This window comes from Protopterus annectens, chromosome 9.part0 (assembly GCF_019279795.1).
Source record: "Protopterus annectens isolate FY-2018-M chromosome 9.part0, PAN1.0, whole genome shotgun sequence".
In the NCBI taxonomy this organism is placed as follows: Eukaryota; Metazoa; Chordata; order Ceratodontiformes; family Protopteridae; genus Protopterus; species Protopterus annectens.
The window spans coordinates 975,679,821-975,751,909 of record NC_056743.1 but is presented as its reverse complement, the minus strand read 5'-3'; positions in this window follow the sequence as shown (position 1 = coordinate 975,751,909).

Genomic DNA, 72,089 nt, shown 5'->3' with positions numbered 1-72,089 from the left:
TATCCCACCTCTTGGTAGCATTGCTTTCATCCTTGTTGATAGTGGTGTGACACCCAGCACTGCTGACAATATGTGATGGGCACCAGTATATGTCATACTCACACTGGGCCAGTAATCAAGGAACCTGAATCCTCACCACTGACATTGCAGAGGGACATGCACTTGGAATACAAATGGATACACTCAGTATTTCCATATGTAGCCCTCTCTGCATCAAGTACAATTTTCCTTAAGAACACACAGGGAACACACTCAGCCCAGGGTCTGGATGTCTCTATATCTGTCTCCCTCCAGATCCCCAGTAAGACTTCCCACTGGTGCAGCCATAGGTTTAGGTCCTCAGCTGAGTGTCAGAGCAAAGTACTCCAGCACCCTCTCTGTAAACCCAGTGCTTATTGTCCCTGTCCCATGTAGTTCACACACACACACACACACACACACACACACACACACACACACACACACACACACACACACACACACACACACACACACACACACATGGAGACATTTGATTTTTCACACACACTGGCACCTGAGAAAGGCTGGCATGGATGTACCTGCTGTGTCCCCTTCTACCCAGAGTATCACATAGTTATCACTGCTACCAGACACTTTACAATTAGCTACTCTAAGGCCCTTAACAAAGGGTGTCCAATTATACTGTGTAATATTAATATTAATACAAATGGTAGTAGTTCACCAAGATGACTAGGCCTTCTTGAGTGGCGCACAGTGTCACCAAATAAATATAAGTACTCTCAAAGGTTAGATACTCTACAAAAACCAGCCACGATAACATTTTTAAATATATTTAATAATAAATAATAAAATAACATGAAAATACTGAATATATATTCACAGTAAGCCACAAAGTTCAGATCACAGGAAATATTGAAAAGAACACTGAAGGACAGACTCAGACAAATAAAGAAAAACAATATCTAAACTAAGCTTCACTATATTCCTGACTAAATCTAAGAGAATTATACTGTTCCCTAATACCTTACTTAGGCAAGGCAAGATTAAATACGTGAGCAGTCTTTCTAGTCAGGCTTCCCAAACAGAATACTCTATCTTCTGAGATTACTCCCTGTAAAACATAATATCAAGATGACTTGCAGAATGACCTCATCTGTTCACCTCACTATAGGTTCCCACAATATATCCTTTTGATGTTTGAGACAGGACTTTAGCAGACTGCTACAATACACATTTAGAGCTTTTATGGTAATGTCCCAGACCCATCGGCTCCATCCTACTCAGCACTTTGATGTGCCGTTCAATGACTTAACAGCTCATTTACATTTCTCTTATGTTTGTTAAAATAAGCCACCTGGTTAACCATTGCTGTCCCAGTGTCCTCTATTAAAACATGTACATTTAATTCAGATACCATAATACAGATACCTTTCTCTTCATTTCAGCAGGGTGCACTGTTGATGCATTTTAACACAATTTACACAAGCAAAGCTCACAAATACATTTTCAGCACATGCATCTGTACAGATCAGCTTGATATACAAATGACATATAATTATTTACAAAATTCCAGCTAACTGTGCTGGCACAAGCCATGCATCCATTGCCCTATTTCTCCCTGGCATGGCTGGCAGTACCTCCTATCATCACAAGTGTCTTCTCCTGGAATAAACTTTTACCTACCTTTGCCATTTCCTTCAAGACTGATAACAGTAACCTTGGGTTCAAGTGTTCTAATAACATTTTTGCATAGGCCTTTCCCTCTACCAAGTTGGTGTGACACTTCCCATATTATTTCTCCCAGTCAGACTGACAGTAAACAACTATTAACCTTAGTATATTTGCTATTTGACAAGCCCTTAAATAGCCAGTTATTTCTGGGGCTCCTATCCCTCCATTTTCTTTCAACAATGTGACCTTTTCCCATGCTACTCTTAGTTTCCTCTCATCCTTTATTCATTTCCTCACTAATTGTGAAACTCTTCTAAGAAAGGTTTCCTTCAGGCTCTTCTAAAATATCTGTCCTGGGTATAGAAACTTTGGCTATATGTATACCTGTATTATTTGCACCCACACCTTTTGGTCTATTTTTAGTTTTATATTTGTCCAACTATCCATTTGATACCTCACCTTATTTAGTGTCTCCTGGTACATTTTCACTAGAGTTTCCTTAACTAGATACTAAGTATTTGACTTAGTCTTTTGATATTCCCAGGAGACCAACCATATCCCCTTCTTCCACCACCATATTGATTGCTATTGCCAGTGTTTTAGCCTGATTCACTTTATATCCACGCACCTTTCCAAAACTACTACCTTTCAAAGTTCTCCTAGATTTGATTCTGGATTAGTTAACATTAGTAACACATCATCTGCATATAGTGAGATCTTTGTATTTCCCACCACTGGTAACCTTTTGGACCTTGTTCTTACCTGAATTGCTAAAAGCTCTAATATATTTTGAATAGCAGTGGGGGGAAGGGGGCAGCCCTGCCTTTCCTTCTTGCTAATGGGAATGCCTCTGACATTTTTGTTCATACTTTCACTCTTGCTTTGGGTCCTTCATGTATCTTTTCCCACAGGGTCACCTATAAATCAGGGAATCCCCATCTTCTCATAGTTCTGAATAAGTCAACCTATCTGACCCGAGAGAATGTTTTTCTGCATCCAAAAATCATATAGTCAGTTTGCTCCCCTTCACCTTTGCATCTTTTATTGTCATCAGGGTCTTAGTTAAATTATCTGTCATCGCCCCAAAACGCATACAAATCCTGTCTAGTCTACATGTATAATTTCCAGAATTATCCTTGTCATCCTCTCTGCCATTATTGCCATGAAACATTTATAATCATGATTTAATATTGAAACTGAACTGCAAAAGGAAGGAGATGGCATCTTCCTCCCGTCCTTGTGTATTTCTGCTATTATTGTAGTGTTCCAGGAATTTGGTATAGCAGCCCCCTGCAATATTCCAATTAAATAGTTCAGTTCATGCCCCTATCAATTTTTCCTCTCCAACTTCCCGTTCTTCAACTGGAACACCATCTTTTCCTAGAGGTTTCCTTTTTTCATTTTTTTTACCATACCCTTAACCTCTTCCCTTGTTATCATTTTTATTAATTCCTGTTTTCTCTGTTCTTCTATTGCTGGCAACTCTATATCCTGCCATTTTATACATTCCTCTATTTGCTCACTTTTAATTTTGTTTCTGTACAGTTTTGTACCATGCTCTTTAAACTCCTCTAAAATCTGTTCCTTAAGTGAAATACCCTCTTTTCTACTTCTCTGTGCTTTAATCAATCTGCCAGTGCTTCCATGGCTTTGTGTGCATTTGTGAAATACAGATTTTCAACTACTTCTCATTCTCCTTCTGCGTCTTGTATTCTGTGCTAAGCATTTCCCTGGCCAAGAATGCATATGGTTTCATCTGGTACATTTTCCCAGCTTGCAATCACTCTTTCTGACCCACGTTTGCTATGGCCTTTGCCATGTTTTTTTTTTTTTTTACATGTTTAGCACCCGGTTTGTGTTTAACATTACTCACATCTCTCACAACACAAATAGCAGTACTCTGTGTTTAACTGTCTCAGACTGGTAAGCTACCTGCACAGCCTTTTTCCTACCTTAAATTTGTCTCTAAGTACATCACCTGTGAAACTCTGTAGTCAGCGATACCTGTAACAATTATGGCTCTTAGCTGTCCATTGTTTTCAACCCCAACTTCATAGTATTCAGCCTGTTCAAATAAATGTTTCACAAAACACTTCAGCAGAGTCACCTCTACAATGTACACTCTTGTGAAAACATGTCCTTTTATGAATCATATTCATTTTGGGCTCAAAATGCTAATCCAGTTTGGTTATAACAGATTCAGACATTATTCTTTCCAAAACAGTGAATGTAAATGCTTTATAATTTGGTTCAACATCTTTGCCCATACTAAAAGTTAAAACATTTAGCTGGATTTCTTGTTCCTCTTTATTTAGCTTGGATAATATATTCATTTACACTGAAGTACATTTTAAGAGTTAAAGAATATATTGTCTTATACTGAAATACAGTTTAAACACAGAATTACATAATATATTCATTTACACTGAAATACATTTTAAACACAGGACTACATAATATATTCCCTTATACTGAAACACAGTTTAAACATAGAATTATATAATATATTCATTTACACTGAAGTACATCTTAAACACAGAATTGCAGAATATATTCCCTTACACCCCCCCTTGACACACCTACAGCAGTATTTTGTAGGTTGCAACAACAGTGTTATTATAAACTGCGGTGGTGGTGCTGCGGTAGCGTTGTCACCTCACAGTTAGATGTTGCCCGTTTGATTCTCAGAACGTCTTCTGTGTGGTGACATGCGTGAATGGGCGTTCCTTCATTGAAGGTTGTGCATTAGGCCTGGCAAGCCAGCACGTAAAAATCTACTGCCAGTCATGAGCAGACCGGAGTTCCGCTGTAGTGACCCCTAACCGGGAAAAGCCGAAAGACACAACAACTATTTTAAAATGTGCAAGCATTTGCTTTCATGTTAACCAGCCAAATGACTGTGAAAAATTGAAAGGCTTTGGATGGTTGAATACTGTCATTTTGCTGTTCATTTGGTTCTGTAGCTTAATTTTCATTAGTTGAGCACTTACTAGAGCTATTATCTGCCAAAATGGCCATAAACTCATTGGTGACATCTGTTTCAGTTGTTTGGTTCATTTTCTACGTCTCCAGGATACTGTCCCTTGGTCTTCAGTTGCAATAATGGCATTCAATTTGCTGCAGTCCAGAAATCTGGCTTCTGACACGATGTCATGACAGAATGCTTTCTACAAGTGTTTAAATGAGTGTATAGTAGATGCAGGAGAAAGCCCTTTTTGTTTATGTTGTGGTATCAGCATGATCAAGACAGCACACTAAACACACACACAAACACACACACACACACACACACACACACACACACACACACACACACACACACATATATTCTTTATGCTCAGCCACCATGGCTCAAATGCATTGTGGGAAAATAATCCCTGTCTCAGGCTAGACAGAAACAATCAGACAACTGCTAATTGTATATAGCATCATGGTGATCTGGCACCACCTCTGTCATAGGTTCATAGGAGGTTACTAGGCTAGCAGCCCTAGAGCCTTTTCAAGCCTAGCCACGTTAATCCTAAGTATCCTCATTTGTCCTTTTTTGGTAGTTTGCAGAACAAAATTTATGAACAGAGTGGGTATGTGATCAACACCGGTTGCCCATGTCCTTGAGGGACATGGGTGCCACCCCATGGTCAAATTTGTACTCTCCCATCCAATTATCTAGGTTGTGTTTGAATAGGGTCAGTGAGGAGCTCTGTTTAACTTGAATAGGGACTCTGTTCCAGAGATGCAGCAGTCTCTGGGAGACATATCTGTCACTCCAGCATGATCTGTTAATGTCACCAGCTAGGCGGAGATTGCTAGAGCGAGTGACTCTTGAGTCATTTGACTCGCAGATGTACAGCATTTCCATTAGGGCAGGGTTGGATATTGCCCTATAGGCCAGGCACATGTCGCCTCTCAGCAGCCTATAAGATACAGAGTAAAGTGACAAGGCTTTCAGTCTGTCCACATACATCATAGTGTGGAGTCCCTGTATTTTCCTAGTGAGAAATCTCTGAGGTCTCTCCAGTTGCTGCAGGTGTCTGGTGAGGTACATGCAAAAGGGTGTATTATACTCTATTAGTGGTCTTATGAGGGTCAAATATGGTGGAATTATAATATCCCTTGACCTGGATGCTATGCCTTTGCTTATTAGATGTGCTACATAGAAGGATTTCCTTACCTCTGTGGAAACCTGGTGGTCAAAGTTCAGATTGCTATCAACCTGTGTTCCCAAGTTTCACACCACTGGGTTGGAACTCAGGGGAGTGCTGTCAGTATTGTAATTTGTAGGGAATTCCATTTTGCCAAAGAGAATATTAATGCATTTTTGGCATTTAGTTTTAGACCATGACTTTGGCACCAATCATTTGTTTGTGTTAGCCCTCCTTGTAATATGCTGACATAGTTGGGGGACTCAATGACTGCTCCCAGTTTGCAATAATCAGAAAACTTGGTGAGCCAAAGGTCATCTACTTTGGCCTGGACTTCTGAGAAATAGATGCCGAACAGTAAGGGGCCCAACACAGACCCCTGTGGTACTCCACTGGTGATGGGTCTATTGGTGGAGGTGGAGTCACCAATTTTGACAAAGTATGTTCTGTCAGTGAGCCAATTGGCTACCCATCTAGTAACATAAGGGTTAATCCCTATCTGGAAGATTTTCTCAATGATGCCAGAGTGGAGAATTGTGTCAAAAGCCTTGGCAAGGTCGGGATAGGCTGTGTGTACTGTCTTACCCTCGTCCATGTTTCTGGTGACATTGTCAAAGCAGTCTACCAGGTTTAATAAGCATGATCTATTCTTAACAAAACCAAATTGGCTTTTGGAGGTCGTCTATGTCCTTGCTGATAAGGCCCATGATAATTCTTTTCATGGCCTTGCAGATGAGGCTGGTTAGACTTATGGATCTGTAGTTCCCAGGGTCAGTTGATGGCCTCCCTTTGTGCAGGGGGATTAATGTTGCTGTTCCACATTCTGCAGGAACATAGCCAGTTCTCAAGCTATGATTAAAGAGAATGCCAAATAGGTCCACTAGGTCTTGTCTTAGATTGTTTGGTAAACAACCTGGGATATTATCTTGTCCCACTGAGGCTGTGTTTTTGGCGAGCACAGAGATGACTTGTTCTCTAGAGATACTAGGCAGAGGGATGGTGTCAGGTATGCTTTGTGATTTGGTAGGTGGGGATGGGGGGTGAAGTTTGCGTTGAATCTGTCAGCTAGCAGGTTGCCAATATCTTTCATGTAGTATGAGCGATACCATCTACAACCAGTTACAATCAGTTAGAATGGAACAATTATCATTCCTATTTTTGATGAATGATTGTCCTGAAATTTGATCTACTAACTTCCAATATTAGACTGTATGACAAATGCCATTTGCTGGGACTGTAATAAGTTGGATGTCTTCCTAAGTGATATGAAATGTCTATTTTGACAACTTTTATGAGCAACTCTGTGTGAAATTAGTAATTGATTATTCCCATTGTATACAGAATGTGATACAGAGCTGCTGAAATAGGATTAGCTTCTGAATGCAGCTTTGTTGCAGCTGTAGCACAAAGCTGTACTTGCTACGAAAAGAATCCCTGTCACAAACTAAAATGTAAAAGCAAAACTACATGTGATAATCATGTATGTCATCTATTTTATTCATATTCAAGGTTATTATAGTTAAGGATAATAAACCATCATTTAGGATAATAAACTGCAAAACAGTTTACAACTAGAACTCCTCTACTGTCTATTAACAGAACAGAAATTAAAAAAAAATAATAACACTACAAAGAAAACCTAGAAAGAACAGCTACTACTTGATGACATGTTCACAGACATTAAATGCAGATAATTATATTTAGACTTGCATACCTGAAATTCTGTTTAATTTCCAGTTATGCCCCACCCATGTCTAGTGTTTCCTACTTGGCAGTTCTGCCTTTAGTTGCTGTGGCCTCTCTTTAGTCTGAAATTCCTCATTTCAAACTGTCATGTTTCACATATCAAAAATGTCGCCTTGTCTGCCCATTATGAAACCCAACAACATTTCTAAGAAGCACATAAACACAACTGTTGTTCTGCAGACTCTTGGCTTAGTAGGTCAGTGTACAACAGGATAGACCTGTAAAATTTCCCTGGCCCTGCATAACCAAGGATTAATCAGCATGAGTACGTTTCAACGTTAGAAGTACTGTCAGATTTTTATTAGTATGCCCAACCTCTGATGTCAGCATGAGTAAAGTGCATTTGTGCAAAGCTGCATTTACCCATAACAGCAGTTATTCAAATTCCTCACTGCTGCAGTAGTCTAAAATACTATATAGGTGGTGTCTTGCCAAGATACAACTGGCCAGCTTCCAAAAAGCTCTGGTTCCCAACCACACTTCCTGTCTGACTACTGATTGGTTAGCCCTTAGGTGGGAAAATGAGCAGGAATTTCTTGCCTAAAAAGTTAAGAAGTAGTGTACTCATGCTGAAATAAACTAACAGGAAATCACCAATAAACTGTTTCCCAAAAATTCTAGGGAGGGTAGAGGTTGGGTGCAGCTACTGCAACAATGAGAAATTTGAGCATCTGCTGTGATGGGTAAGTGCACCTTATACAACTGTGCTAAGTTCATCATTCCCACTGCTGCAATAGCCTTTAGGTTAAATGGGTAGATTACCAAGGCCTACCCAACCTGGGAGAAGGAAAGGTATGGATCCAGGAGCCCCTAAAAAGTGGTCTTAGATCTACTGAAGGAAGTTTGTAATGTCTTGTAAAGGTATATACAGAGGGGCATGTAACTTCATCTGGAATGTTTCTGGAGTCCATCCCTTTCCCATATGCCATTGAAGGAGACAAGCCTGGCATAGTTTGTGCCTTGATACTTCCTGGAACTAGTTTAGTATGGTGGATATAACAAAAGGCAATAGCCGAGTTCAACCATCTAGAAATAATGTATTTTGACATGGGCTGTCCTTTCTTAATCCATTCATAAAAAGTAAATAGCTTTTAATCTTTTCTTTTTTTTTTTGTAAATATTTTTATTCATTTCCAAAAACAAGAAAACATGAATGCAGGTTATTTATGACAGTGAAGTATTTACAAATTATTTAAAAAGTTGGCTAAAACCTCTAAACAGATATCAAACATTAAAACCAAAATAAAGTATTTACAAGGGTGTCTATTGTTGGCATATAATTGACTTTCTATACAATTGTTTCCTGATTATAATCTGCTACAGTCATTACTCTCCAGTATTTCAGTTACTTTTTGCCATGCTATATATAATGATGTAGTTCTTTCAGTTCTTCCTTTAACAGTGTTCTTTTCCAATTGCGATACTCCTGACACAATATACATGAATTGCATAAAAGTTGGAGAAGCTTTGGATTTCCAGTTTGATGTAATGTTCTTCCTTGCAATGGCTAGGAGAGTCCACAAGATTACATATTTTGTTCTTGGTACACAGTCAGGTACAGGTGCATTAAACAAAATAATAGATTTGGAAATCTGGAATTTGTCATTGAAAACTATTTGCAGAAAATAATTTATTTTATCCCAATATGGTTTAATCAAATGGCATTCGTAGAACATATGTTGCCAGTCTGCTTTTATTGATAAATCACATCTCCAGCAGCCAATATTTTTCTTAAACATAAGTTCCATTTTATGAGAGGTTACGTAAGATCTGTGTATGAATTACCATGTAAAGAGTCTCCAATGTAATGAAAGTGATGTCTGCTTTGGAGAGGGAAGAATTAATTTTTTGTCTCTGTCATTTGGCACATGTCCATTAATTGATCTATAATAGTTCCATATTTTGTCATTATTATAGGTTTTTATTTTTTTGTTTGTTTTATAAATAGATGATAAGTGTCCCTTTCCAGTAATGGGTTGATTCATTAGTAATATTATATGTTCTTTAAGATTAGAAACATTCTGTCTTATTGATGGTTGCATTGCTTCTTGTTTGCTTAATATATACTGTCTTATTTCTTGTACATGTAGCCATGAACTATTTTCCATATTTAATTTCCTTTTAATTTGGTCTATTATCAGAAGTTTTCCAGAGTTTACCAATTGATGCCAATATATTAATCCCATTTCTTTAAGCATGTTGACTAGTTCTTTATCAAATGTTATTATATTACCTTGTATGTACGCTACTGGATATAATAAAAATGACCATGCTTCAATATCAGGATTGCTATTAATAAGATTTTTGAAAATTTTTAATGAATAAGTAATGTATTTGGAACTTATATTTTTATGCTTATATATCATCATATATTCCTTCATCAGCCATAGAAAATTGTTTGGTATGAAATCGGTTTACTTATCTGTTTGTTACAACAAATCCTGATTTTAACCAGATTCTCTCATGAACTAGCTTCCATTTTGATGTATATTTTGTATTTAGCCATAATGATATTGTTTTAATAACAGATGAATGCAAATATACTTCTATGTCTGGTAAACCTATGCCACCCATATCCCAATCATCTAGATGATATTTCATAGCTATCCTTGTTTTTTTTGGATACCATAGGAATCTTACTATTAAATCATTTAATTGTTTTAGGTGTGATTTAGCTGGTGGCAAAGAACAAGCTTGTATAACATACAGAATTTTTGGAAATATGATCATTTTAATTATATAGAGCCTTTCTTCCATTGAAAAGAAGAACTTATTCCATCTTTGTATTAGATTTTTAATATTATTTAAGATATCTTTATAATTTGTTTCAATTGTAGTATCTAGATTGTTAGTTATTATAATTCCCAAGTATTTAATTGTATTATCTGTGGGGATATATTTATGGTATTTTTTATTCAGATCTTTTTTATTAGTATTTATAAGCAATACATTTGTTTTGTTCTCATTAAATTTAAGACTTGAAAAGTTTTGAAAGTTTTGAATTGAGTCTCATAATGCTTTTAAAGAGCTATTATTATTATTTAAGGTAATTAAAATATCATCAGCAAAAAGTTGAATTTTAAGCTCTAGGCTGTTGTCTAATTGTATTCCTTCAATATTTTTATCCATACGTATATTATTTGCTACGGGTTCAATGACTAGTGCAAACAATAACAGAGAAAGAGGGCATCTTTGTTTTGTGCCTTTTGTTATTTTAATAGATTTAGACAGACAAGATCCCAGTTTTATATAAGCCAATGATTTTTTATATGATGCTTTTATTAACAAGGTAAAGTTGTTTGAGAAGCCATATTCTTCTAAAACTAACCATAAATAATCCCAGTTCACTGAATCAAATGCGCTATTTATGTCTAAACTAATAACATTCATTTTGTTTTTTGTGACATTTATATAATCAATTAAGGAAAGAATTATTTTGATGTTGTCATAAGTGTTCCTATCTTTTATAAAACCTGTTTGATCCTCCTCTATCAGAAATGGTAGTAAATGTTTTATTTGAGCAGCATGTATTGCCATAAAAATTGTATAATCTATATTAAGAAGTGAAATGGGTCTGTATGATGAATATTCACTAGGATCTTTACTTTGTTTCAGAATTGGTGATATTAGTGTGTACTTCCAAGAAGGAGGGCTGTCTTTACCATTTTTAACTGTTGTAAAGACATTCAATAACAACAGCAAAGCCTCATTAGATAGTAATTTAAACATTTCTGGGGTGATATTATCTATACCTGGAGCTTTGTTTAATTTTAGCTTATTTACTTGAGCTTTAAGTTCTGTCATTATTATTTGCTTATCTATTAGTTGTACCTGCTCCTCTAATAACCTAACTTTAACATTGTTTTTAAGAAAAGCTTTCAATACTGAATGTGTTTCTATTTTCTCATTCTGAATATTAAGTTTATGAAAGAATAGCCTAAATGCTTCTAGTAACCCTTCTAAATCAGACACTTTCTTTTTGGTTTCTATATTATGTATTTCCTTGATTTGATTTGTTTTAATCATCTTTTTAGTCCTATTTGCTATTCTTCGTTGGTTTTTAGGGTTCATCGAATAGTAACATAGTTTAATTTTTTCTAAGTTGATCATTGTTTTGTGGTGTAGCGTCTCTGAGTATTTTTTATTAGTATCTTCTAGTTCTTTTATTAAGTTGGTGTTTCCATTTTGAATATCAAGCTTTAAATTATCCACTTTTGACTGTAATTCCATTAATTCCTTATTCCACTGTTTTTGTTTATTTTTATACCATCCCACCGCTCTTCCATATAGGTATGCCTTCAATGCATCCCATATATATATATTTCAGATACATCTTTCATAAGATTCATATCTAAGAATGCTTGTGTCTCTTTAATATAAAATTCCTTAAAAGCTTTGAGATTTGTTATGTAGGATGGTATTCTTTTTACTGATATCCTTCTCTTGAAATACAAGTCTATCTCAAATGTTATGGTGTTATGGTCCAAAAATGGACATGAAATTGTCTTGACTTTATTTAATTTAGTGGTTAAATCTTTTGTTATGTACACTCTATCTATTCTAAAGTATATATTATGTCTATGGGGAAAAATGTGTAAAGAATAGTGAATCTGGGATAGCATACTCATTTATGTCAACTATATTAAAAGTTTCAACAAACTCAGATAACAACTTTGTTAAAGGTGATCTCTTATGTGTAGTTTTAGTATTTGTGTTAGTTTCTTTTATAATGCAATTGAAATCTCCAGTTATGATTAAATAGCCTTTGGCATATTGTACAATGTCATCTAAGTGTTGTTTGGCTACTCTAACTCCTAGTCCTGGTATCCAGTAAATATTCACTAATGTATATAACATTTCATTGATAGATATTGTCACTAGACAAAACATTCCTGAGTTGTCATGAAACGTGTTTATGATTTTAGGCATTAAAGTAGTGTTTTTCCACAAAATTGCTACTGCCCTTCGCTTTTGACTATAGGTGGAACTTACTAGTACTGTGTAATCTATCCCTCCAGCATGTTCTGTTTATTGTGGTGACAATGTTTAGGTCCCTAGAGCGTGTAGCTCAGAGGGATTGGGATTTCTTTAAGTGGAGCATGTCCAACAGCTCTGGGTTTGACATAGCTTTGTATGTTAGGCAGAGATCACCTCTGAGTAGTCGATATGCGACGGAGTAAAGCTGGAGTTTTTTGAGACGGTTCATGAGGGCATCTGTTTGAGGCTGGTAGTCCTCTTTGTGAGGTATTTCTGTGGCCTTTCCAGTTGTTGTAGATGTCTTGTGAGGTACATACCAAAAGGGGCATTGTACTCTATAATGGGTCTAATGAGTGATGAGTAGAGGGGAACAATAACCTCTTTTTTTCTGGATGAGGAACCTTTTGTGATGAGGTGTGCCATGTAGAAGGATTTCTTGACTACTGTGGTGATGTGATTATCAAAGGAGAGACTACTGTCCACCTGTGTCCCAAGATCTCTTATCACACTTTCGGTGTTAAGTATACTACCACCTATGTTGTAGTTCATGGGTACAGAGTTTTTACCAAAGGGGGTGACAATGCACTTTTTGGCATTGCGCTTGAGGCCATGGCTTTGACACCAGGCATCTGTCTCAGTGAGGCCCTTTTGTAGGATGTCCACATCATTAGGAGTTTCGATTATGGCTCCTAGTTTGCAGTCATCTGCGAACTTCATTAGCCAAAGACCTTCTGTGTTAGCCTGTACTTCAGAGAAGTAGATACCAAACAGGAGAGGACCCTGGACTGAACCTTGTGGTACTCCACTTGTCACTGGTTTGAAGTCGTATTTGGAGTCTGCTACTTTCACAGTGTGGGTTCTGTCAGTGAGCCAGTTGGCAACCCATCTTGTGACATAGGGATTTATACCTAGTTTAGTGAGTTTATCTAAAATTCCAGAGTTGGGGATGGTGTTGAAAGCTTTGGCAAGATCTAGATAGGCTGTGTGAACCACCTTACCCTTGTCTACGGCTTTGGTGGCTGCTTCAAAAAAGTCTATCAGGTTTAGGAGACATGATCTGCCTTTTACAAACCTGAACTGGGTAGGATCCAGAGTTTGGAGATTACCAATGTCTTTGTTTATAAGTTCCACGATGATACGTTCCAAGGCCTTGCAGACCAGGCTCGTCAGGCTAATGGGGCGGTAGTTCCCAGGGTCTGAGGTGGCTTCCCCCTTGTGGAGTGGGATAACCATTGCTGTGGGCCATTTAGCAGGCACAAAGCCTGAGGTGAGGCTATGACTGAACATGGTACTTAGGTGGGGTGTCAGTTCGTTCTGTAGTTCATGTAGAACAGAGCCTGGAATGTTGTCTGGTCCCATGGATGCTGTGTTCTTGGCTTTGGAGAGTGTGGTTTTTACCTGTGCAGCCGTGATTACAGGAACTTTGCATTCTTCCGGTATAGTGATGGGCTCTTTTGGGGGTGAGAGGGGGGTAAAGTTAGCAGTGAACCTATCTGCCAGGATGTTGGCAATATCAGTTGGGTCTGTATATTTAGTGCCATTGTGCTGTAACTCACAGCAGATCTGAGTGTTGCCATTGAGATTCTTGACTTAGCTATAGAATGCTTTGTGGATGTCTTTAGAATCAGTGGCAATTTTGTTTTCGTATAAGCAATAACCAGCAGCTTTGCAGCATCTGTGTATCTCTAACAAATACATACCTATAGGATATTAAAAAGAATAGATAGCAAGCTCTTCATTCATAATTAACAAATGCATATAGCCTGGTATTTACTTTCATAAACAGAAATTAGACCTGTTATTTATATGCGTATCATGTACCAACAGCAATATATTAGTAAATGCCCATGCTATTCAATTCATATTTTAATACTTGTCATATTTCTTTTAATCTTTTCTAAAGGACTTGGATCTGTTAATATAGCACCTGAGCTGTCTATGCATGTCCAAAGTATGCAAAAATCTTTCTCCCAGGTTCTGAGAGATTAAACACTGGGAGATTGATGGTCTGATTCAAAGTAAACTCAGAAACAACCTTGAGCTTGAATGAGAGGTTTGCTCTTAATAACACCCTATTACTATGGGAGACAAAATAGGGTTCACTCACCATGAAAACTTGCAACTCATCACATCATGCATATGTCAGAGCAATGAATAGAATAGTTTTTAATATACTAAACCTTAAAAGTGCTTGATGTGCAGTTTTAGATGGAGCTATAATCAACTTTTCCAGCAAAAATGTGAGATCCCAGGAAGAAGCGATCTGTTTATGTGGTTGTCTCAGGTGTAACATTCCTTTTAAAATTGTTTTAATAAAAACATTGTAGAAAATATAGGCTCCACAGACAGATATGCTGAAATGGCCACAAAACATACCTTGCTAAAGAAGTACAAAAAGGCCAGAGGCTAGTAACTAACTCATACAAATACTTGAGCAACTGTGGTACATAATCTCTGAAGGGCTGTGATTATTGGCTGTGCAGCAACTAGAAAATCTCTTCTATTTGCCAATATAAGAGTTTCTTGTAAAAGAATGTCCTGCCTCCTTTAGTACCTGTTGCACATTCTTTCAAAAGAGTTGCCCAAAAGTTATTAGAATTAAATCATCCAGGCAAATATTTGAAGATGTTTTAGACTGGGGTGTATGAAACTCTCCCGGTGTTGTAAGTAGATCCAGATTGTGAGGAAGCTTTTGGTAACAGGCCTTGACCAATTCCATAAAAGGGGGCACTGATATTGCCTGGGCCGAAAGGGGGTCACCACAAATATTTTTAGAGGTTCCTTCTGAATATTAGAATTACCCTGGATAAAGAACATTCCCACCCAAGGGAATAAAAAGAAAATCTGTTAAGTTGTCTGTTTTGAAAGGAGGTGAACAGATCTATCAAAGGTATTCCCCACAATTGGATTACTTTCTGGAACCCCCCCCCCCCCAGTTCAATTACCATTCATGAAGGCCAGTCCTGGTCCCACTTAGCTTGTCTGTCACTATGACTTACTTTGATGGAATGTAAGACACTTGGGTGGTTAAAAAGGGCTGAAGAGCTACCTCCCAATTATAACCAGCCTATTTAAAAGGTACAATTTAGTGTCCCCTAGCTAATAACTAACAGATGTACCATGTTGACTGTAATCATCTGAATAGGTTCTAGGAATGAAGAGATTAAAATGCATAAATCACAGCCTCATCTCTTTTAAAAGTATGTGCTTTGGTCTGTCTGAAGAATCCAACAGGTCTTGCACCTATACCCCCATAGAAACTGCCCCCCAAGCAAAATCTGACAAGTCTATAATTTCAGATTTTGTTAAAGGTTGATGAAAAAAGGGGAGATGTGTATCTGGATATTTTTGTAGTCTCCACTAGTGCAGTTTCTTGTTTATAAAGCCAAAGATAAGAATATGAATATAAAGAAGATGCAAGTATGGGGTCAATGTATTTGTAGATACAATTAAATCTTCCTTATGTATAAGCTGGTGAGAGGAATCATGAGACTCATATAAGCTATGAACTACAGAATCCTTTAACTCTGGCTGAAGTATGAGACTGAGTGGACGTAGCTCATGAAGGTTTCCAGGTAACAATCCATCTACAGCATGTCAAAAAGGCTTCTTGGAAAGAAAATCCTGCATGACGGGTCAAGGATGATTTCTGAATCTTTATCTGGAATCCCATATTGGTCAGAAGAGATGAAAAACATGTTTAGGACTCTTGATATCTGGGAGAAGACTCTGAAAAGATGCATAAGAAGGAGAGTGTCATTCAGTCTGCAAAGAGAAATGACTAGAGCTAGTCCCTTGTAAACACCATTGGAGTATAAATTAATGCATATGGTAATGCAGAGAACTGATAGTATGAACCTGAGAGGAAAGCTTTCAGAGAAATCCAGAAGTCTTTGGCTTTTGGAATGTATGCTATGTATCCTTTAGAACCAATGTTACCATAAGGTTTCCCTGATGAAATAAGTGTAGCAACCTTAGAAGGGTCAATATTGAAAATTATAGAACTTCCACAGAATGATTTAGGAAGAAACAACCTAGAACTGGTCTGTAAAAGTGCTCTTTGTTAAGTACCAGAAATATATTAGAAGAGATGCCTTTGCCTCTTTTATTAGAAGGCTCTGGCTCTATGACTCCTAGTGTGAACAAATGCTGAAGAATCTGAGAAAAAATTCTATTTGGTTCAGAGGGTAGAAAGAACTCCCATGAAAGGAGGTATTTTGTATTCAATGCCAGCTGTATTCCCCCTGACCTTTTACTGCTCAAGAGTCTGTCACAATCTGTTGCCAAAGGAGCATGTACAGAACCAGTTATTGGGACTGATATTTGAGAAACTGTGATGGGGGGATGCTGTTATACTCATTCTGAAGGGGTATGCTAGAAAGACAAATCCTTGTTTATGATTGATCCCCTCCAGCATCTCTTACTGATCCCTTGTTTAGCTTGAGAAGGCAGGTATTGAATAGTCTGTTAGACGTGAAGGAGAATGTGGGAGATCTGTAAGGGGAGGTTGGGCTGAAACAACTTAGAAACTCCTGCATTATTTTTCCCCTGTCATTGGAAGGTTTGGGCCCTGAGAAGCATATTGTCTCCATAAAACCTCCTCATTCAAAGCTGGATTCAAAATTTCAGATTTTACTTCATCAAAAATGTCTTGGTTATGTATCCAGGCACACCTCCTCAAAACAGTAGCAGTGCCAGCAGCACTGAACACAGTATCTGCACAATCATACATATTACTTACAGCATGTTTAGATACTTTAGACATGTTGGAAACAAATTGAGATATTTATTGCTCTGAGTAGGAAGAGTAGTAGGTCCCTGGAGTTGTTACCCCCTGATGAAGGTATCATGATAACTGCAGGGTCATACCTATGTATAGAAGACAAATGCTGATTAGTGACTCCATTTAAAGAGATGTAGTGTATTAATAAAAGTGTCTTCATGAAAAGTAGTGTTTCCATACCAGGATGTAATAATGTGTTTTGAGACTGTTGTTTTAGTACCTTGTTGTGTAGACCAGTAACTGATCGTGTAGGATATCTGACAGAGTTCCATGGATGATATTTATCTGAAGTGGATGTTAGGATCAAATCCAGGGTTGATTGTCTGGCTGTAGCTTTGTTATATCTAGTTAGTTGGGTGAACTTATACAGATGTATATTATTGGTTGGATTTTCAGACCGTATGGTTTGCCAGTCTGTATTAGCTTGGTGTGGTTATAAGTTGGGTGAACTTGTACAGATATATATTACTGGCTGGATTTTCAGATTGTATGATTTGCCAATCTGTATTAACATCATCCCATATTATTGTTTCATGAGGGATTTTTGAGGAGACCCAGCAAAAAGTATCTTTATGTGTTTTAGCATTGTTACCTGGGAGTATGTGTATTCTTATGGCTGCAATTGTCTTGTAAGTGTTTAGTTTTAGCTTGATTAGTAAGATTTCCGAGTTAGAGAAAGTTGGCAGGATGTTGGGGAAAGGGAAGGTGTTTAATGTGTTTTTGTAGAAAAAAATTGACACCTCCAGCTTTTTTGTTAGCGGTGTCTAATCTGGGAAATTTCTTCATTTTCTTGTTTCCTGACAGAAGCAGGTTTCTGTGACAACTTAGATGTCTGGAGTGTGTAGTGCTGTCCATGCATGTACTGCAGAAAGTTTGTTATAAATACTTCATAAGTACATATGGTATATATATATATATATATATATATATATATATATATATATATATATATTGAGAGCGAGCGACCAGAGTGAGCGTAGTCTGGCATTACGCTGACATAAAACTATAACACTCTCAGAGTAATGAAAGTGATAGCAAAATGCCTGCAGCCCATGAAACACCAGGCATACAGTTCAATATTGGGAACAATATACAATAGTTAACATCACCCTAGTATGAGACACAATCTTCACAGTGTTTAGGGAGTGCTTAACAAGGTCTTACTCTGGCCACTAACAGCAGACAGTACCAGCTGGAAAAAGGGCAGCAGCAGAAGGTAAAATAGCTTCATTTCTGCCTGATGTTCGTAGCTGTCAACTACCCATGAAGTTTGTCTCATATTTTTCCTCAGCATACGTCTCAACCTCTTAGAGCAAGTAATCTGGATAAAGCCATAAATAAAGTGGAGCAAAGGCCCAAAAATAGGGACACATTTTTAAATATTGCTCTTACAGACTTAGCAAGTTGATAGAATTTGAACTTTGAAGAAGTTGATAGGCTTTTCATTAGCATGAATTTTCTGAAGGATGTGAAGTCTGAAACTCAAATGCCTGTCATTATTTTCTAACTTGAATCTTTAATGATCTGCCAATAATTTGCCAGAAAACCACAATTTTATGAAAAACGGACCAAAAATATTTGGCAAAAATCTGGACATTCTGTGAAAATCTGTAAAGTTGAGAGGTATGTAATAATCCTCAGTCCTTCCTAAATGTTTTTATTTTTCTTCTAAATCATTGAGGATTACAGTCAATCAGTTAGTTATTACAGTTTCCTACGCCTTGTTGTTCAGAACATGCATATTAATGGAAACCAGTTGGTCTATTAACATGTTTAAGGGAATAATGGCAATATTTAAAAACTGTCCCTGATTTTGACCCCCCCCCCATTATAGGTTCATAGGTTCATAGGTTCATACTAGGCTATCTGCCCTAGGGCATTTATAAGCCTAGCCAGAATGTGTTTGCCTTCGCCACCCATTTTAAATTTATTTTGCTATGCCCTTTTTCGAGGTTAGTATACTGTGCCTCTGTCTAACAGTGACACAGAAGTGATACCCGGGGTAAACCTACAATCTCCCATCCACTCATCAAGATTCCTCTTGAAGAGAGTCAATGAGGGACTCTGCCTAACCTGGACTGGGATTTTATTCCAGAGTGAAGGGAGCCTCTGGGTTATGAATCTGTCCCTCCAGCATGTCCTATTTATTTCAGTGCTGAGGTTCAAGTCTCTCGAGCATAGCTCGATGGGATTTGGATTTTCTGAGGTGCAGCATGTCCATTAATTCCGGGTTGGACATGGCTTTATACGTCAGGCACAGATCACCTCTGAACAGGCGGTATGCCACTGAGTAGAGCTGGAGTTTCTTTAACCGGGCAGCATATGGCATCTGTTTGAGCCCTTTGATCTTCTTGGTGAGGTACTTTTGGGGTCTTTCCAGTTGCTGCAGGTGTCTGGTAAGGTACATCCCAAAAGGGGCATTGTACTCAATTATGGGCCTGATGAGGGATGAGTAAAGAGGCACGATGACCTCCCCTGATCTAGATGTGAATCCCTTCATGATTAGGTGGGCTATATAAAATGTTTTTCTAACCACTTTGGCCACGTGGTTGTCAAATGAGAGATTGCTATCAACTAGGGTCCCCAGGTCCCTAATTACTTCTTCTGTACTTAATGGATTACCACCTATGTGGCAATTTGTGGGCACTTTGTTTTTGCCAAAGGGGATGACTATACACTTTTTGGCATTTAGCTTGAGGCCATGGCTCTGGTGCCAGCTGTCTGATTCTATGAGGCCCTTTTGGAGGATGCTTGTGTCGGCTGGAGAGTCGATTATGGCGCCCAGTTTGCAGTCATCTGCAAACTTGGTCAGCCACAGTCCTTCCGTGTTGGCCTGTACCTCCGAGAAATATATACCGAACAAGAGAGGTCCCAGGACTGAGCCATGTGGGACACCACTTGTAACTGGTTTGGAGTCTGACATGGCTCCAGCAATTCTAACAATGTGGGTTCTGTCCTTGAGCCAGTTTGCAATCCATCTAGTGACATAGGGGTTTATATTTAAGCTGGTGAGCTTATCTATAATGCCCGAGTGGGGTATTGTATCGAAGGCTTTTGCGAGGTCCAGATAGGCTGTGTGGACCACCTTCCCCTCGTCAATGGCCTTGGTGACTGTTTCAAAGAAATCAGCCAGGTTTAAGAGGCAGGATCTGCCCTTAACAAAGCCGAATTGGGTAGGATCCAGTGTCTGTAGGTCCCCAATATCTTTATTTATGAGGTCCATGATGATCCTTTCCATAGCTTTGCAGGCCAAGCTAGTCAGGCTTATGGTGCGATAGTTTCCAGGATCCGTTGAGGTACCACCTTTATGGAGAGGGACCACTGTTGCTGTACGCCACTCTTTGGGCACATATCCTGTAGTAAGGCTGAGATTGAACAGTAGTTTTATGTTTGGGTTTAGATCTTCTTGGAGTTCATGTAGGACGCAGCCTGGGACACCGTCTGGTCCCATTAATGCTGTGTTTTTTGCTTTGGAGAGGGCGGCTCTTACCTGAGCATCTGAGATGTCAGGGGGGCAGCACTCTGCTGGGATAGATATTTGCCCTTTGGTGGGAGGGGAGTTTGCGCTGAACCTGTCAGCTAGGATGTTGGCAATGTCTGTGGGTTCGTGTATTTTTGTCATTTTGGACTAATTCTGAGCATATCTGGGAATTAACACCCAGGTTCCTAACATAACTAAAGAAAGCCTTGTGATTATTTTTAGTGTCCTGTGCAATTTTTCTCTCAAAGCTGGCCTTAGACAATTTTATGAGTGCCTGTAGTTTTTTGCTAATACTGATCAGTGATGCCTTCCCTTTTTGGGATTTTGCTCTATCATTTAGTAGCTTCCTCCTTCTATTGTATAGTTTGTTTATGGCTGGGGTCCACCAGACAGGACGTCTGCCTTTGGAGGATTGGGTCTTGGTTTTATTTGGGATCGCATGATCCATGCATTCCTGAAGGTGTTCATAGACTGCATTTATAAAGGATTCTGCGGTCTGGGCCGTATTTTCCACAGGCCTGGGGGCTTTGAAGGATTCCACCTCGGTTTTGAGGAGTGTGAAATTTGCTTTAGAGAAGTTTTTCACTGTGGTTTTCTGGGCAGGGGGTGGGGTCGGGATGTGAATATCCAGTGAGACTAGTTTATGGTCTGATCTTACCAGTGAGGGATACACTTCTGGTCTAGAGCATAGAGTCCCCATGTTGGTGATGATCAGGTCCAGTATGTTTTCCCCTCTTGTGGGAGTGGTAACAAGTTGTTCCATAGCATTTGAGTTTATAAATTCTAGGAACCTTTGGGCTAGGGTGTTGGAGCTAGAGTAATGCTCCCAGTCTATGTTTGGGAAGTTGAAGTCACCCAATATAATGGTGTTTGGAGAGACCTTCATATTTTCCAGTGTTTTCAGGAAGGCCGAGTGGGGTTCCTGGGTTTGGGAGGGTGGTCTGTAGCAGGCTATAAACTGGAAGGCAGTTTTACCCACTGTTAGTTGCACATGGATAGTCTCTGATACTTCGTGCTTTGCCACCAATTTGGAGGTGTGGGTATCTTTGATGAATATTGATACTCCCCCTCCTTTTGTGGTTCGGTCCAAGTTTTGGGACTGAAAAGCATGGTATGAGGTATAACCTGGTAGTGCTGGGGTGATCTCGGGAGCCCTGAACCAGGTTTCTGTTACTGCACAGATATCGATGTTCTCCATGCTAAGGAGAGTTTCAAGTGCATGCATCTTGAGGTTTAGACTTCTGGCATTGAGTAGCATTACTCTTAGTTTCTTATCCCTTGTGATACCTATGGAGGTGGGTTTGTCTTTTGAGCCTTGCCTAAAAAAGGCACTATGGGGGTAGCAAGAGCCTTTGCCAATATCTGAAAGCCCAGGGGTGACAGGTGCAAGCCATCCCTAGCGAAGCATCGTGGCTTGTCGAGCATATCATCCCAAGCTGACAGGCATTGATCCCCTTTGAATGACACCAGTACTTAAGCCAGTTGTTGAAATTGATCATCTTGTCTTCATATTGTGGCATCATTCTTGGTGAGGGTAAGATGCTACTCAAGGTCAGGGTCATACCGGCCTGGGCTACATGCTCAGAGAGCTCCTCTATGTCTCTTTTCATGTAGTCCAGGGAGTAGAGTAGGTCATCTCAGGTCATTAGTGCACATTTTCTAGGGTTGTCAGCATGGACAATGACTGAGTCATATTTGTACTTGCCTTGGAGTGACCTGAGTGCTTGTGTTATGTGGCGGATCCTAGCACCCGACAGGCTGCTCACCGTGACCCTCTCCTTGTTCAGCCTGGTGAGCGGGACATCAGTGTGCCTGATGATAGTCACCTATTACAAGTGTATCAGGTGTGTTGTTTAGTCTTAAGGGCTGTGACTGTTCGGCACACTGGCTTTGTCAGATATGTGTTGCACGTGTTTTGTTTTGTGGTAGCGGTTGCTTGGGTGTCTGCTTTGGAGGTCTCTGCTGCTTAGGCAGATCTTTATTTAGAGCCACCGAGTATGTTTTTGTGTGATTATGTGTTTGGTTTGCTGTCGTGGTAGGTCTATGTGGTTTGCTGTCGTGGTAGGTCTATGTGAGACTGGAATTGTAGTGAGTGTGGTTTCCTTCTCCTCCTGACTGGTTATGCCAGTACTGAGTTGAGAGAGCTTAGCCTCCAGTTTGGCTATATGGTTGCATCTCTCACATGTGTTGGAATTTGTTGGGAGGAGGAGAGGGTTGTCTGTGTACATGAGGCAGTTGTAACATTGCCTCAAGATTCCCAGATTCACCAGCTGGACCGGAGAGGAGATTGACAACTGACCTTTGGACATGCTAGAATAATATTGGGAATTCCTTTATAATTGAAAACAAGGGCCAGTGGGGAGTGAGGGTGTAGTGCTTTTAATTTTTAGTGCTGACTTATATAATTGCTTTAGTGAGCAAGTGCCAGGTAACTTAAGTGCAATGTGTTACAGGTAACTTAAATGCAAAACGACAAACAGTAACTTTCTTTCAAGTGAAACAAGGAAATAAGTACAGTAAGCAATGCAGATATCACTAGTGATCCACAGAAGTGCTGAGAAGCCGTGTATTAGGTGGAATTAGCGTTCCAGGGAAATAACAAGCAAACAAACAACAAGCATATAAACAAAGCTAGATTCAGCAGGCCTGGATCTAGTCTACGCTACAGCAAACAAGGTGTACCAATTTCAGTAAGATACAGTTCAAATATTCAGGCACTATAAACCTTTAACCAGACATTCCCAGCTCAGAAGGGCAGAGTTCAGCCTCTTCTCCCACAAGAGTGCAGACCACGAACCTTCTTAATGTAAAATAACTGGCCTGAAGCCCAAGTGCTTAAACCAGAACTAATACACTTTAAGAATAACAGACACTGGGCTCTCAATCAGCAGTTCCCAACTTAGAAGGATGAAAGCTACCTGTCCTGCCACCACAGTGCATGCCACAAACCTTCCTAATGTAAAACAACTGGTCTGAAGCCCAAGTGCTTAATCCAAAAGACTTAGAATGATAGCTACACTTTAATCAAGTTACTACCAAGCAGTAATAAATACAATTGAATACTTTAGAGAATGCCTGGATTAGTGCTCAAGTTACACAAACAAAGCTAGATCCAGCAGGCCCGAATCCAGTCTATGCCACAGCAAACAAGGCGCACCAACTTCTGTAAGAAGCAGTTCAGATATGCATGCACTATAAGCCTTTAACCAGAAATGTAAAATAACTGGCCTGAAAGCCCAAGTGCTTAAACCAGAATTAATACACTTTTAGAATAACAGACACTGAGCCCTCAATCAGCAGTTCCCAACCTAGAAGGATGTAAGCTACCTGTTCTGCCACTACAGTGCAGACCACAAACCCTCTCAGTGCAAAACAACTTGTCCGAAGCCCAAGTGTTTAAACCAAAAGGCTTAGAATGAGTTACACCAAGCAGTAATAAATACAATTGAGTACTTTTAAGATGATGCAAAAGTAAAATAAAGTAGGTAGAAACACAAGTACAGTAAAAGCAGATTAATTTTTTTTTCTGAACAAGTGCTAAGATCAAAGAAACAGATTTGAGTGCTGAAAGTAGAAAACTGGCTAGTTATAAGAAAAAAATAAACTAAGCTAGAAGGCTTCCTCCAACACAGAAGGGCTTGGGGGCTCAGAAGCCTACAAATAACCTATACCACTTAACAGGAAAGGCAGGAAACAAGCTTACATTTTTTTTCTGTTTCCCAGATGCTCTCTTTGTACACAGTAGGAGTGCCTGAAATCAGAATATGATCTCACTGCACTCAGTTGAGTAAGCAAATGAGATGGGCCCAGAAGGAGTATCCAAACACAAATTTACAAGAGGGGCGGGCAGTTTCAAGGCCACTAAGATTAACACCAAAACAGGGAGGGTAGGTGGGACTAACTGAAGAGCAGAGTCAAAACTTCCAGTTCAGTTAATATTCCTGCAACACAGTTAAAATCAATTTAAATACTGTATTTTTTGAAAAAAAAGTGCAGATAAAGGTACTTAAATTCTCTTATACGTCCAGTTGAATACAGCTAGTTCTTAGCCGGCCAAAGCTGAGGTTTTTAAGCAGAAAATATTACACACTGTACCACTTAAATAGGCAAGGACAGGAAATCAAAGAATGTGGCTACCCCCACACCTGTAATTACTAGCAAATAACAAAATTCAGCAAACACTGACCAACTTCCAGTTGAGTTAATATTCCTGCAACACAGTTAAAAACAATTTAAATACTGTATTTTTGAAAAAAAAGTGCAGATAAAGGTACTTAAATTCTCTTATACGTCCAATTCTTAAGCAAAGAAGATAAGAGATGTGCTACTGGTGTGTGTGACAACACTAAGGGCTTTACTGACATTCAAGCTGGTGAAACACTTCACGTTCCTACACTTTTTTTTTCTGTAACTGACAGCACATGGAACAGGTGCATGCAAGCATACATACAAAAATGTATGATCGGGTCACTGCCCATAAACTTTTCCTATGGGTTCTTGATATGAATGCCTAGATTCAGTTTGAGAGTGAATTTCTTGAAATCCATGTCTCACAAATAATAAGCCAATTATGACTGGAGACTCAATCATAATCCTCTGTGTAATGCTTGGAGCACCACAATTACACTGCAAATCTGAGGAAAAGGCATCTTTGTTAAGCACCTTTTTAATGTAATAAAGGTACTTCACAAAGTTTTATTAAGCACCTTACTTTAAGAATTTTTGAGTATGTTAACACACACACACACACACACACACACACACACACACACATACACACGTGTGCGCGTGCACACACACACACACACACACACACACACACACACACACACACACACACAATGCATCATAGTGAAATGTAACAACTTTTAAAGCTGTTCTGTCATCAGAGGGGCACATCACTACTTCCCACTATTTGTGTAGCAGTGCTAGGTGTAAAACACTTTGCACTTCTGCACTTTTTTTTTTTGTCTATAACTGGCAGTACATGTATAAATCTCCACTAACTTTAAAGGATTACAATTCAGGTATCTCCAATTGTAACTCAGTTGCTTTGTGTTCTCAACATGGATGTCAAGATTCACTCAAGCTTATCTTTGCTCTGCTCTCAAGGTAAATTTCTTGACATCCATTTTGCTGGTTATGATTATATACCCACCTGTCTTCCACTGTCATGTCTATTTTTACAGGATCAAGTCTTGCCAAGATAGCTGAAACTTTCTATTTTAGCAAGAATTCTCAAAGATTTGCATCTGTTAACTCTATATCCACCCCCACACACTACCTGCTAGATGTGCAAATCTTTACAAAAAGAGAACTTCAAGGTGAATCAAAAAGTTAGAGGCAAGTGGTTCTTAAAAGGAGGAAGTCAGAAAGGGCTTACAGAAACCCTGGACAAGCAGGACACAGCAGTATACAAGGAAGTAGCAGTTATGACTGCTTAGCTTTACAGACTACTCTCTAAAATGTTACAAAGTAGCAGTTATGGCTGCTTAGCTTTACAGACTACTCTCTAAAATGTTACAAAGTAGCAGTTATGGCTGCTTAGCTTTACAGACTACTCTCTAAAATGTTACAAAGTAGCAGTTATGGCTGCTTAGTGTTACAGACTGCTCACTAGAATGTTACAAAATTGCTTTCAGTGCCAGTAGGGAGAGCTCATAGAAGAGTACACCAACAGGCAGGGCACCCCCCACCCCCCACCCCAGGAACCACCTAATCATAGTTGAAGTATTGCATACAATCCTGAAGGCCACAAAGAAAGGGCAGTACAACACTGGAGGGAGTTCAAATAAAAAACAGTGAATGAGATGAGGGGCCGAGGCACTAGACTATGGAAATGTTGAGGAAATAGGAATCTTCTCACTGGAAGCCCAAAGGTGTAGACTGTACATATATGCATGTGTACAATCATAAATGAGGACAGTTTGGGGTAGTGGAACCCAAGACGAAGGATGGCGGTGAGGGACAAGAATCAAGAACTACAAATAGAAAGGATGAATTTTAACCAAGACTTGATAAAATACTACCTTAGAGACAATAATGGATGCATTTAACAGGGTGGCAAAACGGATAATATGGAACAAAACACTGAAATATTTGAAAAAGAGATGGAAGGTGAACTGCAGATGCAGGTTACACAAACTGTACAGATGGGACAAATAATTAGTCAATATCTACTGTCTGATATAGGTATGTATAAATGTTTGAATGTGGTCACAGATAAGATACTGCAGCCTGAACTGTTTACATTTCATGAGAAACATTGTACACAACAAAGCAAAAGTGGTTCAGGTCAAAACAACCTGATTTAAGCCAGGAGATGCTGCTTATCTATAAGAATTGGAAGAATTGTGAGTGGAATTTGAACCAAGGGCGTCATAACCATACATTGTACAAACATTGCACTGTATGTCTGTGTAAACCACCACTATTCCTATTGCAGATTATGGAAAAAATATTATATTCTGCATATAAAAAAGAAAACATTGCTGTTCAAAATGGCACACAAAGATAAATTATACACAGATCAGGGACAGGCAAGAGGAAGCAATGGATTCCCTCTCTTTAACACTGCAGTACAGATTTTGACCATATGGGAAAGGGAAATTTTATTTTGCTGCCTGTCCACAGACTAGTGTTCCAGCTGCCTGGTGCTTTTCAGATCTTTTACGCTGATAAATATGTACCTCACCAGAAGGTAAAACACCTACATAGAATTATTACTGAATAAAAAAGGCAATACTGTTACAGAGGAAATAATTTGAAAGATGCAATGGCTTTCAAAATACCAGTAAGACAAGTTTAGCAAGACAAGTCACATGACTGAGCCATGACTACAGGCAGACAGCAAAAGCTTTAACCATTAAACTTTGTAATCTACTGAAAAGGAGTCTTGTTTCTACAAGTAATTATGTTGCTTAGTAATACTTTATGCCCATGACACTGTTACTGCAGTGTTTATATGTGTCTGTCATGTACAAACCTATTACCTCTTCATTTAATATTGATGCGCAGGAATTGCTGGTAAACTCCTCATCTTTTATTCAACAGGATTAATCTTTTGTTTAATTTTTATGTGCTGTAGGCAGTTGTAGTGGGAACAAAAGATAAGCATTTTGGGGGTGGGTGAAAGGGCTATATAAGCTATTGAAGCCTGTAGGAGGTCGCTGTAGTCATATCACTGTGAATCAGTAATGCACATCACTGTTAAATTTAAATATTCAGCTTTGAAAATTCAAGGGACATTGTTATCAACAGGTAAGTGCTACAGTGTAATGCTATAGCATTAGTATGTGTGGAAGCCTTTGGTTTGAACCTAGCCACCTGCATTTAGACACACCCTGTGTGACTCAAGCCCATCATTCAAGCCCTTGTTTCTGCTCCACAAAGCCATTACGTTAATTTACTACATTCAGCCTTTATTTTTTTTTAAATGCTAAAAAAAAATTAAAACTGCCTTTAGGAAGGTAGCTTGTTTGCTAACTGAAAGTACTTATTAATGAAACACTGAAACATAGATTTTGTTACCAGATTAGGAGCTCAAAGACCTACTTAATTGTTTCATTCTCCAATTTACCAATTAAACTGAAGATCTTTCTTGAATATCAGCTTTTTTTATTCACCATATATATAAGCATTTTGCATCTATCAGCCTTACTACTATCATACAAACACTCCTATTTATTTTTACCTAATCCCCAACTTCCATTTAATCTTTTAGCACCATTCCAATTACATTTCTCTGTTCCATTCTGCTTTGCACTAAATACTTTCATAGTCACACACCGCCTAACAGCACCACTCTATTCTACATTGTATATCCTGCTTTTCCCAAATAAATCATTGTGTCTTCATATTTTAACTACATCCTCATACTTTAGCCTTTAAACCCCTCCTTACCTTCCAGAGAAGATACCATGACAACTTAATTCTCTTCCTTCTTAAAAACAATTCTTTCCTACCTTCCCTTTATCAGTTTTCAAACTCCACCACCACTAAATATCATTCTGCCCTGCAACTGCTTTTTCCTTCTTGATCCCTACTTCCCCACTGCCTGCCAGTTATAACATACAGATCCCTTTAGTTCATCAAGCTACTCCTCATCTTATCCTTTATTCTGCTCCTGCTGCTGGGCCATATCTCTCTTCATATCATGACTTTATAGTAGCTCTCAACATCTCTCCATCTCTGTCCCAACCACCTATTCTTACTTCCTCCGTAAACTCTCCACACATCGCACCAAACCTTTCCAATGACACCCCTCACCTTTACTGCAAATATAGAATGATTAACTCCATTTCAGCTCAAAACAAAACAAAATTAAATGCAAAATACTCTCCAAAGAACATTATTAATTCTCCAATTTATTAAAATCCTTCTGGGAGGAGACATTCACCCTAATCCTTGCCCCACCTGTTACAGTAAACATCAAGACAATTCTCTTTCACACACTACTCTAACCCTACAATGGCCAACCCCAAACCCAGTAATCTATCTTTTGCTGCCATAAATGTTAGGAGCATAAGAATTAACATTGCTGAACTACATGTCTGGATTACCCAACATAAACTTGATATTCTAGCTATAACTTAAACTTGGATTAAACCCAGCATAAAAGACCCTGACATTACACCTCCCAGCTAAAATATCATCCATAATAACAATATAAAGAGGAGTGGTGGTATAACTTTAACATTTCCCAACAACTACCACATTTCTCCTTACAGCAAATTGGTACCAACATTTAATTCAGCAGAGCTTCTTATTACTTTCCTGAAATTATACAATTATAAACAAATATGTATTCCTGTTCTTTACATCCATCCTGGTGAAAATACAGCTATCCTGGAGGATATCCACAACAATTCCACAAGAAAAAAAATACTACTAGGTGATATGAATGTTAATTGGCTGCACATAAATTCTATCTCCCCCTACATCTAACTTGAACGTATTTGGTCTCACACAACTAATTAATACCATCACACATTATAGCAAGACATCAAATTTCCTATTAGACTTGATCCTCATATCAGACCCCAACAAATATACCACCATAGGTACAATGTCTGACTGTCTCAGTGATCATCTCAAAATGTATACAACCAGACATCTCACACATCCACTTAAACAGCATGTTTATAAAACAACACACAACCATTCAAAGTTTAACCCAGAAATGGTCATTACTATCCTATCATCTAAATCCTCCTCTTAGATGATGTTGTAAATGAATTCAATACAGCTTCCCTGAATATCCTAAATAGCCTTGACCTCCTAGAAGGAAGTGACTAAAGCAAATAATGCAATTTAGCTATCTGAAAAGAGAAGAATATTAATGCAGGATAGAGAAAAAGCATGGAAAGAATGGCAAAAATATAAAATGCCTCAATATGTTGAAAACTTCAGAATGCGTTGCAATTATACTAAAAAACAAATTAATGAAGACAAAAACTGTAATAACTTTCAGTATAATAGTAAACACACTACTAAAAAAATCTGGACTGCCATTAAATAAATCTTGCATCCTGGCCATAAATTCAACCCTAACCCTCTCAAAATAACCTATCACTTAAAGCCGCAATCAATTCAACTTTTATTTCATAGAAAGTATAGGATTTCTAACCAAGGATTTGCCATCATCTAACCGTAATCCTGCCCAACAGCCATGTATCATCACATCCTCTTTCACCTTTAAACCTGTGCCCACATATTATATAAAACTACTCAAACAAACTGAAAACATGCTCTACTTCAGCTGATGACCTTCCAAGTGAGTACCTTAAAATAGCAGCCAATAGCATTGCCTATCTTGTCTCAATGCTTATAAATAGGCCAGTCCAAAAATCTCACATTCCCTCTCTCCGGAAAAAGTCATACATTATCCCTCTGCAGAAAGAAGGAAATTCAACAGACATCACTAACTTTAAACCTTTAGCAGTCTTAAACCCCTCACTCCAAAATACTTGAAAAATATATTTAAAGATAATTGCTAAACTATCTCTTGCAGGAAGAACTCCTGTCCCCTACACAATGTGGCTTCTTTCCTTCCTATAGTACTAACATTGCACTTCTAACCTATACAGATACTGTTAATAAACCTATAGATAATGGCAGACTAGTCTCCTGCTCATTTCTAGACTTGCCTAAAGCCTTCAACACAGTTTGTCACAGCACATTTCTACTTCAAATGTCCTCATTAGATCGCTTTCAGCCCACCGTTCTATGGTTCAAAGGTTACCTATCCAATAAGTATCAGTAAAATGACACTCCACCCTCCCTCTATACCTCCCAGTTACCACTGGTGTATCACAAGGCTTTATCCTTGGTCACCTCCTCTTTAACATTTCCACCAACATCCTCCACACATCCACACAACAGGTCTCCCTAACACAGTACAGAAGAGATCATCAAAATGGAGATAACACTATATTATTGTAAGTCAAGGCAGAAGGTACTCCCATATCTACTCTGACTTTTTGTTGGAAGTATTTGCCATAAAAAAATTATATAGTTATTCTTCAAAGTGATGTTATCTCCATTATCAAGATACTGCAGTGGTGGTGCTGCGGTAGCGTTGTCGCCTCACAGTAAGACGTTGTTCTGTTCGATTCTCAGCTAGAGCGTCTACTGTGTGGAGACATGCGTGAATGGGCGTACCTTCATTGAAGGTTGTGCGTCAGGGCCGGTAACTCGGCACATAAAAATCTACCACCAATCATTAGCGGACCGGAGTTCCGCTGTGGCAACCCCTAACCGGGAAAAGCCAAAAGACACAACAACATCTCCATTATCAAGATGACATATTTATGGTATGGATTGGTAACATTCAGGAAATGGGATCATAGGAGGTTACTAGGCTAATGGCCCTGGGGCCCTTACAAGCATAACCAAGAGTTTATCCCCAAAAAAGAAACCTCACTCAGCACCTGTTGCCCCTGTCAATGAGAGGCAAAGGTGGAACCCCTGGGACAGGCTGCGCTTGAAGAGGGTCAGTGAGGTACTCTGTTTTACATGTATGGGAAGTCTATTTCAGAGACAGGGCAACCTCTGAGAGACAAACCTGTCTCTCCAGCAGGTTTTGTTGATGTCGCATGTTAGATTTAGGCCTATTGAGTGGGTAATTTGCAAGGAGTTAGACTTATGGATATGGAGAAACTCTAGTAGGGCAGGGTCCGATATTGCCTTGTAGGCGAGACACAGATCACCTCTGGGCAATCTGCATGATACTAAGTAGAGTGATAGTGATTTAAGCCTGTCCACATAGGACAGGTGTTGGAGGCCATGTATTCTCTTTGTGAGGTATTTCTGTGGCCTTTCCAGTTGGTGCAGGTGTTTGGAGAGGTACATACAAAAGGGGTGTTATACTCAATTATAGGTCTAATAAGGGAGAAGTACAGAGAGGTAATAACCTCCTTTCTTCTGGATGCAATCTCTTTACTTATGAGATGAACCAAGTAAAAGAATTTTCTGACCACTGCCGCCACATGATGGTCGAATATGAGATTGTTGTCAACCTGAGTACCCAAGTCTCTCACCAGAGGTTGTGTGCTTAGGGAGTTGCCGTTGATGTGGTAATCAGCAGGGGCTGTGTTTTTGCTGAATGGTATGATAATACATTTATGTGCATTTAACTTAAGGCCATGATTTTGGCACCAGTTATTTGTAACTGTGAAACCCTCTTGCAGCATGTTAACATCATTTGGGGAATCAATAACAGCACCCAACTTATAGTCATCTGTAAATTTGTTCAGCCACAGGCCCTTTGTCTTTGCCTGAACCCTCTGAGAAGTAGATGCCAAACAGTAGGGATCCCAGGACAGATCCCTGGGGACACCACTATTGACAGGTCTGCTGTCAGAAGTGGCGGCACCTATTTTGACCTTGTGGGTCCTATCTGTAAGTTAGTTGACCACCCATCTGACTTGATAGGGATTAACACTAAGTTGTGTTAGCTTTTTGATGATGCCCGAGTGGGGACTTGTGTCAAAGGCCTTGGGCAGGTCAAGATAAGCTTTATGTACTGACTTTCCCTCATCTAGGGCCTTGGTGACAGTCTCAAAGAAGTCAACTAGGTTCAATAGACAAGATCTGCCCCTGAAGAATCCGAATTGGGTGGAGTCAAGTGCTTGGAGATTGCCTATGTCCTTGTTTATGAGGTCCATAATAATACGCTCCATGGCTTTACATATCAAACTTGTCAAGCTAATGGGGCAATAGTTTCCCAGGTTAGTAGTTGCACTACCTTTGTGCAAGGAGATGACAATGGTGGTTCTCCACTCTGCTGGAATGAAGCCTGTAATTAGGCTGTGGTTGAATAGGCTGCTTAATGGCAAAGCTAGTTCTTGCTGGAGATGGTGCATAATACAGCCTGGGATACTATCAAGTCCAATGGAGGCTGTGTTCTTTGCCTTGGATAGGGCCTTTAACACTTGATCTATGGAGATGTGAGGTGCGGGACAAGTATCAGGGATGTCGACTGGGCCTTTGGGGGACGATAATTGGGTGAGGTTTGCGCTGAACTTATCAGCTAGCAGATTGACTAAGTCAGCAGAGTCAGTGTAAGTGGTACCATTAAGTACTAGTTTGGAACAAACATGGACTTTGCCATGGAGGTTCCTAACATAAATGAAGAAGGACATGTAGTTTCCCTTTGTTTTAGAGGCTAGTTTCAACTCATAATTGGCTTTGGAGGTTTTCAGTAGTGATCTAATTTGCTTGTTGAGGCAGAGGAGGGAGTTTTTCCAATTTGGAATTTGTTCCTCTTTACCCTTGGATAACAGTTTCTTCCTTTTGTTGTAAAGCCTGTTGATAGAGGATGTCCACCAGACAGGTTTGTGTTTCCTTGAGGAGCAGGTTTTAGTTCTGTTGGGTATGGCCGAGTCCATGCAGTTGTACAAGTGCTTGTATACTGCACTGGTGTAATGTTCAGCATAGTTGTCTGCATGCTCTGAGGGGGGCGGTGGTGTGAAGCTACTGATACCCTCCTTAGGAGGTTATATTCAGCTTTTGAAATGTTTTTATGCTTGGTTATGGCTGGGAAGGAGCTGAGTGGGATAGAAACTTTGAATGAGACAGACCGATGATCTGATCTCACCAGGGAAGAACATACTATGGGAGTGGTGCAGTAGTCACCCATGTTGGTGAGAACCAAGTCCCGTATACTATATCCCCTTGTGGGGGATGAAACCAACTGATCTAGTGAGTTAGAAATGATGAAGTCAAGGAATCGTTGGGTGAGTGCATTAGTGCAGGAAGAGTTCACCCATTCTGTAGTGGGGTAGTTGAAGTCAACAAGGATCAGGGTGTTAGGGGGTACCTTGTTGGAGTCAAGTAAGTCCAGGTAGGGGGAGTGGGTGTCCTGAGACATGGAAGTGGGGTCTATAGCTGGCTATAACTTGGATGGGTGTCTTGCCAATTGTCAGTTGTACCTGGAGTAATTCCAGTGAATCATGCTGGTAAACCAGTCTGGAGGTGTACCTGTCCTTAATGAAGATAGAGTCCAACACTCTTAGTCTTTCTGACCTCATTTTGGGGTCAGACAGTGTGGAATGAGGTATAACCTGGTAAGGCAGGGGTGCTCTCCACAGCCCTAAACCAAGTTTCAGTGACTGCACAGACATCGGCATCTTCCAGTGTGAGGAGAGGCTGCAGTGAGTGCATTTTCAGATTAAGACTCCTAGCATTGAGCAGCATGACCTTCAATTTGCGTTTTGACAGATCTTTTATGTTGGAGGATTTATCTTTGGTACATAGCCTAAAAAAGGCATAATGGGGGAGGCAAGACCCTTGGCCAAGATCCGGAACCCCAGGAGTGGCAGGTGGAGGCCATCTCTGGCAAAGCATTGAGGCCTGTCAATTATGTCATCCCAGGCAGACAGAAACTGGATCCCCTTAGAAAGGCACCAGAAACTAAGCCATTTTATTGTTGGTATTGTGGTATCTTTTTTGGTGAAGGTAGGTATAGTCCAGGGAGGTATATCTCAAGCCATTCACACCAACATGGATAATGACAGAGTCATACTTGTACCTGTTGTGGAGAGGCTTAAGTGCATGCATGATGTGGCAGATTCTAGCACCTGACAGACAGCTGACCGTGACCTTCTCCTTGTTGAACCTGGTGAGGGAGACATCAGTGTGCCTCACTATTGAGACACCAATGACTAGTATGTTTGGTTTATTGTTATGCCTTAGGGGCTGTGTTTGTGAGACGCTTGTGAGTGATGTTATTGCTGTTGTGTCTGAAATGTTTGTGAGTGTGTTTTGGGGGTCTCTGTTGATTAGGTAGGTTTTTGTTGAGGACCTCTACATAGGTGGGTGTGTGGCTCTGTGATGTGGGTGGTGTGGTGTTTGTACTGGCAATCTCCTCTTTGTCAGGAGTACTGACTGTGGTGTGAGAGAGCATGGGTTCCAACTTACTGATGTAGATGCATCTCTCACAAGTTGAAGAATTATGTGCTAGGAGAAGGGCAGTGTCCGTGAACATGAGGCAGTTGCTACACTGTCTCAGCATGCCCATGTCGGCCAGGCTGTCAGGGGAAACTGATGGGAATTGTCCAGACATAGTGCTCTGAATACTTGGTGGACGTATGCATTTAAATAGTACTGCAGATTTTTTGACATTCACTTTTGATTGAGCCATGAAAAAAATATTTTTTTGGATGTCACCATAGTCACGAATGCTTTCATTCATAATTCATTCCTGTTTGCATAAGCAAGCATTTTCCAGTGATTACTTACATTTTCAAAGTAGTCGTCCTTTTCATCAAAAAAAGAGTTTTGTCAAAGGACAATTGATAAGACTGTCAAGACTCATTTCACGAGATTTTGATTTCAAAATGACAGCAGAAAGTTTTAGACAAATGTCATTTTATTGGACAAAGTTTTTGAAGTGGTAAAATCATAAAGGACATCTAAATTTAAGCCTGTTTTGTCCAGTACAGTTAATATTATTTCCATGCCAGGTATAAAAAAAAACCACTGTTTAGAATTTTAGGGTGTTTGTTACTCAATACTCTCTAGATTCTTATAATATCAGATGGATTTCAGAAAGGAATTGGAAAGCTACTTTTAATTCAGAAATGATGAGCAAGTTAGGATTCTAAACCAAATGTTGTCCACAATAGAAATTTTAATATGAAATCAATTTTAGAGTGTACAAAGGACCCGCAATACAAAGAGTGTCCAAGATGGCTAAATGTGGATGCTGTAAACAATGTAGATATATGTCTTTGTTTCCCACTATGTTACATGCACTAATTACCCAAGAGCAATTCCATGCAGTGGAAAGTTTGACTGAAATACTAAATGTTTAGTATATAAGTTGCTTTGTGCAGAAGATGAGAAGCATATTATATTGGGAAAATTGAGCAACAACTGAGAGTTTGCATTTATGAACATATTTATAGGTTTATAGGTGTGTACTAGGCTAATGGCCCTGAAGCCTTTACAAGCCTAGCCCATAGAAGTTCCCTGGCATGGTGCTGCCCGACATTAGCTCCCAGTGCCTCTATCAAGTAGAGCCACTGGAGTGATCCCCTGGGGTGAACTTTTTATTTCCCATCCACTCAAGATTTCTCTTGAAGAGGGCCAGTGAGGTGCTCTGCTTGACATGTATGGGAAGTCTATTCCAGAGCATGGGCAGTCTCTGGGTTATGAAGTTGTCCCTCCAGCATGTTCTGTTGATTGTGGTAGTGAGGCTGGGGTCTCTGGAGTGTGTAGTGCAGACGGATTGAGATTTCTTTAGATGTAGCATTTCTAACAGAGCTGGGTCAGACATGGCTTTGTAAGTCAAGCAGAGATCGCCTCTTAGTGTTTGTTACAATAATTTTGTGCATTTATTAATAGACAAGACAGATGGAGTGGACAAGGGTTGGTTTCAATATTGGTTTTGATGAGTAGACTGAAAAAGATAGGTGTGGGTTTGTACAGTCTTCTGGGGAGTTTGACTGCATTTTTATATAATGATAAACTTTCATAGATGTGCTGTAGTAGTCATAGGAGTCAATATTTTTGTGGTCAAGGGTGGATGTTGGATGGCTAGGTTGTGCCAGTGGATGAGAAGTCACTGGTAGTTAGTGTGCTTAAGGAGTTGGTCATGTTGTTTGCACAGGGAATGGAGGTTATAAATGGAAGGTTGGGGTTGTAGTAATGTGTGCATGTGTGTTGTAGTCTACTGTTATGTTTGTTGTGTATATGAGTTGCTAGAGGCAATATGGCTTACAATGTAAGCAAAGGGGGAAGGAGAATGTTGAAAATGGTGAGTATAAATGTTGTGATCCGAGGTGGTAGTTGGGCAATTAAGCGTGGAAGGGAAGTGAAGCAGGTTGCAGAAATTGGAAACCTCTACTTCAGGAGACAAACAAGCATCAGGAGGATGTAGTACAATCAGGACCATTTAGAGACAAAGATAATACACATTAATGGTGATAACACTACACAAATCAGTGAAGAAGTAAAATAGATGTAATCTAACAATCAGGGCAGAGGGCCAGTCTCGTACCAGTGTAATCTTGACTCAAAGAAGCCTAGCAGTGCAAGGGGTTAGAGTCTGTGCTCCACTTAAATGAATATGTCCTAACCGATAGTAACTCTGTATAACTGAGCCTTCCATTTGGGTCCTGCATTATGTCTCTGTGTCTGTTGGAGTTCTATAGGTTCATAGGTGTCTACTAGGCTAACAACCACTGGGGCCTTTATAAGCCTAGCCCAGCATCCCAATTATATCCTGCAAGTTTATATGCCTTAGAGGTTATTTTAAGAGGTATATGTAAGCTAGGGAAGATTTACAGGCTGTCTGTGTCCATTAGAGACATAGGTGCTAGGCCAGGGGTATATTTCTGATCTCCCATCCACTGATCCAGAATTCTCTTGAATAGGGTTAGGAAAGAGCTCTGCTTCACACAGATGGGAAGCCTGTTCAGAAAAGGGGAAAGTTTAAATCCCTACATTGAGTAATTCTGATGCGATTTGCTTTGCAGATCCTGCCACATCCCAGCAATATGCCAAAGAGGAACTGGAATTCTCCATCTTTTCCACAGGTTTGCATGAGGTACATCCTACCTTTAACAGATATCATCAAAGATACTCATTATCATAATTTTACTGGCGTTATACAGATTTACCTCTCCTTTCTCTAGGAGTCTGTGTTTGATTGATGCAGCATAATAATCTTAAGCTCAACACATCAAAATCTGAGGCAATGTTGGTGCATGATAGTGATGCTTGCCTTTGCCCACCCACCTACTCACCTTCGTTAATCTTTCTTGATGAGAGTGTGCTAAAGTTTTTGTTTTGTTTGCATAATCTGGAGTTATGACTGACAATTCACTGACCCTGAAGGTGCAGGTGTTGGCAAATATTAAAATCATTTTTCACTTTAAAATATGTCTGTTTAAGTAACTTATTTCCACTTTTAGACTTGGCTACAATAATGCATGCATTAATGCCTTATCAACTGCAGTACATTTTACTTGGAGCTTAGTAATGGGGATCCTCAATCAGCTTCAGTGCGTGCAGAATTCTGTTGCATATGATCTGACTGTTGCCTATCACATTAGCCATATTGCATCTGTGTTACAGGACCTGCACTGGCTTTTAACAGCAGTGAAATAAATTAAGGTCCTAATTCTTACCTATCAGTCTATAAATAGTTTAGTTCCCATCTCTTTACAGGAGATCTCGTCCTCTTATATCCCCTCAACACAAATCATATCATCAAAAGGGATGTGGTTTGTCATTCTCAGGATCCATTGTGAGATGCAAAGAAGTTATGTACTCACCATAACAATTTTCCTTTTGTGTTCTCCATTTTAATTCTTCCTCAAATTGGCTGTTGCAATAGCTCATGGCAACCAAATAGCTCTCGAGCTCTTCCCTTATCCACAATGCACCCTTCTAAATTGCCTCAGATTTATTTGCTACTAGACAGATGAAAAAAAAAAAAAAAAAAAAATATATATATATATATATATATATATATATACATATATATATATATATATATATATATATATACACACACACACACACACACACACACACACACACGTGTGTGTGTGTGTGTGTGTGTGTGTGTGTGTGTGTAATTAAGTATACCAACAGAAAGTGAGACTTATTCTGGAGCTCAATACAGGGAAATGACAATTTAGGACCACTCGCCCTTACAGGAGTCTAGGTCAGGGGATGGAAGGTGGGTTGTTTGAGGAAGAATGAAAATGGACAACACAGATGGAGCATTATGGTGAGTACTTAACATCTTTATCTGATGTTGTCAATTTTCATTCTATCCTCCAACCTGTGGGACAGAGTCCCCAGCTACATTACACTTTGGGTGAACTCATAGAAGGATGTTCCTCAGTACCATAGAACCAAATGAAGCTCTTCCCCTGGAGGCCAAATCCAATTTGTAATGAGTGATAAAGGTATGGGGAGTAGCCCAAGTAGCTTCTGCACATATATCAGCCATGGTTGCTCTAGACTGAAATACTGACATAGCTGCCATGGCTCTGGTTGAAGGAGCTCGCAAAGGTTAAGATAATTTCAGACCTTGTTTCTTGTAAAGGTAAGAAATTCAATCTGTGATCTATCTAGCTAATGTCACTTTGGTCATTGGATTTCCCAATTTTAAATCTGAAAAGGAGACAAACAGTTGGTCAGATTTTCTTATGCTTTTTGTTCGATGAGGGTAAAAAACATACTTGCCTGTAAACATCTAATAAATTTAACAAATATTCACCTTTATTTGAAAACTTTGTAAAGAACACTGGTAAATTAATGGATTGATTGATATTGTTTTCTGAGTCTATTTTAGGGAAAAAGATGGGTTAGTACATAATGAAACTCTGTCTTTATGAAAAATCAAATATGGTGGTTGAGATGACAAGGCTTGAGTCTCTGAAATTCTTCTTGCAGAAGTTATGGTTACCAAAAATATATTTTTCCAAGAGAGGAACTTGAGATCACATGTAGCAGCTAATTTAAAGGGGGATTGTATAATTTCTTGCAGCACCAAGTTCAGGTCCCAAGGAGGAGTAGGGTCTTCATAAGGGGGTTTAAGCAAAAGAGTTCCTTTTAGAAAAGCCTTACAGAGTTTGTGTGAAGCAGTTTTGAAGATCCTTGATGTCCAATGTGAAAATTGGAAATTGCAGCTAGTTGTACCCTTATTGTAGAAGCTGCTGCTCCATCATTAAACAAATGGGCTAAGAACTCAAGGATTCTATGAATCAGAGCTGAGAATGGGTCCAACCCATTCTGCTGTGCCCAGAAAACAAATCTCTTCCATTTACTAGAGTATAGTTTGCATGTGGATGGTTTATGAGAGGATAAGAGAGTGTGATAGACTGGAGAAGAGAGCATAGATTGTCTGGCTATTAATGGAATTGGAGAAGCAAAGCAGCTTGATGTTTGGAATGTCTGGGTGAATCATGCCTATCAGGTGAGAAGGAGATCCGGATTTACATCCAGAATCCAAGGCTGTGTCAGTACATGAGGCCAAAGGAAGGGAAAACAAATCTGTTGAGGTCAGTATGGTACATTGAGGATTACTTTGCTCTTCAACCCACTCGCTTTCTGTAGAAATTTGGGGATTATTGGGGTTGGAGGGAAGGCATATAGGAGACCGCGGGGGGCCAATAGTGAAGAAGAGTATCCCTCGGGGATTCACTTCATGGGGGGATTAGGGCAAAGTATCTGCTGCACTTGTTGTTTAGGGGAGAGGTGAAAAGATCACAGCAAGGCTGGCCCCATTTGCAGAATATCCTTTCCGCCACTATCTGATTGAGGGACTACTTCTGAGGCATAAGAATGCTTTAATTTGTCTGCTGTCACACTGGACTTCCCTGGAATGTGCTCTGCAATGAGAAAATGGTTGGATGAGATTCCCCATTGCCACACCCTGGATGATTCTCAACACAAGGGATAAGATTTGGTTCCTCCTTGTTTGTTGATGTACCAGACTACTGACATATTGTCTGTTTGAACTGCAATTGTCCCCAAGGGGACAACATTCTGGAAAGCCTGCAACACTAGTAGCACTGCTCTCATCTTTAAGACATTTGTATGCAAGTTGGCCTCCTCAGGGGACCAAGTGCGTTGGACTGTATTCCTCAGAAAATGCCCCCCCCCCACCCTAGCTGGGAAGCATCAGTGGTCACTGTGGCCATTGGTTGTGGGGGGGAGGGGTGAATAGACAGCCTTGCAGAATTTGATCAGATTAAATCCACCATAATAGATCTCTCTTGCAAATGTTGGTGATTCTTATCTGGGCTGACTTTGGTTGGTGGAGAATGGACCATTGCACTGCAAGAAGCCACTCACCAGAAGAGCAAGTGCTATTGCTGCTGCCATAGACCCTAGACCCTGAAGAACTAGCCATGCAGAAACCTTTGTATTGCCAATAATCTTCCTGACTTATGACCTGATAGTTTCTAGTCTTATAGGTGAAAGAGAACCTATTGTTTTACTTGTGTTTAGGTTTGCCCCATGAATTCTAAAGGGTTCTAGTAATGACTTTTCACAATTTATAGTTATTCCCATATTGTAACATGCTTGGATAACATTATCTCTTGCTTTTAGAAGTAGATGCCTAGTCGGGGTGGATATGAGCCAGTTGTCCACATATGGAAACACCCGGAATCCTTGCAGTCTGAGGTGAGCTCCTACCACTGCCATGCATTTGGTGAACACTCTGGGGGCTGTGGTGAGACCAAAGGGCACTGCTCTGAAATGATGATGACTGGCTCACAGCCAGAAGCATAGGTGCCTTCTGGATCATCTGTCCATAATTTTGTAGGTCTACAGAGCACATCCAGTCGTCTGTCCTTTTCCAAGAATGGAAGAACAGACTTTACTGTGACCATCCAGAACTTGCTGTGTCAAACTGATTTGTTTAATTTGCTGAGATCCATAATCTGTCTCCAGTCCCCTGTCTTTTTTGGTACTAAAAAGAACCTTGAGTAAGTTCTGGATTCCCTCTGGTTTGGGGGGACCTCTTGGATGACTCTTTTTTTCTAGCAGTCTTTGAACTTGAATGGCTGCCTGATCCCTCCAGCTGGGTGGAGCATCGGGTATTTTTTTGTTTTGGGGAGGAGGAAGGGAAAAGGGTATAAAGCATCCTCTAGAAATGATTCTCTGTACCCATGTATCAGATGTTATTTCTAGCCAGGCTCTGGTGCAGGGACAATCGACCCCTGATTGCCTCCAGAGTAGGGCAATCGGGGCTCCATTCAGGAGTGCTGGAAGGGCCTAACTAAAGAAAGTATCGATAGATCCTTGATTTTGCAGGTCTCCTCTACCACGAGGGTGGCATCTTCCATTCGAGTTCCCCTCCCTGCCTCTAGGGCGACTATTTCTACATGTGTTCTGAAAAGACCCTAGTGATTTCTTGAACCACATCTTTCCACTACTTTTCTGGTTCCTGGAGATAGGTCTCTTAGGAGTGGAAAAACATATGCCCATGGCAGATAGGGTCTTCCCATCTTTCTCACACCTGGACAATAAATCTTTTACTTTAGGGCCAAACAAAAAACTGCCGTCAAAGGGATCATTGACAAACAAAGACTTGAAGGGCTCCTAGAAGTCACATAAGTGCATCCAGGCATGTCTCCTTATGGATATGCCTCAACTCGCTGCTCTACTCATTCCTTTGGCTACATGGGAGATGAGCCTCAGGAAGAGTTAGATATGGATTGTAGGGTAGGCAGCTGAGAAGCAAATGAGGCTTGTACTTCATCAGACACAGTTCCTGAAAGGGTATTTGATAGCTCATTGATCAAATCCCTTTGCAATCTCGTAAAATGGGAACGGTAATTCAGGGACCTTAGAGCAAAGGTCGCTGATGCATATACATGCTTCCCAAATCTATCCATCATCCTGGACACCTTGTTAGGAGGATGGATATTAGAACTTTCTTTGGCAAATTCTTTTTTGGTGGCTGCCACCACAACCATAGCATCTACCGGTACACCTTTCATCCAGAATTGTTTGTTGTCAGGGGCTGTAATAATTTTGTTTGATCTCCTGGGAATAGGTTTGATGGTATCTAGGGCATTCTATGCCCACCAAGAGATCAACTCAATGAGCTCATCAGCGGGCAGAGTCACCCAGGAGGTAGATGGATGGGCACTAAACACCTCCAGGTATACAGATTCCTCAGACAAAAGATTGCGGACCTCCAGCCACCTCTCTGTTGTAGGATTTCTAAGATGTCTCCAAAGGAGACATCATCAGGAGGTTACCTTGGGGATCCTTTACCCTCATCAAAGGCCATGTCTTCGGTGATGGATTCCTCAGTGGAGTCCAGGTGTTTCCTCTTACATTTCCTCTTCTTAAGGACCTCCTTGGGAGGATGTTCTGGGAAGGTATTAGAAGAGGTGGGAGAACCCTTTTGAGAAGTCTGTGGTTTTGTTGCCCACTGTCCCTTAGGGAGCTCCAAGTGAAAACCCATGCATGGAGTTGTTAAGACCTATTGCAACGGCTGAGTCAGATCCGAACCCACAGGTGTGAGGATGGAATGAAAATTGACAACATCAGATCAAGTATTTACCCAACAACTTTCATTAATTTCAGGTTGTGAGAATAAGATTTCATAACTAAGACTTCATTTTGGAGATCCATCAGATATAATTTAAGACACTATATCTGATCCATTAAGGTGGCATTATAGTAGCATTTATATTATCCAATATTATATATTTAAGTTGTTTTATTCCATTTGAAGTTTTTAACTTCGTTTTAAAATCAGTTTACTTATTTACTTCATTTCCTGTTATTTTATGGTGCTTACCAAATAAACACAAAGTTAAACATAAGATAAAGGAACATGGCATATACATTGCTGATGCATTCAGGAACCCAGTAGAAAGAGTTGGCCAAAAACTGTTAAAATATAAAGAATAATATCCTTTTTTTATGAGTAATGGTGCATGATGAAGTTCATTTTCCTAACTGTATCTGATATTTTGGCTTATTTAGCTTGTAAGAAGTTGTGCACAGTGGAACATATTGACAGCATACAAGCACAGGGTAAATGCCTGCTAGTACAGTTACATAGTCACAAAGCCATGTCATATAAAGAATAGAGCCACAGCAATATCATTTTGCGTGACAATGCTGACTTATTTACAGGCCTGGACAGCTTTCAACAGTAATATTGTATGCAGATAGTTAAAAAACTATGACATTAATAAACTTTCCAAGGCAAGTGACAACATATGTTCAGGTAAATTTAAGTGACTAAACCTGAGCACTGAATGTTAAAGGATAACATGGTGAAATAAGCTAAAGGGTAGTCACAAAGCAACTTGCCATAAGATAAGAAGGGAAACTTAAATAGGTTACAACATTAAGAACTGAGTTTCTAAATGGATTCAAAGAACTTTGAAATTATACCTCAGAATCAAGTGCCTATATCAGAGAATGCAGTGGATTCCATAGGACTGAAATCAGTAGGCAAAAGACAGCCTACTAGAGGTCTCAAAATGGGTCCTGGGAACAACAAGCTTTCCCTTAGCTGATAATCTTAGAGGATGCATTAGGTAATAAGGAACCAAAGGATGTTGCAAGTAGAGATGGCCTATACTGTGCAGGTACAACACAGGAGTAATGTTGCTAGAGTAGTTAACTCCAGTTGAAGCCTGTTTGCAGAATTCTGTACACAATGCCTCTGTATCAGGTTGTTCTCTTTTAGCCTAAGGTAGAGAGTATTTCAGTTGGTCAGGTGATGAAATATGAGGGAATGATCCGCTTTCAGACGGCCTAGTGAAGGAATAAGGAGACTCAATGGATACATATCACATGGAAGCAAGAGCTCTTCATGATAGCTGATACATGATCCTCAAATGTCAGCCAATCACAAAGTATTATTCCCAGATCATGCACAGAAGAAGCAAATTTCAAATGATTTCCCTGTAAAAGTATGAGATGCAAAATTAACAGAATTTGGGACACATTAAGGTGGCTCTATACAGTGCCAGGAGTCTTCATAAAAGATGTCAGAGCTTGTAGCCTTCCTATAATTTGAGCAAATACATAAATGTGCAGTAACATAGACTTAAACATATACAGATATGTTTAGTAACAGACTTGTTTTCATTGCAATGAAATCATTCCCTCTCTTCCAGGGTTATCACTTATCGTGTTCAGATCTATGGGCAGCTGTGGAAAAGTATCAATTTTTGTCAGAGACACCCTCATATCAACACACAGTCCTATTAACCTTAATTATGAAATTTTGGAAATCGAAGTTACCATAAAGAAAATCAACTACCACTTCATAGCCAATTGCAGATCACCCTCCATGAAAGCTACCTTAATGTAATAACCGATATCCCTATTAAGTCCTAATACATTTATTTTAGATGGCTTCAATTACTCTGTAATAAACTGTCTCATTTGTACTACAAATGGAAAGCAAATCCAGTGCTTTCTTGACTATATAAATGTAAACTCACTAAAAGAGATAGCAAACATCCTCAATGGGGCCACAATATCCTGGATCTTGGCCTTAATAATCTTTTTCCCCTTTTGTACACACTCACAGGTGTCATCCTCCTTCATCAGGTCAGACTACACATTGGTGATGTTCATGTATAAGACTAGAGGTATCCCCAAACACATCAGTACTTAGCATTCAAGGACTTCTCAAAAGTAAATCTCTACCGAGTTTACTAAAAACTTCCACTGCTTCCCTGACCAGACTGACCCTATAAATAAAGCCTTTACCTCTGAATTCTCTCTCACCTAAACAGTGAATGCTGTTATAAATAAACTGTAGAGCAACAGGAAAAGTTAAGTTCTTATAGGCAGTCACATACCCCATCTGAAAAGGGCATTCAAACATGCTGAATAAAAACACAAGACATCAATCAGAAAACACAGAGCTGATTATGAGCTCAAAATAGCACTGATATCAAAAGTTATTATAAGTTCTTTTTTCAGAAACTTAAGAAACATCACCTTTCGTTGTTTCTGGGAAGAAATATGGTAAACTTGGTTTACTTACAGAACACGCAAATGAGAAAAAAATGCCTGGGACTTCCAACAGATGCCTGACAATAAGTTGTGTTTTTCTGTAATAAGTACAGGGGAGATTCGTGCATCATAAATATCCCAGGCACCTATGTCTAGAGGGGGTCTATGTTTAGCCATAGAATGCAACCTGCATTGAACAGTTACTCCCCGAATGTTAAACATCGAACGTTACTTTTACTGAACAGGCATATCTCTAAAAATAAAATCTCTGAATGGCCACAGTTCCCCAACATACCGGAACCAAAACATACTACTGACTTATCATTAATTTATCTGTAATAAAACTTGCCCTTTCCCCAATTTAGTGTGACCTCTGAGTTGGTATATATAATTAGCGGGGGGGGGGGGCATAAGTAGTGTCTGCTGTTCACTGATTCCTCCTGTGTAGGGGCACCCGTTGCTAATTTTATATACCAACTCTTAAGGTCACAATAAAATGAGGAAAGGGAAGGTTTTCTTATAGTTAAGTTACTGGTAAGTAACACATTTTACTGCACCAACGTTACTACATGCTTATTAGATGCACACAAACATAAAAGTAATGCAAAATTGGTAGTCATGCATGCAGACACATCCACTACTTGTATATACTAACTCCAAGATTACATAATCAAAAAGAAAGGGAAATGGTCTGAACTCTCTATATAAAACTATTCACATTTACCCATGATTGCATGATCTCAGAATGCAACACTTCAGTGACTGACTCATTGATAAGAAAAAAATAATAAAGAAATGTTGCGTTTGTCCACTAGCAGAAAACACAAAGACTCTAGAACACAGATGTAACATACCTTTTATTGGGCCAACACTGATTTTGCAATTACTCAAGATTTTGAGCTGGAATGAGCCTTTCAACAGGAGTTACTAAGTTACTGATGTTAAATACAGTGCTTAAATGTCCACTTGTGCCTAGAAAGTGAAGTATATCATTTATTTCCAACCAGCTAAAAAAAGAAATCTTGAAAAATGCTATAATGGAAAACATGCAACTCATGCTATACTGTAGAGAGAGTGTGTGATGAGACAAAAAAAATCACAAAACAGGAGATGCGTAGGGAGATGATTTTCCTTCTCTGGATTTAACTAAACAGTTATAATTCATAAACTGTTAGTCTGTCTAAACTGCAAGACCCCTAGATTGCATCTAAAGCCATCTGTGGACATACAAAGTTGGTATAAGTATATATGCATCTATATCATATTATCGTACAAAGTAAATAGCGAACGCTATTTCATCGTACCGATAATATCGAAACAACAAAATATCAAACACAGGGAACAGCAAATTTTTTTCCCAGGGAAAAAAATTGCTGCTCCGTAAAAAAAAAAAAAAACTTAAAGACAAGTTTAAGTGGGGGGCATTCGCTATTTAGTTCATTCAATAGCATCATATAGACCCCATATATATATATATATATATATATATATATATATATATATTTTTTTTTTTTTTGATTTTTGCACTCCTCATCCCATCTAAGTTGATAACTGCTGGTGGAAGGCTTTTGTGTGTTTATCTGATTGATCTGATGGCTTAACTGTGTAAAAGTCTTCTATCCTGCTGGTATAAAAGCTTTAGATTTCTTCAGAGCTTCCCTGTGCCTGGCTTGGATGCCTATGACTGCAAATCACTTGGATTGCATCTAAAGCCATCCGTGGACCTACAAAGCTGATATATGGACATGGGAAAGGAAGACAGATTTGATATGGTGCAATATTTATGCAAAGGAGAAAGCCAAGTTAACTAATATAGAGAAGGCAGTTTCAAAAATATTTGAAGATAAATACAGGCAAAAGCATCCAGATATGGAAACTTTCACAATAAAAATTATTAACTGCACAAAGATGTAATGTGGAAAAGAAGATTTGTAAAGCAGAAGTTAAAGAAATAGAAATTGAAGTTATGGAGTGCCTGTGAAGTGAAGGATTTAATGTAGAAGTTCTAACACAGACTACATTACAGCATGATGGAGTAAGTCCCCATAATAAGGAAAAGCAAGAAGACCAGGAGGCATGTGAAGAAGAAATATGGACAGGGAAAAGAAAAAGACATTTAATGTTGTTGTTGTTTGTCTTTTAGCTTTTTCCCGGTAAGGGGTCGCCACAGCGGAACTCCGGTCCGCTAATGATTGGCAGTAGATTTTTTACAAAACACCAAGGTGCCAGCTCGACGCCCAACCTTCAACAAAGGCACACCCATTTCCACACGCATGTCTTTCGAACACTACCCAGCCGTGGGGAGGACATGCACACTCCACACAGAAGGAACTCCCAAGCCAATATGGTGTAATATTTATGCAAAGAAGAAAGCAAAATTAACCAATACAAAAAGACCAGCACCAAAGATATTTGAAGAGAAATACAGGCAAAGGAATCCGGATATGGAAAACTTTACAATACAAAAAATAACGAGATTAAGGGGAAAAGTAGAAAAAGAGATTAGTAATGGAGAAGTCAAAGAAATAGAAATTTAGGTTATGGAGCAGCTGCAAAAAGAAGGATTTAGGTTCATAGGTAGGTACTAGGCTATTTTCCCTGGGGCCTATACAAGCCCAGCCAAAAAGGTACCCTGGCTTTTTCCACCCAAGAAAATTATTTTCCCGTGCCCCTGTCGAGCAGAGCCACAGAGGTGATCCCCGGGGTGAATTTCCTATTTCCCATCCAATCATCAAGATTTTTCTTGAAGAGTGCTAATGAGAAGCTTGGTTTGATATAGATAGGTAGTTTATTCCAGAGTATGGGAAGTCTCTGGGACAGGAATCTATCCCTCCGGCATGTTCTGTTTAATGTGGTGACAAGGTTTAGGTCCCTAGAGCATGTAGCTCGGAGGGATTGGGATTTCTTTAAGTGGAGCATGTCCAACAGCTCTGGGTTTGACATAGCTTTGTATGTTAGGCAGAGATCACCTCTGAGTAGTCGATATGCGACGGAGTAAAGCTGGAGTTTTTTGAGACGGTCTGCGTAGGGCATCTGTTTGAGGCCGGTAGTCCTCTTTGTGAGGTATTTCTGTGGCCTTTCCAGTTGTTGTAGATGTCTTGTGAGGTACATACCAAAAGGGGCATTGTACTCTATAATGGGTCTAATGAGTGATGAGTAGAGGGGAACAATAACCTCTTTTTTTCTGGATGAGGAACCTTTTGTGATGAGGTGTGCCATGTAGAAGGATTTCCTGACTACTGTGGTGATGTGATTATCAAAGGAGAGACTACTGTCCACCTGTGTCCCAATGTCTCTTATCACACTTTCGGTGTTAAGTATACTACCACCTATGTTGTAGTTCATGGGTACAGAGTTTTTACCAAAGGGGGTGACAATGCACTTTTTGGCATTGCGCTTGAGGCCATGGCTTTGACACCAGGCATCTGTCTCAGTGAGACCCTTTTGTAGGATGTCCACATCATTAGGAGTTTTGATTATGGCTCCTAGTTTGCAGTCATCTGCGAACTTCATTAGCCAAAGACCTTCTGTGTTAGCCTGTACTTCAGAGAAGTAGATACCAAACAGGAGAGGACCCAGGACTGAACCCTGTGGTACTCCACTTGTCACTGGTCTGAAGTCAGATTTGGAGTCTGCTACTTTCACAGTGTGGGTTCCGTCAGTGAGCCAGTTGGCAACCCATCTTGTGACATAGGGATTTATACCTAGTTTAGTGAGTTTATCTATAATTCCAGAGTGAAGGATAGTGTCAAAAGCTTTGGCAAGGTCTAGATAGGCTGTGTGAACCACCTTACCCTTGTCTATGGCTTTAGTGACTGCTTCAAAGAAGTCTAACAGGTTTAGGAGACATGACCTGCCTTTTACAAACCCAAACTGGGTGGGATCCAGAGTCTGGAGATTACCAATATCTTTGTTTATAAGTTCGATGATGATACGTTCCATGGCCTTGCAGACCAGGCTCGTCAGGCTAATGGGGCGGTAATTCCCGGGGTCCGTGATGGCTTGTGGAGGGGGATAACTGTTGCTGTGCACCATTCAGCAGGCACAAAGCCTGAGGTGAGGCTATGACTGAACATGGTACTTAGGTGGGGTGCCAATTTGTTCTGTAGTTCGTGTAGAACGCAGCCTGGGAGGTTGTCTGGTCCCATGGATGCTGTGTTCTTGGCTTTGAGGAGTGTGGCTTTTACCTGTGCAGCCGTGATTACAGGAACTTTGCATTCTTCCGGTATAGAGATGAGCTCTTTAGGGGGTGAGTGGGGGGTAAGGTTAGCACTGAACCTATCTGCCAGGATGTTGGCAATATCAGTTGGGTCTGTATATTTAGTGCCATTGTGCTGTAACTCAAAGCAGATCTGAGTGTTGCCATTGAGATTCTTGACATAGCTTGACATAGCTATAGAATGCTTTGTGGTTGTCTTTAGAATCAGTGGTGATTTTGTTCTCATAACTAGCTTTGGAGGATTTTATCAGGGATTGCAGCTTCTTACTGAGGCTGACCAGGGAGCTCCTCCACTCATGTGATTTTACTCTCTTTTGCAAGAGTTTCTTCCTTCTGTTGTACAGTTTGTTTATGGCAGGGGACCACCAGATTGGCTTTCTTTTTTTGGAGGATAGCATCTTGGTTCTGTTTGGGATAGCATGATCCATGCACTCATGTAAGTGCTTATAAAGTGCAATTGTATAGGATTCAGTAGTCGTAACTGTATTGTCCATCTGCATGGGTGTCATGAAGTTGACTTTGGAGAAATTTTTTACCATGGTTTCCTTAATGGGGGGTGGTGGCAGGATGTGGATATCTAGGGTAATTAGTTTATGGTCGGATTGGACCAATGAGGCATTGACTTCAGGTGTGGAACACTGGTCACTCATATTGGTAATGCCTAGATCCAGGATATTGCTGCCCCTGGTGGGGGTGTGGATAACTTGATCCAGGGCATTGGAGTTTATGAATTCCAGAAAGCGATGAGCGAAGGAGTTGGTACAGGAGTAGTTTTCCCAGTTAATGGTGGGTAGTTGAAATTGCCCATTATTAGGGTGTTTGGTTGAACCCTAATATTTTCCAGTACATCAAGAAAAGAGGAGTGGGAATCCTGGGGCAGGGTGGGTGATCTGTAGCAAGCTACAATTTGGATCGCAGTTTTGCCCAGAGTTAGTTGCACTTGGATAACCTCGGCTGCATTATACTGAGCAACTAGCCTGGAGGTGTAGATATCCTTAATGATGGCCAAAAAGTGTGGTATGAGTTATAGCCTGGTAGTGCAGGGGTGCTCTCTGGAGCCTTGAACCAGGTCTCAGTCACTGCACAGATATCAATGTTCTCCATTTTAAGGAGTGCCTCGAGTGAGTGCATTTTGAGATTTAGACTTCTAGCTTTGAGTAGCATCACCCTCAGTTTTTGCTTGCTTGTTCCTGTTATGGTGGTGAATTTGTCATTTGAACCTTGCCTAAAAAAGGCACTATAGGGGCGGCACAAACCTTAGCCAGTATCCGGAATTCCAGGGGTGACAGGTGCAGGCCATCTCTGGCAAAGCAACGTGGTCGTATCCCAGGCAGACAGATACTGGATCCCTTTAGAATGGCACCAGAAGCTTAGCCAATTGTTGAAGTCAATCATTTTGTCCTTGTACTACAGCATCATTCTGGGTGATGGCAGAATGCTACTCAGGGCTAGGGTCATACCTGCCTGGGCTACAAGATCGGAGAGCTCTTCCTTTTCTCTTTTCATGTAGTCCAGGGAGGTATGTCTCAGGTCGTTCACACCAACATGGACAATGACAGAGTCATATTTGTACTTGTTGTGGAGTGACCTGAGTGCATGGGTTATGTGGTGGATCCTAACACCCGACAGGTAGCTGACAGTAACCTTCTCCTTGTTTAGCCTGGTCAGTGGGACATCAGTGTGCCTGACTATAGAGTCGCCTATGACTAGTGTGTTGGGTACGTTGTTTTGCCTTATTGGCTGTGGTTGAGTGGCACACTGAGTCTGTGGGCTATGTGTCATTTGAGTTGTGTTGGGGGGGGTGGAGGTTGCTTGCATTTCTGCCTTGGAGGTCTCTGTTGCTTGAGCAGATTATTATTGAGAGCCTCCATGAATGTTTTTGTGTTTCTATGTGTGGATTTTGGTGGTGTATATTTAGTGAGACTATGTGATGAGTGTGGTGTGGTGCAAGTGTTTACCTTCTCCTCTTGACTGTCAAGTTCAGTCTTGATTGGAGACAGCTTTACCTCCAGTTTGGCTAGATAAGTGCATCTCTCACAGGTTGTAGTGTTGGGTGGTAGGAGGAGAGGGTTGTCTGTGTACATGAGGCAATTTCTACATTGCCCCAAGATGCCCAGATTCATCAGATAGACAGGACAGAACACTGGGAGCTGACCCTTGGACACACCTGAATGTTGTTGTGTCTTTCAGCTTTTCCCAGTTAGGGGTCGCCACAGTGGAACTCTGGTCCCCTAATGATTGGAAGTAGATTTTTACGTGTCGAGTTGCCGGCCCTGACGCACAACCTTCAACGAAGGTACGCCCATTCATGCATGTTTCCACACAGAAGACGCTCTAGATGAGAATCAAACAGGACAACGTCTTACTGTGAGGCGACAAGCCTGAATAAAAAACTATTTTCCTCTAGATAAGTGAGGAAAGTGAGTACAAGAGCTGTTTTTCTCTAAGCAAGTGAGGAAAGTAAGTACCAAAATTGTTTTCCTCTAGGTACTGAGGAGGGTTGAGTGCTGTAGTAATTAGTAGGTTATTTAGTGCTTACAACTTCTGAACAAGTGCTGATCACGAATAAGCAAATTCAAGCGCTAAAAGTAAGAATCTGTATCTGGACTAAACTAGTTACAGGAAAGGGGGGAAACAAGTGCAAATGGGGCTTTTTAATCAGAAAGGTGAGAGAGATGGAAAAACTGCCCAAACGGCCAATAACTACAATTTCTGGACCAGAACCACTCCTTATGTGGTAGATAGATTATCTAGTGCTTACCACTACCACTGATAAGCTAGAAGGCTTCCCTCCAACACAGAAAGCTTGGAGGGGGGTCTCATAAGCTTACATACAGTCCTGGATACAGCAAATCTTAATCTGGACTACACTAGTTACAGGAAAGGAATTTTTTTTATTATATATACAGAAAAGTAGCTAAACCAGCAGTCAAAACAATTCAAATGCAGTGCAAGCTAGCACATTTGAGTATGTAGCAATGTTAGACCAAACAGTTTAAAAAATGCAATTAAATTAAAAATGACTAAAAGCAATGCAGAAGGGGTCTATTAGGTAGAATGAGGTAAAGAGATGGGACTGGGGGAGTGTTCCAGATCAAATCTACAGTGGGGGCAGGCAACTGCAAAAACCTCCAAATTTAAACAACAACACAGGAATAGGGAGGGTGGATATGGGAAAACCAACATCTTCAGCAGAGATCTGAAAAACTATACAGTGAAGCAAAAATAACAGTGCACAACTCTGAAGTCAGCCAGCAATGATATAAAATTAGTCAAACAACAATTACCAGTACTCAACTCTGAAGTGCCAGAAAAATATACTCAACTCTGTATATCTCCAGATAGTTTGAAGAGCACTCTTTCAGGACACAGGAAAGCTCTAACAATGATATGCATACTTTTTTACTAAGAGGGTCTAACTTTATGCAAGTAATCCTTGAGATGGTCAGAAAACACACAGGATATAACCAGTTATACCAACTTAAGACACAGAGAAATGAGGTGGGGACACCTTCAGCAGAGATTTGAAAAACTATACAGTGAAACAAAAATAACAGTGCACAACTCTGAAGTCAGCCAGCAATGATATAAAATTAGTCAAACAACAATTACCAGTACACAACTCTGAAGTGCCATAAAGATTTAGTGTAGAAAATCGAATACAGAAAGCACCACAACAGGATAGAGTAATGGATATCCAAATTAAGGGGAAAACAGTGGAACAGGAAGCAATTGGTCAGGTGTCATATCAAGATATTTTGGAGCCTTCCACAGGAAACCAGTATAAACATTCTCTTGAAGCTAGACAGCAAAGGAAGGAACATGAAACTGTGGAAACTCTGATGCAGTCAATGTTGAGGAGTGATAAGCCAGTGAGTTCCTATATGAAAGAGCAACGGATGGCACAGGATAAAGTTGAAGAGAATGTGCCATAGGAAGATGCTAAAGAATCTTCTATAGAATGCCCGCAGGAAACAAAAAATAAGGGATGTGCCCTCAGTTTGGAAGAAAATGAGTTGAGAAGAGTTGCTTGATTTAATAGCTATAGACAGATATATCAAGATCAATGAGAGAAATAGACTGCAGAATGTTAATAAAACCCCAAAAGTCAGAAGCTTGATAAAACAAATGAATACAGTAATTAGGACTGTCCATAGAGATCCCTGCAATATAACAGAAGTAAACAGAATATATTACTGTGCTGCTAAATTAATAACTGATAAAGTTCTACCACAAGAGCACAGGGTAGCAAGGGAAAGGAAGTGGCAAAAGCGAATACCATCATGGAAATATTGAATGGAGAAAACTATAAAGCAGTTAAGACAAGAAGTGTCACTGTTAGAAGATTAGAGAAGAGGGAACAGATCAACAAAAATACTAAGAAAGACAGATGGGATAAAAGCAATTAGCAGTATTAGAACAGACCAGGATCTATCATGTACCATCACAAATAAACTAAAAAATTGAGCACAGGCAGAAAGACTTAGAAGATACGAAAATAAATATAAAGGAAAAGTACAAAATAATCAATTTATCGATGATCCAAAAAAATTATATAGAATTGGGAAATAAGGTAAAAGGAATTGAAAGACAGCCAAAAAAGGAAGAAATAGATACATTTTGGAGAAGTATCTATGAAGATCCTGTGGAACATAAGAAAGATGATACATGGATAGAAGAAGTAAAAAAAGAATAAGAGGGTTAAAGGTACAGGATATGAAATGGGATGAAGTAACAGCCGGACAGATTGAAACAAAGTTAAGAAAAGCCTCTAACTGGAAAACCCCAGGCCCAGGTGCAGTACCTAACTTTTGGCTGAAAGTATTAACATCTTTGCACAAGGATTTAGCCATGAGTAAGAACTATTTATATGCGCAACCCGAACAGACACCACACTGGTTAACAACAGAAAAAACAATGCCCTTACTTAAGAGTGAACCTGAAAACAACCCTAAAAATTATAGACCAATAACTTGTCTTCCCAATGACGTATAAACTATACACAGGAAAGACTCTGACAGAGTTTATAGTCATTTAGAAGAAAACTCAATTATGGCAGTAGAAGAAAGTCATATGGGAGAAAAGATCATTTGTTGTTAAATAAAGTTATAGTGGAGAACTGTAAAAAGGGGAAGAATCCAAGTATGGCATTGATTGACTATAAAAAGGCATTTGATAGTATCCCACATTCATGGATAAAAGAGTGCTTAAAAATGTATAAGATGCACCCTACACTGCAGTAACCAGGAAACAATGGCAGATCACTTTGCAATTAAGCCATGATAAAGGACAGATTATTATCCCACGGATAAAAATTCAAAGGGGATATTCCAGGGTGACTCTCTGTCACCACTGCTGTTCTGACTTGCCATTAATCCATTAAGCTGTTTACTTAACAGCTTAGACCATGGCTACAATTTGGCTCCTAGAAAACAACAAAATCTAATGACTTCTCATCTTTTCTTTGTCTATGATTTAAAACTGTATAGCTCATCAGATGAGGAATTGAAAGCACAGCTGCAGGTTGTCAAAACTTTTTCAGATTATATTGGAATGTCATTTGGTATTGATAAATGTGCAAAAGCAACCTTTAAAAAAAGGAAAACTGCAGCACCAGGAAAACATCAGTTTGGGACAAGAATGTGATATAAAAGAAATTGAGCAAGAGGAAGTGTATAAATACTTGGGAACTGATGAAGGATCAGCAATAAAACACAAACAAATGTGAATAAAACACAGTAAGGAATACTTTAGAAGACTTAAATTAATCCTGAGAACAACATTGACATCTAGGAACAAGATCCAAGCTATAAATCAATTTGCTCTTCCTGTCCTAACTTATAGTTTTGGAGTGATTGACTGGCCGCAAAAAGTGTTGAATAAACTAGATATTAAAACAAGAAGGATGCTTCATGCTCACCAAATGATTTATGGAATTTAAGGAATACTTTAGAAGACTTAAATTAATCCTGAGAACAACATTGATATCTAGGAACAAGATCCAAGCTATAAATCAATTTGCTCTTCCTGTCCTAACTTATAGTTTTGGAGTGATTGACTGGCTGCAAAAAGTGTTGAATAAATTGGATATTAAAACAAGAAGGATGCTTCATGCTCACCAAATGATTTATAAAAATCAGTGTATACCAAGATTATATATTCCCCGTTCCGAAGGAGGGATGGGCCTCCTTGAAATTGATTACATGTATATATCTGCAATCGTGGGACTCCACACATATCTACTGACCTCACAAGATCCAAATGTAGTGAAAGTTTTGAAACATGAGGAGAATAAATCTAAGATGATGTCTCTGCTTAATATAGCAGAAGCATATCAGCATCAAGCAGGAATGGAAATCAAACCAGAAGTGGATAAAAACCAGGCAGCAACTGAATGTGCCAAAAAACAAAAGAAGGAATACAAGGTGAATGACCAGATGAGAAGGCAAGAAATGTGGAAAAACATATAGTTGCAAGTATAGAAAACTTCTGGAAGAACCTCATGTTGATCAAGAACAAACACAGCAATGGTTAAGGAGAGGCAAATTCAAACCAAGAAATGAAAGGTTAATATTGGCAGCCCAAGATATTGGGCTACGTACACGCTGGTTTACAAAGTCCATTGAACATGTGGGAGAAACAGACATATGTAGGTTTTGTAAAACCAAATTGGAAACAGTCACACACATTGTTGCTGGGTGCGATGCACTAATGGCAGGGGGACTGTATACTGAAAGGCATAATAATGTGGTGAGATTGTTACACTGCAGATTGTGCAAACATTATGGTATTGGCTGAAAAACACTGGAAACATGAGCCACAAAGAATCATAGAAAATGATGTTTATATCACATAGGATCACCCAATACCAACAGTTCAAAAGATAGATGCTAGAAAACCGGATATAGTGGTCCAACAAAAGAAAACAAAATTGAATCATTGATCATTGAAATCACCACACCCAGTGACTACAGTGTCTTGCGTACAGAGAGACACAAAGTCATAAAATACCTGGATCTGCAGGCAGAAACAAGAGCCATGTGGAAGAAAGATACTCAAACAGTTCCAATAGCAGTAGGAGCAACGGGTCTTATAAAAAAGAATTTACAATCGTATTTAGATATGTTGCCAGTTCATGTAACACTGTACAAGTTGCAGAAGGAGTCATTAGTGGGCACATTGCGGGTGCTGCGAACAGCACTTTTGGCTTTAATCGAAGAGTGAAACAATACTAATTTCATGAACTTTAATTGTACTTTGATTTAGGAATGGGGTCCATTCTGTCATGGTATTAGAAACCCAAAAGACTTGGAGAAATTAAAACGACTGATATAAGTATTGTTTTTTTGCAGTTGCTCTAACTATCTCACTGTTACTTAACAGATCTGTGCCGCAGTTATTGATTTGTTTGACTTTATCACTGTTTTTCAGCTTGCACTTGTTAAAGAAACACTATCTGTTTGTTGCTGTACTGCTGTTAGGTAATTGTAATAGTATCCTGATATTTCCTAACCTCCTCTGATACTGCAAAAGCTGTTCTGAGTTTGCCAAAGTACTCCTGAATTTGCCAACATATTTCAAAGTTTTGTAAAGTTTTTCTGTGTTTGTGGAAGTTTTCATATGTTTGCATGTTTTTCTGTATTTAGTAACATTTCTTAGGACTGCCAAAGATCCCTGATACTGCAGGAGATCTGCCCTTTGTTGTAAAGCATTTGCTTCTGCACTTGGAGTTCAAAACCATTTGTTTTACATTAGGAGGGTTTTATTCTTTAGTCTGGTGGTAGCAGAGGGTTGATTCAACCCACCAGAGTGTGTGTATATATATATATATATATATATATATATATATATATATATATATATATTTTTTTTTTTTTTTTTTTTTTTTTGCACTCCTCATCCCATCTGAGTTGAGAACTGTTGGTGGAAGGCTTATTATTGGTTTATCTGATTGGCCTGAGGGCTTAACTTAGTAAAAGTCTTTCATTCTGCTGATATAAAAGCATTGCATCTATGCATCATGCAAACCTGGTTTCCAGTGCCTTGTACATATGCAAACCTCTCAGATTTAAAATTGCCTGTAGGAAACACTCTTTGTAGTTACCCATCGTTCATACCTGCTCAGGAGCTGCAGATATGCGCAGAGGGCAGCACCACTGCATATCTTCCTATAGTATACTACTAAACATTTTCACTTAGACCTTCTCTCCCCTACTCCTTCCCATCTACTAAGGATCTGGTATAATGGACAGGTGCTTCCCTGTCATATCTGTTTATGGCCTGGTGGATATGGGCATCCTGAGTCAGTGCAGTAACTGCCTCCTGTTCAGTGACAAACATTTAATTTTAGAACAGACAAACACAGTACATGAGAGATGTAGATACACAGTGCCATTGGAGGCAAAGCTCTCTCATGCACACATGAAAAATGCAAACCAAATTGTCAGTTTTACAGCCAAAACACACACTACCAATACTAAGGAATAAACACAGAGACCTACATATGTGGAAGTACTCACATGTAATCTAACCAAACCTCCAAGACCTCCTAAGAGCAGCTTTCAATGGCCCCACACACACTCAAAAAGACAGCACCTCATACAACACATGCTTCTTTTGGCTTTTCCCAGTTAGGGGTCACCACAGCGGAAATCCGGTCCGCTCATAATTGGCAGTGGATTTTTATGGTGCCGAGTTGCCAGCCCGACACCCAACCTTCAAAGAAGGCACGCCCATTCACGCTTGCACCTACCTGCATGTCTTTAGTGTCACTCGACCGCGGGGAGGACATGCAGACTCCACACAGAAGGTGCTCCATCTGAGAATTGAACGGGAGAACGTCTTGCTGTGAGGTGACAATGCTAACCACTGCACCACTGCAGCCCTACACCTCATACAACATATAACTCTGAAAATCATAGTAGCCCTGCTTCCAAGTCCATAAGACAACACACCACACAACTAACATTCTAGTAATTGGGGATTCCATTGTAGTCCCTTACAACAGACTAAACAAAGGAGAAAATTACAGTGAGCTTTCTGTCTGGAGCCAGGATCTACCAGATCACTTAGGCACTTAGGTCTTTAAACCACAAGTACCAGTATGATAAAGTCATAGTCCATGTGGGTGTAAATGACCTAAGAAGTACATCACTGGACTATATGAAGACAGACATGGTGGAGCTGTCTGAATATATGTCCCAGGCGGGTATGACTCTAGCCTCGAGTAGCATCCTACCTTCACCAATGATGATGCCACAGTACCAGTAGAAAAATGATTGACTTCAACAACAATAAACTGGGAGACTTGTATGACCCATAATTCACTTGCTCAGAGGTTTTTGGACGTCGTCAATGCAAACATCCTGGAGCAACAAGTTAGCTCCCCAACTAGCGGTACAAATATCCTGGATCTGGTACTCAAGAACATGAAGGGATGCTGCTCCCTCCCATGCATTAACTCCTCCCTGGTAAGATCTGACCACAAAATTAGCTTTTTTAGTATTAAAACTGACCTAGAACCCCCATCAAACCCACAACTATTAAGAACTTTGCTAAGGCCAATTACCTCAAACCAAGTGACAGCTTAATAAACTTCCAAGCCCCTCCAAACCTGGAAGACAATGAGGCCTACACTGTGCTGTACAAAGAAGCATGGTACAACCATATTCATAGGTGCACAGAGGAAGCAGTATCTGTCTGAGTCAAACCTATGATTACTGGCAAAAATAAACCGCCCTGGTGAACCCCCGTGCATAAATAGACTATCCAACAGAAGGCAAAAAAAATCCTCTCTAAAGCCAAGAAGGAACAGACAAAACAGTGCAAAAAGACACTCACCAGTCTAAACAAACATATTACAGAGCTGGTCAAATCTGCCAAAGCAAACTACTAGGTAAAGATAGCCTCCCAGGTGAAGGATAACCATAAGGCTTTTTTTAATTAAGTTCATAACCTCAGGGGAAATGCTCAGCAATGTATTGAGTTAATCATGAATGGCAACACTTACACCCAGCCTGAAACTATAGAAAACCTGCTGGCCAACAGGTTCATTTCAAACTTCTCCCCCTCATCACCTCCTACTACACCCAAAAAGTACCTGTAATCATCCCCCTACTGGTTATTATGAGGGAGCAGATCCTTGCTGCACTAACTAAAGCCAAAAACACAGCCTCCATGGGTCCCAACAGCATTCCAAGATGCTTCTTAAATAGATTAAAACATGATCTATCAGAGCCACTAGAAACTCTCTTTAACCACAGCCTCTAGACGGACTGCAACAGTTGTCCCTCCTCACAAGGGGAGCCCATCAAGTGACCCAGGAAACTAAAGACCCATAGGATTGACTAGTCTTATCTGCAAGGCCTTGGAGAGAATTATCATGGACATGACATAAGAAATTGCCAAACACTGGACCAGACTCAATCTGGCTTTGTCAAAGGGCGGTCTTGCCTGCTCAGTCTGGTGGACTTCTTCGAGAAAGTCACCAGGGCCATGGATGAGGGTAAAACAGTAGACAGCACTTATCTACACCTGGTCAAAGCTTTTGACACAATCCCACACTTGAGGATCATATATAAACTTACTGTGCTAGGCATAAACCCCTACATTATCAGGTGGATAGCAAACTGGTTCACTGACAGGACACAAGTTGTCCAGACAGGCGAATCCACTTACAATAAGAAATCTATTACTAGTGGTGTCCCACAGGGCTCAGTGTTGGGACCACTCTGTTTGGTATATACTTCTCTGGTGTGAAGGCCAATGTTGGGGCCTCTGGCTCACCAAGTTTGCTGATGACTGTAAGCTGGGAGCAATCACTGAATCACCAAAAGATACTGACATCTTACAAACAGGCCTAAAAATAGCAAATGACTGCTGCCAAAACCATGGTCTGAGACTAATTGCTAAAAAATGTGTAATCATATCCTTCAGTAAATCAGACATCTATGCAAATTATAATATCGATAACACACCTGTAAACGTCGACCCAGTGGTGAGGGACCAAGGAACACAGATAGATAGTAACCTAAACTTTGATCACCAGGTAGCTACTGTAGGGAGGTCAACTTATAAGTAATGGCATGGCATCAAGGTCAAAGGAAGTCATAGTGGCATTGTATTCAGCTCTTATTAGGAATGTAATTGAATACAATGCTCCTTTCTGCATGTACCTAACCAAGCACTAACACAAACGGAAGAGGCCCCATAGATTTCTCACTAAAAAAATACAAAGCATAAAACACAAGTCTTATGCGGACTGACTAAAGGCCCTATCCTTTTACGCCACCTCATATCATCTATTAATTGGTGACTTATGCCTGACCAACAGAGCATTCTCTGTTGCAGCCCTGATGAAAATGTTATATATTTGTAAGAATAATTATATGAGGGTTACTCATTCACAGGACCTGAACCTTATTTGTGACTGACAGAACTTGCTGGAGAGACAGATTCAGATCCCAAAAGCTATCTCATCTATGGAATAAACTTCCCATCTTCATAGAATAAAGCCTGTTTATCACTCTCTTCAAAAAGAATTTGGATAAATGGATAATTGTCACTGTTGAAGTGACACCCCAACACCATGTGCAAAAATAGGAAAATGGGGTGATGGAGTGATGGATGGCTGGATGGATGGATGGATGGATGGATGGATGGATGGATGGATGGGGAACTGTAAATTCACTCCTGGGGTACTGCTAGTGTTAGTCTGTAAAATGACTCAGGACTTCAAAACCCAAAGACCCACTACTCTGATACTACCCCATTTCATATCTGAGGAATTATTACATAATATTGTCATATCCTGGAGATTATTGGCTAGGCTTTCAAAGGCTCTATCACAACTAGCATATTAATCACCTATGATCTATCACCTAAAATCTGTAGTTTTCTGGCAAATCACTGAGATGATCTGAGGACTGAAGTCTCTAATTGATGACATACATTTCAGTTTCAGACTTCATATCCTTCAAAAATGCATGCTAAGACAGATCCTGTTAGTCTAGCAACTTTTAAAGTTTATGAGAGCAGCATTTAAATTATGTCCCTATTTTTGGGCCTTTGCACCCCCCCCCCATTATGTCAGGCTTTTTCCAGACTTCTTACACTAAGAGGCTAAGAGGTATGTACCTAACTTTTCCTTTTGAGCAACTAAGAGTGGACATAAATAAGGTATAATAGAGAGCAATTTATTTTCTCTCTTCCTGTAGTGAATGATTTGATTAATTTACTCTGAATTCCAACCGATGACTATTTCAGAGTATTAGCAATAACTGTTAAGATTACTGGAGTCAATGCTTTATTCACTACAAGAAAAAAAGAAGTTATGTACCTACCATAATGTTCCATGTTTGTTGTCCTTCATCTCGCCTTCCTTCTTGCTGGTTGGGTCCGGAGCTGATCCGTGGCTCTGACACAGCCAATTTACTATAGCTCGAGAGCTTATACTGGCTTGAGGCTAACCCCTATCCCAACATGCCTAGCAGTAGCTACCCAGATCTCGTTTGTGATAGCCCACACTTGACAATCATAGTAAATGCAAATTTTACTAAGCTCTTAAACATTCAAAGGCTAGAAAGGAAAGAGGAAAAACAAGGCATGGTTAACTAACCTGGTATGTCAACAGGAAACTCAGCCAGTGTAACCAATGAAGGAATTCCTCTCAATCCTCCAGGAAGGGGGAAGGAGGGGGGACACAAGAAGGAAGGCAAGATGAAGGACAACAAACATGTAATGTTATGGTAGGTACATAACTTCTTTATGTTATGTTGTCCTATCTCGCCTTCATTCTTGCTGGTTGGGACCGCATCCCCAGCACCTGGTTCTTGGGTGGCTCACTGGAACAAACTCTTCAGTACTGTGGAACCAAAGGATACCCTGTTCCAGGAGACGACATCCACTTTGTAATGACTGATATAGGTATGAGGATTTGCCCATGTTGCTACTGCATAGATTGAATCTAAAGGCAATTTGGCAAGGAAGGCAACAGAGGTAGCTAAGGCCCTGGTTGAGTGTCCTCTGGCTTTCCCTGGAAGCTTCTTTTTACGCAAATCATAAGTATAACTGATTGTGTCTGACAGCCACTTTGATAAGGTCACTTTTGAAACTGGAGAACCTTTTTTATTGTCAACAAAGGATACAAACAATTCATCTGATTTTCTGAAGTCTTTGGTCCTGTGTAAATAAAAATGTAATTGTCTATGAACATCCAATTGGTGGAGTCTATACTCTGCCTTGTTGCCATAATTGGGGAAGAATACAGGAAGTTCAATGGACTGATTTAAATTATACTATGAACACACCTTTGGCAAGAAGGAGGGATTGGTTCTGAGAGAGACTCTATCTTTGTAAAAGATGAGATACGGCAGGTGAATAGATAAAGCGTGTAATTCTGAAACCCGTCTAGCTGAGGTGATGGCAATCAAGAAGAGGGTTTTCCTAGATAGAAATTTCAGGGGACACGATGCTGCTGGTTCAAAGGGTGGAAGAGCCAGAGAGGCTAAAACCAAGGTTCTCTTACTGGGGACCATAAAGGGTTGTACCTCATAAGAATGCTCTGCAGAGCTTATGGGACATGATGTTAGAGCCCAACTTTCCCAGATGAAAATTGGAGATGGCAGCCAGTTGGACTCCAATAGTAGCTGCAGCTGCCCCTCATTTGAATGTTTTGGCCAGGAAATCAAGAATCTTATGAACAGGAGCAGTGAAGGGATCAATATCATTATTCTTTGCCCAATATGAGAACCTCTTCCATTTGCTAGTGTATATATTTCTGGCAGTGGGCTTGTGAGAGGACACCAGGATATGCTGTATTGCCGAGGAAATTTTGGGGAGCCTGGCTAAGACTGGAAGTGGAGAAACCAAGCAGTCAGCTTGAGAGTTTGGAGGGAGGGATGGAGCACACCCGACTGATGCATCAGGAGGTCCAGAACTGGGTCCAATATCCAAGGCTCCACTTGTAGGTGATGGTGGAGAAATGGAAACCATATCTGAAGAGGTGAGTACGGAGCAATGAGGATGAGTTTGCAACCCAGTGACTGCTTTCTGAAGTACCAATGGGATCAGAGGAAAAGGTGGAAAGGCATAAAGTAGTCCCAGAGGCCAATCATGAACAAGTGCATCCCTGGGTGACTGTCTCGGTGAGGGACTAAGGCGAAGTAGCTGCTGCATTTGTTGTTGAGGGGAGTGGCAAAAAGATAGCAGCATGGCTGGTCCAATTTGCGAAAAATCAAGTCCGCAACTTCTTGCTTCAGGGACCACTTGTGAGGCATGAGGAATACCTGCTGTGCCTGTCCGCTATCACATTGGATTTTCTGGGAATGAGTGTCGCAGTCAGAAAACATTGGGAAGACATCACCCATTGCAATACTTGAAGGGCCTCCCGACACAAGGAGTAAGATCTGGTCCCGCCATGCTTGTTGATGTACCATATCACTGACATATTGTCTGTCTGAATTGTAATGGTTCTGGAAGGTAGAGAGTCTTGAAGTGCTTGCAATGCCAGAAGCACCACTCTCATCTCTAGAATACTGATGTGCAAGTGGTACTTGTGAGGTTGCCATAGTCCTTGGACAGTCTGTCCCAGATAATGCCCCCCCACCCCACCCTATCTGGGAGGCATCTGTGGTCACTGTGGTTACTGGATGGGGGTCGAGCAAGGGTCTGCCCAGAGTCCCCAGGGGGGAGACAAGCCACCATACTAAGTCCTTTTTGCAGGATTCCATGATCGAGATCATGTGAGACATTGGTAAATCCTGGAAAGACCATTGAATGAAAAGAAGCCACTGCAGAATCCTCATGTGGAAGCAAGCCATACAGACTATAGTAATTGCTGCGGCCACTGATACGAAGACCTTCAGTATCTCTCTTGCCCGAACTCTCATCTTTTTTATGAGAACTGAAACTTGCTGACTAATGGTTGGCACCATGTCTTGAGGCAGCTTTGCTATCATGGCTCTTGCGTCTAAGTCTGCCCCTATGAAGGTAATAGACTGACAAGGCAACAAGGCAGACTTTTCATTGTTTATAATAATGCCTAGCTGGGAACAGGTTTGAATTGTGCAGTCCCATGCTTTGATTAGTTGATGCTTGGTGGTGGCAGTGAGGAGCCAGTCATCTAGATATGGAAACACCTGGAATCCTAGACATCTCAGGTGTGCCATGACCACTGCTATACACTTAGTGAACACCCAGGGGGTATGGTGAGACCAAAGGTCAGACCACTGAACTGATCATGGCTGGCTCCCAACTGGAAGCGTAGGAATCTCCTGGGTCGACTGTCCATTTTTATGTGGTAGTACGCATCCTGGAGACTGATGGACCACATCCAATTGTCCTGACCCAAAAAGGGAAGAATGGACTTCAGTGTTACCATCCGGAACTTCACCTTTTTCACCGATTTGTTTAGCTTGCTGAGATCCAAAATAGGTCTCCAGTCCCCTGTCTTTGTTGGAACTAAAAAGAACCTTGAGTAAGTTCCGAATTCGATTTGGTCTGCGGGGACGTCTTGGATGGCTCGTTTTTCTAGCAATTTTTGTACTTCTAGGATTGCTTGATCCCAAGGACTGGGTGGAACATCTGGGATAGAATGTTTTTCTCTTGAGGGGGTAACTGGGAAAAGGGAATTTTGTAACCCTGGATATTATTGACAGTACCCATACATCTTTTGTAAGAGTTTGCCAGGCTGTTGGGTACAATGATAGTCTGCTCCCAACTGCCTCCAGAGGCGGACAGTCGGGCTTCCCTTCAGGAGTGCTGGAAGGGCCTAGCAGAGAACGTATCTCTGTCACCCTGCTGTTGCGGACCCCCACCTGCCACGAGGCCAGCATCTTCCATTATTGTTTCCCCCTCTGCCCCTGGGGGAAAAATCTCCACATGTGTCAGGCAAAGCTCCCTGGGATTTTTGAAACCACATTTTTCCACTCTCATGACCCTTAGGATAGGGTCTAGATGGAGTGGAAAAATGGAGTCCTACGGCACAGAGAGTCTTGCCATCCTGTTCACACCTGGTGAGAGTCTCTTTTACCTGAGGCCTAAACAAGGATGAGCCATCAAAAGGGGCATTGGTAAACGAGGACTTGAAAGGTTCCACAAACTGACAAAGGCTCATCCAGGAGTGTCTCCCCAAAGCAGTTCCAGTACCTGCTGCCCTACTTGCTCCATCTGCCGCATAAGAAATGAACCTCATGGTGGAGTTAACCACTGAAGTCAAGGTCGCAAGCTGGGAAGCTGCCCTGTTTGCAACTCCCTCAGCTGTAGGATCCTACAGGGTATCTCCTAACTCCTTTAGGAGATCCCGCTGAAGTCATGTGAGGTGTGACAAATAATTCAGTGACCTGAGAGTAAAGGTTGTTGAAGAGAACATACGCTTCCCATAACTGTCCATCGCACGGGACTCCTTGTTTGGCAGATAGACAGATGAAGAAGTTTCTGCCAGTTCCTTCTTGGTGGCTGCTGCCACCACCATAGCATCAACAGTAACCCCTTTGGAAAGGAAGGATTTGTCTTCGGGTGCTGTTATAAATTTATTTGGTCTCCGTGGAACTGGTTCCATGGTCTCTGGAGCACTCCACGCCTTCCGACTCACTACAGATAAAAGTGGGTCAAAAGGCAGAGACACCCAAGAGGTGGAGGGTTGGGAACCAAATGCAACCAGGTAGACAAATTTGTCCTCAGAAGGGGCTAGGGACTTTGTCTAAGGATTTCCAAGGTGTCCGAAAAGGAGACACCCACAGAGGGGGACCGTGGGGACACTTCCGATTCATCCAAGTCTGTGTCTGAAGTGATGGACTCAGGGGAGTCCAAATGCTTCCTCTTACATTTTTTCTTCTGAGGGACTTCCTCTGAATGTTCAGGGAAGGTTTTGGAAAAAGTGGAGTCGCCCCAATGGGGCATCCTGGGGCACAGGTTTCCTACACTTGGAGGAAGGAGGAGGGTCAAAGGCAGGCACAGGTACCAAGGGAGAGGGAGCTAATAGAGCCAAGGGTGGAGTGGTCTCAGGAGACAGCATGGTCCTCATCACCTCGAAGGTGCCATGGTCCCGAGTCAAAGGAGCCACTGGCTCCGAAGAGCGCGGAGATCTCCTGCGAACCGAAAGTAATGGCTCTGAGGCTGATGTGGGAGCTGAGCTCACTTGCACCAAAGCTCTGAGAGGGAGAGCAGAGTCAGACAAGGGTCCGATGCCACTTCCCCACTCAGAGCCGACGAGAGAGCTTAGGTGCCCAGATCCCTCGATGGACTGAGACATCGAGAAAATTGGAGTGGGAGTCGGAACCGATAAAGGAAAAGTAACTGGAGTCGACAGGTCCACCACCACGACATCCATGCACTCCAGCTCTGAGCTCAAGAGAGTCAGAGGAGGAACCAATAGAGAAGCTGGATGGGCCGAAGGAGACAATTCCTTATGAGCTGGGCTCATTAGCAATTTGGCAAGTGCCTGTGACTTGAGGAGCCTATTGACCACTCTCTTCACATCATGATCAAAAGCCTGGAGGATTGAGAGGAGTGAGAAGAGGACCAGTGACTGCCTGCCCCAGATTGCAACAAAAAAAACTGTAAAGCAGAGCACACTGTCTCCAAAGAAAGAGACCTGGTTCTTTTATGGGCCCAGACTGGCTCCAAAGATACTGATGGCACCACTGGAGTCCTAGCTTTATCGGAGCCAACATTGGGAACCGACAGAGCTGAAAGTTTGACAGTGGACTTGGGTTGTTCTGAAACTGGAACCAATGAGAATGGTTTAGGGGACTTTTCAGACAGTCTAGCTGGCTGAGGACCCTGAGACAAAGGATCTTGAGAGTTCTTCAGAAGGCCATGCAAAATCAGCTTGTTTTTTCTCTCCTGCAGGACTCTGGAACTGAAAGCGTGACAAATAGAGCATGTGTCCTGCAGGTGAACAGCCCCTAAAGAGCATACACAACTCGTGTGCCCATCCATAAGGGACATTTTTTGGCAACACGAGTCACTCTTTTTAAAGCCAGTGGGCTTTGAGTCTTTGGACATGCTGAACAACTAGAAAGACACAAACAGCAAAAAAAAAAAAAAAAAAATTAAGGCTGTAACGGCTAGCAACACACAATTACAACCACTACCAATAAGGCTGTAAGGGCTAGCAACACACAGCAATGGTATCTCTCTCTCTCTCTCTTTTTTTTTTTTTTTTTATAGAAAAAGGAAAAAAGAAGAACAAGAAGGGGGACAGACTCTAAGTAAAATGGCGACTACCCCAATAGGAGAGCCTCTAACTTAAACGGCTACTCCAAAAGGGTGTGGACAGAAAGAAAGAACCCTCTAAGTTAAACAGGCACAAGGGGAAAGCAAGGCCTAAAAAAAAACGATGGCCAAGAACAACCAAAAACAACAGCAGAGGAAGGTCAGAAGGTTGTTAGAATAAACGGTGATTAATATAAACACTAACAGGGTAATTAAACCAGTAAGAACCTGTAAAAGATGACAGTAATATATGAAAAAATGCTAAATACTTAGCCTGAGCCAGTAGTCGCAATCTTGATGCTGCAAGCGGCAGACGAGATCTAGGTAGCTACAGCTAGGCATGTTGGGATAGGGGTTAGCCTCGAGCCAGTATAAGCTCTCGAGCTATAGTAAATCAGCCGAGTCGGAGCCAAGGATCGGCACCGGACCCAACCAGCAAGAATAAAGGCAAGATGGGACAACATAACATCAGTTATTTTCACATAAGGCAGCATTCTGGTCAGATTACTATGCATTTTATATAACCACACACACAATTTAACACTGATAGCCAAAGCTGAAGTACTGTTGTTTTCTGTTGTAGCTGCATGTGAGCAGATAAATACTTTTTGTCTTTATCTGTATATTGCTTAACTGAGTATGCGGGTTGCTCCTCAGACCATTTTCCAGCCATGACCTGCTAATGTCATTGACATAAAGTAGCACAGTAGGAATCAGCAAAAGAAAATATAAGCCAAAAAAATTACACTGAAACAACCAAAGTCTCAAACTAACTTTTATTCTAAACAACAGATAACAAAACAGCTTCAGTTTTCCCAAGGCCTTGGCTGACCCTGCCAGAAATAGAGATGACAGCATTACCATTGGCATTATGCAAAATCCTGTCATGTATCATTCCATTTGACACTACTGATACAGTTGGCCAGTTACTTACTATGGATTTTGTTCATGCACCAATCATGTGACATAGAACTACTATACTAATCTCCATCTTCCTCCATTCCATCTCAGTATGAATTGACAAAACCAGTGTAAACACAGAATAACATTGCAGATTGTAACTACATTTGCAAGATAACAAAGATTGCATTTAAAGCAACAAAAACAAACACAGACAACTGCAGAAATAGATTTAAGCCTCTGTGACCTGAGAGGGGAGATAATGATAGCTTGACAGTTGCTTTGCTTTAACTGGTGACAATAAGGCATCTTAGTCTCTCTCTGTTGCCTGCCTTGAACGTTGGCGTTATTCACTGTCTTACTCTAAAGAGCAGACAGTGGAAGATGATACACACTTAGCAAACTGTGCCAGCTGTTTTTCTAGGCCAGTACCATATGTATTACTATACCTTACAACTTGTGGCTGCAATCAAGTTATTACATTTAACAAATTACATGAATTCATGAATACAGTGACTTTTTGTAGGTTGCATCCAATGATGTAGCACACGTTGTTTTTTAGACAAACATGCAGCATCCTAGCCATTACCCATGTATAATCTCAGTTCTTGTTCATTCCTGCACTAGTAGATATTTTGCAAGTTAATCATACCTCCCAACTGCACAGATTTTTGCAGATTGTCCAGATTTTTGCCTCTTCTTTTTGGTCCATTTATGGCAGTAGCGTTGTTATCTCACAGCAAGAGGTTCTCCCGTTCGATTCTCAGCGTGGCTTGGGAGTGCCTTCTGTGTGGAGCCTGCATGTCCTCCCCACGGTTGGGTAGCGTTCGAAAGACATGTGTGCATAAATGGGTGTGCCTTCATTGAAGGTTGGGCGTCGAGCTGGCACCTCGGCGTTTCGTAAAAATCTACTGCCAATCATTAGTGGACCGGAGTTCTGCTGTGGCGACCCCTTACTGGGAAAAAGCCGAAAGACAAACAAACATTTTTGGTCCATTTCTCATAAATTGTGTTTTTCTAGTAAATCAGTGGCAAATCATTAAAGACTGAAATCAGAAAATAATTTGAGTTTCAGACTTCATATCATTCAGAAAATTCACGCAAAACCTGTTATTCTATCAAATTTCTAAGTCTGTAAGAGCAATATTTAAAAATGTACCCTATTTTGGGGTTTAAAACTTTTTTTTTCACTTTGAAGCAAGAACAGATGCATTACTGCCACAGCTACAAATATTTTGGTTACTGTGTAACTTGCAAGCAAAAAATTTACTTATTCATTTTAACCATTACTACATTGTGTAGAACAGTAGATGGCTGTTTAGTAAATATATGAAAGTTAAAGCTGTAAGCTATGTTGTAAGCATGCCAAATAGTTGAATGACTACATTGGGTGAATTTTCCTTTTTGATAGCTTAATTTTCCTTGCAAAAAAAATGAAAGAATGAATTTCACCTGCACTTTGCTTTCTTAGTGCCATTCTAGCATTATACAAAATATCAGTTTACCATTATCATTTCCTGATACTTTTTACTGCGCTATGCAAGTTTTTGCTTAACAGTGCTGCACTGAAAAGGCCGTGGTGGAGCTGTGGTTAAGGTTGTCGCCTCACAGCAAAAGGTTCTCCATTTAGATTCTCGGCTGGAGTGACTTCTGTACGAAGTCTGCATGTCCTCCCTGTCATCGAGTAAGTTTTAAAGACATGCAGGTAGGTGCGTGCATATGTGTGTGTGTCTTTTATGAAGGTTAGGTGCCGGGCTGGCAACTTGACACCGTAAAAACTCCACTGCCAATCAATCTGCGGACTGGTGATCCGCTGTGTCGACCCCTAACTGAGAAAAGCCAAAAGAAAGTTCTGCACTGAAAAATTGCTTGCTTACATCATCAACCTACTGAGCATGTCAAGAAGCTGGTAATGAGGAGACTGCCTCTTTGCTCTATTTGAGTGCCAACTGTGGTATTATTACAAGGTTTGGGGGATACAGTAGCTCAAGACATTTTATGAAAACTGTCTCAGTACCTATTTGAAAATTATATGCCACAGTTAAACATTGTCTACCCTTATTAATAACCTCTTTAATGTTGTTGTGCCTTTCGGCTTTTCCCAGTTAGGGATTGCCACAACGGAACTCCGGTCCGCTAATGATTATGAACATTAATTTTTATTGCTGGAGCTTGTATACACTGAAAATGGACATCTTCCCATTTGGACTACCACAGTTATCAAAGTGAATAAAGAAATGAATCTTCTTCTTCTTCTTTTTCTTTTGGCTGCTCCCATTAGGGGTCGCCACAGCAGATCAACTGTTTCCATTTCTTCCTGTCCTCTACATCGTGCTCTGTCACACCAACCACCTGCATGCCCTCTCTCACCACATCCATAAACCTTATCTTAGGCCTTCCTCTTTTCCTGTTACCTGGCAGCTTCATCCTTAGCATCTTTTTCCCAATATACTCTGCATCCCTCCTCAGCACATGTTCAAACCATCGTAATCTTGCCTCTCTGGCTTTGTCTCCAAACTTTCCAACCTGGGCTGATCCTCTAATATACTTATTCCTAATCCTGTCCACTCTCGTCACACCCAGTGCAAATCTTAACATCTTTAACTCTGCCACGTCCAGGTCTGACTTCTGCCTTTTTGTCAATGCCACTGTCTCCAACCCATATAACATAGCTGGTCTCACTACCCTCTTATAGACCTTCTCTTTCACTCTTACTGGTACTCGTCTGTCACAAATCACTCTACCCACTCCATCCTGCCTGTACTCTCTTCTTCAAATCTCTTCCACACTCACCATTACTCTGAACTGTTGATCCCAAGTATTTAAACTCATCCACCTTTGCCACCTCTACTCCCTGCAGCCTCACCATTCCTCTATCCTCCCTCTCATTCACACACATATATTCTGTCTTAGTCCTGCTGACCTTCATTCCTCTTCTCTCTAGAGCATAACTCCACCTCTCCAGGGTCTCCTCCACCTGTTCCCTACTCTCACTACAGA